At 38.1% G+C, this 72,089-nt stretch overlaps 2 protein-coding genes across 2 annotated transcripts; one reads left to right on the top strand and one right to left on the bottom strand.

Annotated features, from left to right (window-relative positions):
* Positions 1 to 2,308: 2,308 nt before the first annotated feature.
* On the bottom strand, positions 2,309 to 18,634 carry LOC140505269 (interleukin-18-like). The gene is made up of 5 exons (XM_072611092.1): positions 18,522 to 18,634; positions 11,581 to 11,703; positions 8,111 to 8,242; positions 4,359 to 4,495; positions 2,309 to 3,269 (listed from the first exon to the last, which is right to left on the bottom strand). The coding sequence occupies exons 2-5, from the start codon at positions 11,693 to 11,695 to the stop codon at positions 3,048 to 3,050; spliced, it is 606 nt and encodes a 201-aa protein (XP_072467193.1). The 5' UTR covers positions 11,696 to 11,703; positions 18,522 to 18,634; the 3' UTR covers positions 2,309 to 3,047.
* Positions 18,635 to 31,466: 12,832 nt separating this feature from the next.
* BCO2 (beta-carotene oxygenase 2) lies at positions 31,467 to 66,338 on the top strand. Its single transcript, XM_072611094.1, has 12 exons — positions 31,467 to 31,664; positions 37,817 to 38,021; positions 38,241 to 38,452; positions 38,675 to 38,790; positions 40,171 to 40,273; positions 47,237 to 47,365; positions 48,785 to 48,945; positions 52,634 to 52,801; positions 61,013 to 61,150; positions 64,413 to 64,595; positions 65,108 to 65,218; positions 66,098 to 66,338. The coding sequence occupies exons 1-12, from the start codon at positions 31,580 to 31,582 to the stop codon at positions 66,212 to 66,214; spliced, it is 1,728 nt and encodes a 575-aa protein (XP_072467195.1). The 5' UTR covers positions 31,467 to 31,579; the 3' UTR covers positions 66,215 to 66,338.
* The last annotated feature ends 5,751 nt before the right edge of the window (positions 66,339 to 72,089 follow it).

The raw sequence follows: 72,089 nt of genomic DNA, 5'->3' as shown, positions 1-72,089 counted from the left end.
GTGGTATTGCTGGATCAGCTGGTATGCACATTTTTGTAAACCTTTGGGCATAGTTCCAAATTGCTCTCCAGAATGGTTGGGTGCATTCACAGCTCCACCAACAATGAATTAGTGTTCCAACTCTCCTCTCCAGCATTTATCATTTTCTTGTTCTGTCATGTTTGCCAATCTTATAGGTGTGATGTGGTATCCCAGAGTTATTTTGCTTTGCATCTCTCTAATCAATAGTGATTTAGAGCATTTTTTCATATGACTATAGATAGCTTTAATTTCTTCCTCTGAGAACTCCCTGCTCATATCCCCAAAGGAAAAGTATTTGATGCTATTGTCAGTACTAAGCAAGTAATTTGTATAATTGTTATATAATGAGTTTGGACTCATTCTCTGTTGTGGTTGAAGTAAATACTAGAACACATTTATGTATCCTGATGCTTTGGGAAAGGGAGGAAGGTTATTATAATGGAAAGACCATTGGATTTTTAGCTGAAAGACCAGGATTAAAGACTTAACTGTGATTCTGACTAGTTCTGTGGCTATGGGCAAATTTCATGCTTTTCTAAAGCCTTAGTTTCCCAACTTGTAAAATAGACATAATAATATGTATGTGTGTATATATATGCATCTGTATATCTTATATATACAGCTACCTCTCTTATAGGATTGTTTTGTCAAAAGTACCTTGTAAACCATAAAGTTGTATGTACATATATATATGCATACTCACATATATACAGACTCTTATAATTTAGTTATATTTTTAAAAGAGTGACTAAGCCTCATTGAAATGTCATCTTCGTTGTTAGAATGTAAGGTCCATATTCAGAAAAACCTGGAAAGACTTATATGAATTGATGCTGAGTGAGGGGAGCAGAACCAGGAGAACATTGTACACAGTAACAGTCACCTTGTAAGATGACTAACTTTGATAGACTTGGCTCTTCTCAGTAATGCAAGGTTCTAAGACAACTCCAAAAGACTTATGATGGAAAATGCTGTTCACATCCAGAGAAAGAACTACAGAGTCTGAATGCAGATCAAAGCATACTCTTTGCTCTCTCTCTTTTTTGTTTTGTTTCTTCTTTCTCATAATTCATTCCATTGGTTCTAATTCTTCTTTGCAACATGATTAATATGAAATTATATGTAGAATTATGTATTATATGTAGAATATATATGTAGAGCCCATGTTTGATTGCATGCCATCTTGGAGAGGGGGAATAGGGGAGGAGAGGGAGAGAGAGAAAATTTGGAACTCAAAAGCTTGTGGAACTAAGCATTGTAAACTAAAAACAAATTCATTAAAAAATTTTTAAAAAGTAAAAAAAAAGAATGTAAGGTCCTTAAGGGCAGGGACCATTTCACTTTTGACTTTATATGTTTAGAACTTATCATGGTGTCTGGTATATGTTGTTCAGTGATATCCAACTCTTTGTGATCCCATTTGGGGTTTTCTTCACAAAGATACTGGAGTGGTCTGTAATTTCCTTCTCCAGCTCATTTTTACAGATGAGGAAACTGAGACAAACAGGGTGAAATGATTTGCCCAGGGTCACATAGCTAGAAAGTACCTGAGTCCAGATTTGAGCTCAGGAAGATGAGTCTTCCTGACTCTACCTGGTACTCTATCCACTGTGCCACCTAGCTGTCCTTGTCTGATATATAGTAGGTACTTAATAAATGCTTATTGATTCATCAATCAATTATGATGTAGAGAGGTAATCCTGAATTCTCAAGGACTATATCCATACAATATAAGCTTTAGTAGGTTCTACCAAGATATAAAGCCTTTGAGTATAATCTTATAGATAGACTTTCTAGTGTCTGAGACTGTCCTTGCTAAGTATGGAGCTACTCATCATGAGCAGGTTCATCTGAAGGTGATAAATACTTTGACCATAAAGACCATGAAACAGGTAAAATGATGTTGTAGGCTCTGTCATTCTCCTAAGCTTGATGTTGAATAGCATCTTTTTAGCCATCTTGTTGGGTACCTTTCATGTTGCACATTATTGAAGAGTGGAAGCATCTTGAAGGTACGGAGTGTTTTGTTTTTGTCTTTGTACCCCCTGCATTTAGCACAGTACATACAGTGAGCATTTAATAAATGCTCATTGAATTGAACTAAATCCTTAATATACCATCATTCCTCCAGGTAATTTATTCAAGTCATTTCTCAGACCTCTTCTGGAATTCAAATATTTCTGCTAGGATGTATTAAGTTTATATTTTAAAATTCTCCCATTAGATATTTATGGTTCATAATATCACTATTACATATCAGAAGAAAAATTCAATGCTACCATCACAGTTGCTACTTTAATTATAATTTAATGCAACTTATTTTTTTACTTATAGATCTTAATATACTTTATATTGTTACCCACTTCCCTGGGAAGTTTTCAATTGAATAATTGAATAATAACAGCATTTAGCTGTTAAGAACCACAATGTGATGCTATTTTTTTTAAGGTCCTATACAGCTCTAAAGTTCTATGATGATTAAAAAATTCCAAGAGAAATAATTTCTGGGTAATTTAATCATTCTGCCAATAAGGCCAGCACATTTTTTAATAAAAGGGTGGTCATTTGCTGTCTCCCTTAGACCAAAGACTCCACATGATGGTGGGCTCACGGTTTATATGCCCTGAAGAGTACGTGTTCCTGAGGGGTACCAATCAACTCTGATTGGTTAACACAATGGGAGGTGGACCATATTACATTGAGGGTTTCAGGGATGTGACTTGGGTCACCCAAATCTTGATCAAAGGGACTTATTCATTTCCATATCACCTGCCTGACAAAAGGAAGAATCAACATTTTTCCAGAACTGTCTGAGTAAGCAGCAATGAGCAGGAATGTATCCATTACCCTAAAATCAGAATTTCTTTTACTGTCTGATTAGATCTTGGTCTGCATAAATCTTTAAGAGAGATTTTCCATACTGGATGGTTTCTGGATGAAGAAGTAGAAAAGGGTAAAAACCTTGGTCCTGATTCAGTAATTAGTTATTAAATACAAGAGAGGGCAGCTACTCATTTCTCATAGTTCTAACAGTTTTCTTTTCTCTTACAAGTCATGTAAGTGAACGTTGTGGATGCTTCCTCACTGTCCAACTCTTCCTTTAAAACCAGTTTGTTTTCTTCACATGCCAGGTAATGTTCTGGGTATAAGAATGACTTGAATTCTAACTTTTTTCTGCCTACAACAATGTTTAGCCAGAACAAGATATTGTTGTCTCCATCTTCAATCTTGTCTGGAAAATCACTGTCCTATAGGAAAGAAGAAAGAAAAACATCCCAGATGTTATAATATTGGATCATAGCCTAAATGGGAAGAATTACATGTATATACATTATATAGAACATTATTGAGGTTTAGGGGGACCCCCAAATGTTGAGGTGCATGGTATATGTGTGGCGAGCTTGTTCCCAAAGAATTTGTTCAGGCTGAGTTCAAATCAAGTAAAGGTGTTTATTTCAGGTAACGCAACAGACCAAATAGACTCCTCTGCCCCTTAAGACAGATGTAGCTTAAGGGAGTCCCCAGTTTAAAAGTGGGGCCAGCCCCTCAAGGGAGACAGCCAGTTCAAGGAAATGGCTCCTTAAGGGAGATGCCCACTAGTCAGGAGAAGATAGGCATTCTTGTAGAGGAAAACCTGCTGTGGATGGGGAGGTGAAGTGAGGTATTCAGGCGCAGAAAGGTGAGGTAATCAGAGACATATAGGCAAGGGGGCAGGATTAATTCTGAGTTTTGCTTATATCTAGGCACCTTGGTACTATGTGAACCTGGTCAAGTCATTTAATCCTATTTGTCTCAGTTTTGTCACCTGTGAAATGAGCTGGAGAAGGAAATGGCAAACTACACCAGTATCTTTACCAAGAAAACCCAAATGGGGTCACAAAATCGTACATAACTGAAACCACTGCTACCTGAGCTACTTTATGGCATTTTTTCCTTTGGCACATTTACCTTGCTAATTATCTTTTATTTGGGTTGTTATTTAAATGAGTTCACTAAGAATTAACTTAAAAGCAGGATTCATTACTGAAAACAGCAAGTGATGCTTTCATTCTTTCTTCAGACTAATAGGGCAACTCACTTTATAGGTTGTAATCCATGATGGGTGTGCCAGTTAATTGTCATGATGACCTGGGTTTTGATATTGGTACTAGACCCACCCCACAAGCAAGAGGTAAGTGTCATTCACTGACTTGGCAAATGTAGGTGGTCCTCCAGTATTATAATTCTTTGTCTCTTGCTCTTAATTCTCTGGACATTGGTTTTAGACTGAGGAACTGGGAGTTATTTCTAATGTTTTCCTAGAAATGAAAGTAAGAACTCAAGAGATTTAATCTTACCTTAAACTGAAGTTCTTTATCACTTTTACATGTTAGAAGATAACTCTTGTTTTCACCCCTCACCGAGATGGCTACTAAGGGTGTTGAGCCATCGCAACCATAATACTGCAGCATAAATTTAGTCCAGGGTGCATTGTCTGAGATTTAATGTTTATGAATTAGAATTATTTTGAGTAGAAAGACTTCTCCCCCTTCAGATTTGAACATTTAGTGATAATTATCAAGTCCTTCTAATAGACCTTTCTTCTTGATCTTACATTGTGTCTTTATAGTTGAGGTGGACCAGAATATATTTATCTTGCCATGGCTACTTCATACTTCTTAATATATCATGAAGAATGCATGCAAACAATCCTAGAGTCTGTTCCAGGTGCTTTCTAACCTTAAAAACCCAATCTGGGCCTTTGCCTCACTTCAGAATTCAGAACTCTTATGTGACACTTGTGTTTCTTAGTCTTTCTTGTTGAAACACAATTTGATATACATAAGAACAGTCAAAGTATCATTCTCTTTGTGAATCAGATTCGGTTGAGTAGAAAGTTCAGGAAATTGACTTTTTTTGGGGAGATATTTTAAGGATATAGCTGAAGACAAAAACCATCTAACATAATTGTGGGCTTCTCTTTGGTTTTGCTTAGAAATTTTTCTAGAAAATTCTGTATCAGCAGCCATACTGCTGGGGACTCAAAAGGAATGAAGGCCTGGTTGGAAGCCATAGGTAAGATCTTGGCATGGTGAATTTTGTCTTATATCTTCCCTAAAAAGGAGAATGTTCTTCAGACTAGAAGTAATAGATCAATTAAAAGCTGTAAAGAAAACATAGATCCCCTAAAAAAACTCTCAAAAAAATGAAACATTTTAAAAAATTTGCTTCAGTCTATATTCAGATGCCATCAGTTGTTTCTCTGGGATGGATTCTTCATCATAAGTTCTCCAGAGTTGTCTTGGATCATAGTATTGCTGAGAAGAGCTAAGTCATTCACAGCTCATAATCTCATAGAATTGCTGTTAATGTGTACAATATTCTGGTTCTACTCATTTCACTCTGCATCAGTTCATATATATCTCTCCAGTTTTTTTTCTGAGAACATCTAGCTCATCACTTCTTAGAGCACAATAGTATTCCATCACAATCACATACCACAACTTAATGTGAATTATTACAATAGCTTCCTAATTAGTATCCCTGCTTTAATTTATCCTTCACACAGTTGCTGAAGTAACCTTCCTAAAGCTCATGTCTGATCATAATTATTAGTATAACAGTACATATATGTTATTAAAAAATAAATGTATATGGGGTATGCAAATTTTTTTAAAATTTGGAAACCACGGGTATAGATTAATGTAGATAATACTATTATGTTCTGCTGGTCAGACTATACATAGAGTACAGTGTTTAATTCTTGGCAAAGCATTTAAATTTCTTATTGTAATAATATTAGAAGAGTAAACCAACATACTAACATTTCCATGTAGTATCAAGGAAATATATAATCTTTACTTCAAGGTTCTTTGATTTGATTTGGTCTGGGTATTCCCTCCATGAAGGTAGATTCCTCATTAGGTGGTCTTTCTTAGTTGCTGTGGCTGGAAAAACTCCTTTATCAAGTAACCAACTTTCTGGTGATTGAATTTCTCCAGACTTAGCAAGTCTGGTACTTAATGTCAAGTTCCCATGACTGCTAAATACCAGGGTCCTTTGACATCTGAACTGGGGATGGGCAAAGTATTTTAAGAAGAACTTTTTAAAACAAGAATGCATCTAGAGGACTGATGAGCAGCATGGAAAGGGGTCTGGAGACCGGGTCATCTGAGGAATGGTTGAACAAATCAGGAATGTGTAACCTTAGGAAGAGATGACTAAGCAGGGGTGGTGGGAATAGGGGAAATAGATGGAGATGATAATGGTCTTTAAACATCTGAATGGTTGTGATATGTAAGAAAAATTTACCTCATTTGCTTGGGGAGAATGAGAAGGAATGGGTAGAAGATACATGGATATAGATTTTAGATAGAAGTTTCTCAGAAAAATACTGAGTTTTAGTGAATTGAAACCTTGATATGCTTCATCAACATGATGTGGCAGTCAACAACCCAAATGTAATCATAGGTTGAATCAAGAGAGGCAAAGATTCTAGATAAAAAGAATCAATATTCCCTCTGTACTTTGCCTTGATTAGACCATATTTGGAATATTATGTTCAGTTCTGGGCACCAGAGTAAGAATGCTGATAATAGCTGTGTAACCCTGGGCAAGTCACTTAACCCCAATTGCTTTAAAAACAATAACATTGATAAGATGATGAGTACTCAGACGAGAGCAACTAGGATAGCTAAGGATCTTGAGTCATATGAGGACTGAAGAAATTGGGAATATTTAACTCAGAGGAGAATATTCAAGGTGGGCATACTTGCTATGTTCAAATATTTGAAGGGTTGTCACCTGGAAGAGCAATCAGATTTTCTGTGCTTGACCCCAATGAATAGGGCGAGGAGCAATGGATTTGCAGAATTCCAAAAGAAATAAGTTTAGACTTGATCTCAGGAACTGGAATGGGCTGCCCCAGGAGATGGCAGGTTCTTTGGAGGTTTTCAAGCAAAGAATGGATGTGACCACCTTTTGGGTATACAATGATTCCTTTCAGGTATGGGTTGGAGTAAGTGGTTGTTGTGGTCTCTTCTGACTAAAAATTCTGCAAGTCTCTAACTGGAGTTATTTGAAAATGTAGAGGGTTGCCTTATGAAGCAGTGAGTTCCTTGTCACTGGATATATTCAAATAGAAGTTTGGATAATCATTAGTAAGGAATGTTAATAGAAGGGCTTCCTTTATTAGATAGGAGGGTGGGGCAGGGTTAGCTAAATAAACAATTGTGACACTTCCAATTGGAAGATTCTTTGATTATAAAAGCATAATTATTACAGATTGCTGTGTAAAATAAATTGAGACTCATAGCTTTGTTGATTGGGTCATGCTTGCTGCATGTACTTTACACAGGGAAGAATAGCGATGTGTAAGAGCTTCGGATTCTCAAATGAAGCCCCCAGGAGTATGTTCAATAATCAAATCCTCCAAGGACAAATGGACATCCAAATGGAGTTTGGTGTGACTATCATTAAATCAGACCGATTCCTGTATCTTTCACTTAAGGTTTGGGTCTAGCAGGGCTTTGGGACTTAAGTGACAAAATACAGTTTGAAGAACAAAGATCTTGGGGGATAAGGTGATGAAACACAGCAAGATCCCTAAGCTGGAGGTCAGGACAATTGGGTTGTTAATGCCAGTTCTGCTCCTAACTGGTCATTTGATCTTTGGCAAGTAACTTAGCTTCTTTAAGACTTATAACTTTATATCTGAATACAGATTGAAGAATACTTTTAAAAAAAACTTTATTTTTCTTGAGATCTTTTTTGGTCTGTGTTTTCTTTTACAACATGACTATTATGGATATGTTTTGCATGACTACACATATATAACCTATATTGAACTGCTTGCCTTTGCAATGAAGTGGAGTGGGGAGGGAGGAAAGGAGAGAATTTGGAAGTCAAAGTTTTAAAAATGAATGTTAATTGTTTTTACATGCAACTGCGGAAAAATGAAATAGTAAATAACTTTCTAAAAAGACATGAAACCTTACATTTCTTCTAGGAAAGTTATTTTAGCATTTGTAAAATGACAGTTTGGATTAATTTTCTCTAAGACCTTTCCAATGTTAGGATTTTCTTGATTTCTACAAAATGAAAACCATACCTTCAATCTCGCCATCAGACATCTCCTCAAATATGGCCATTTCTTTCTTTTTACTGAAGAAGAGAACTTTTTGTTCTGAATTTTTTAACATGATGCAAATGGGCAATCCAGCTCTTTTGAGTAGTGCTTCACCTATTTTAAATACACAACATAAGAAATGGGAATTTTTCACATCTACCATTGGACCTTAGGCTTAATTTTTGTCTAGTTACAGAAGAATGGATCACAAAATTTCTTATTTCTTTGAACTCTTGCACAAGATAATCATAGGTATGGAAAAAAGTGAATTCTTTGAGGAATCTGAGTGACTGCTTCCACAATACCAGAGAGAACAGAGGATGCTCTTTACCATTTTGAAGGCAGAAACCATTTTTTATTTTTGCCTTTATGCTGTCAGTGCTTTGCACAGTCTCTTGTGCTTTGCAGGCTCTTCATAAATGACTGTTGAACTGAAGGACTGCTACTTTAAGAAAAAGGCACCTAAATAATTGGAGAAACTACCCATACTCAAGAGCCTACAGGAACTCAAGGAGGCACAAAGTTTGAGCAGTGGAGAGAGAATCCTCTCCCTTTCTTATAAAGATTTATTGGCTCCCACAATGCCTTCCCTCTGAGATTATCTGCTATTTAACCTATATATTTCTAGGGCCCATAGGAGCAATTAGGCAGCATCATGAAAAGAGTGCTGGGCCTGGAGTCAGGAATTCTAGAATTCAAATCTGGCCTCAGATACTTCCCAGCTATGTGATCCTAGACTAGTCACCTCTATTTGTCTCTGTTTTTCATCTATAAAAGAGGGATAAAAATAGCCCCTATCTCCCAGGGTTGTTATAAGGATCAAATGAGATAATAATAATAAAGTTTGCCCCATTATAACGTGAGCTCCTTGAGAGGAGGGAATGTCTTATGCCTATCCTGACATCCCAGAGCTTAGGACAATGTCTGGCACAGAGTTGTTCAGTTGTTTCAGTTGTGTCCAACTCTTCACGACCCCATTTTGGTTTTTCTTGACAAAGATATTGGAGTGATTTGCTATTTCCTTCTCCAGTTCATTTTTACAGATGAGGAAACTGAGGCAGAGGTAAATGACTTGCTTGTGGTCATATAACTAGTATCTGAGGCTGCATTTGAACTCAGGTCTTCCTGACTCCAGACCCAGTGCTCTGTCCACTTTGCCTGGTAGGCACTTGATAAATGCTTTTGGACTGACTAACGAATCAAAACACAGCAATGGATACCTCTTATTCTATGGGGGTATATTCCTGAGTACAGTACTGGTAAAGGTGAAATCTGAAAAAAGTATGGAAGGTCAGGTTCCCTCTGTGGACATATTCCTTTCTGTGTTGATGCCCTGACCCCAAAGTCAAATATCATGTACCTGGATAGTTTTTCTGGACATTCCAAAGAACCCATGATTTTTCACTTGGATCAAGCACTGATTAGCAGCACATAGTCAAAGTAAAAAGGATGAATTTTGAGAGTTGGAGAATTTCCACAGTAACAAAGAGCACTTGGCCATAATCTCCTCTCTTCTTGCCCCCTGCAATACCCTCATTTTCATACAGTGGGAGTTACACTGAGCCATATGACCCACATCCCTTTCTTGGAAGGAATCCAGCCTCTCCAACCAGATCTGTGCCACGGGGAACCAATTTTTCTCAAGGCTGAGCAAACTGACAAGTCTAGAACCAATATTTAGAGAAATAAAGTCATACTTTTTTTTTAGCTTCAGGGGAAAAAGTTAAATCCTGAATGAAAAGAAATATATTTTCATTTCCCCTCACCCTCCTCTTGTGTTCCCTTACTGTTTTGTTTCCCCAACTGGCCCAGTTTCCTATAACTTCTGTAGTTATGTACAATTTCTTTTAGGGAAATTTGTCCAGAGAACCAAATGAGTCCCAACAAATGAGACACTAAGGTCTGCCATCTTGAGAAACAGAGATATGATATTTAAAATTAAAGTTTTGTAAATTATAATTTTCAGATTTCTTATAGGTAAATGGAAATGTCTATGAAATAATGGCTTTGCTCTTTCAATGACTCAATATAGGGGTAGAAGTGGGTGGGGAATGAAAAGCTTTCTATACAGTCTTTAATGGCAGTGGTTCTCTGCTGCAATGAGAAGACTCCATTTGTACTGGCTAACACTTCCAAATATAGGTATCCTTCAGTTTCGTAGAAGTTTATTTAAGAGAATTCTAAACCAAAATTCTAAACCATGCATGGTATGTCATCCATTTGCTAAGGAACAGCACATCTCCATCTGTAATTAGATGCTGCTGTCACCAGGAATTCCTAGATCCTCCCTCTATCGTGTGTGTATGTGTGTGTATGTGTGTGTATGTGTGTGTATGTGAGTCTCTAGGGGCCAAAACTTTTTCAAGTGCACCAATTCTCCTATGTCATAGTAGAACTTGATGGGGAAAACTGAGATTCACTTAAGAGAATAATTATAATGGTTCACTTAATATTACATATTTTATAATGTACTATCATGTAATATAGTACAATATACAGTGTGCTACCTCATAATATAGTATCATATACAATGCACTACTTTATAAAGAACACTGTGTAGAATACTTGGTATGGAGTCAGGAAGACCTAAGTTCAAATGTCTGAAGTCAGACATTTACCAGCTGTGTGATCCTTGGCAAGTCAATTAATTTTGTTTGCCTCAGTTTCCTCAAATGGGAAAATAATAGGTCCAACCTCCCAGGCTTATTGTGAGGATCAAATGAGATAATATTTGTAGAGAATTTAGAATCTGGCACATAAGTGCTTCCTTCCTATTTTATACCACACTACAGTTTATAAAACATTTTCCTCATGATGGCCCTGTTAGATAGGCAGCACAATTACAAAGACTAACTACAATAAACCACTTAAAAAAATGGTGCGGCTAGATTCCAGATAATTCTTTTGTTTAGATTTAAAACAAATGTAAGGGGCTACTTAATTTAATTTTGTTGTTGTTATTCTGAAGTTGAAAAATAATTAATATGAACATTTTCATATACACAGAAAAGAAAAAAGATTTTACATGAAAGCACAAATTTCTATGATGTATAACTTACATTTAAAAATGTATGTGTATGTATACACATATATACCTGTGTATACACGCACATATATGTATATATAATATACATGTATATTATATATGTATGTAGATATACATATATAATATACATGTATATAATGTACACACATATATATAATATTTATCATTTTGGTTTCAGATCTGCTCTGTTTATAGGGTTCCTCAGTTCTCTCCCGTGTATTAAGAAAATACTCTCTGTGCCCAGCCTTTCCTCCTTCCTCCTGATTCATCGTTATTGCCACTCCTAAATTTCTCTCTCCCCTCCCCACACCTTAAATAACAAAACCAAAACAACCCTTAGAACAAATGAGGCAGTCCAATCAAATCCACAAGATGATCATGTCCAAAAGTATCTATGGCTACTTACCACTGAGGCAGCTTGCATCCTCTCTAAGTTTTGACTCCATAACGTGGGCAAAATCCAGATCAAAGTCTGCTTCTGGGGCACAGGCCACTTCTGGACAGTCATCTACAGCTGCCATCTTTATACCTAAAGAAAGTGGAGACCATGCTGCTGAAAGATAACCAAAGTTCTTTTGACATATTATCTCCCAACTGTTTTTCCAACTCCTATTTCTTAGAGCATTTTTTTGGTTATCATTTTGTCTTCTTTCCTGTTATAGCACTCTATTATTTAGGAATATTTCTTATTCTCTGAGTTATATTGTAAATTTCTTGAGGGCAGGATTATCTTGTTTTTTCTTTGTGTATTCCCAGCACTCAGTACTGTGCCTTGCACATGGAATGTAGGTAGTTAATTGATATATTTTTAAAATTTAAGTCATTACTTCACTTAAAAGCCTGGATATTTAATATACATTTGTTGAATACAAATATACATTTATTTATATTATTTATTTTAATATACATTTATTTAATTTCTTGGTTATGTAATGGGTTTCTCCTAATAATGCAAACACTCTTGCCACATTCTTAAAAGTGAAATTCCTCATGTCCGAGATAAGTACAGGCTTCTGGCATCCCTCACAGTAGCTTATAAATTCTTTTAAGGCAGAACAAGATCATGTGTCTCATTCATATTTTGAATGCTTGACTTTCAGGCTTTAGCACTGTACTTTGCACATACCATTCATTTGATAAATATCTGTTAAATGAACAAATGAATGAATCAAAAACAATTGTATGAATGCATTTCTATCAAAGTGGAAATATCACATTTTTTCCTGTTTTGTTAGGGCAAAGAAGTCAGTAAAACAGAAAGTACTGGGTATCTGAAGAGAGTGGATCAGATTCCAGAACAAAGGTGAGATCTGAGGCACCAATCACAAACTTCAAGAATTTCACAATTATTAGACAAAGTCCAAGTTGGAAGGGACTTCAGGCCCAATCTGTACCTAAATAAGTATAGACAGGAGTACTGTATGTGTGGTTCACATATGTACAAGAATGGGCATCTCTGAGAAAAATTTTAATTCCTACCAGGAGGGGGCCTGAGGCTGCACACTCTGCTATCTCAGAGAGACAGAGGGTACTGGATAGAATTATATGTATCTGTTCCCTTAAATATCATTAATCTGGGAGAGGTAACTTTAGGGTTCAAGCTCAATTCTTGCTCTCAATTAATTTATGGGGAAAGCCACCGCAGTCCCAAGCTTGGTACCCAAGGCTTGATGCCCTTCCCACCAGATACCAGTTCTGCAATGAATATACATAACAAATAGCAAAATTTATGCAAGTTGATAGCAAAACAAAAATTAGAGAAAAATATATGAAATATATAGCAGACAATATAGATTGAAAGAGTTCTCCCATTGAAAGCGGGATATTTCAATTCAACCAAGGGAGTCGTAGATTTCACTCAGCTGGAAAATTCCCTGAAGTCTCTAGAATAGTAAGCTGGGAATAAAGATGTGTTAGAGATTGCCAGCTCCTTTTATGTGGTCAGCATCTATCTCTCCCTTCCATGACCTGGAGAGAAGTTGGAGTGGTCATCTTTTCCCTTAAAACTGGAAGCCAGAAGAGCCCACTAGAAGTCCTCCCAGCCAGGATCTCTCTTCTTTCTTGCTCTTGCCAACTCTGCTGTGCCCTTCATGTTGGTGCAGGGCATTGATTTCCACAAATGGAGAGAGTCCCACATCAATGGATTTGAGGGCTGACAGAAGAATTCATGCTGCCACATCTCAGACAAATGGCTATCCAGCCTCTGCTTGAATGCCTCTACATGATGAAGAGTGTACTTCTTTCCAAGGCAGCCCTTCCCCCTCTGGGATAGCTCTAATTCTTAGAAAGTTCATTTTAAAATTAAATCAAAGTCTGCCTTTCTACAACTTCTCCTCTAGTTCTTTCTAGTTCTAACCTCTCAGGAAAAGCAGAAGAAATCTATAATAGTTTCCCTTTGGTATAATAGTCCTTAAGACAGTTCATATGTTTCTGCAAATCAGCCCTGTTACCTTCAGCTGATTCTCATATGGCATAATTTTCAGTCCCTTTGCCATTCTAGTGATCACCCTTTGAATGTTGTCCATGCTTGTCAAAGTCCTTATGAAATGTGGTGCCCATGACTAGACACAAAAGTCCAGATGTGGTCTAACCAGCACTCTGATTTCCCTCCTTCTGGACACCGTGCTTGTTTTGATGTAACTTAAGATGTGAATGGATTTTTTTTTTGACTTTCATGTCTCAAGGCTGAATCCTGTTGAAGCTACAATCCACCAAAACCTGTAGGTCTTTTTCTTATGAACCATTATCCACAGGCTATCCCTACGTGTGCAGATAAATAGAAACTATGGTCAAAGGTCCTTCATATCCTTCATGGTTGGGAAACTTCCCTTGTGGCAGAACATCTTGACCTGCCCTCTCCTATCTTCCCTGCTATGCTTGCTGCATTTATAGCAAGTTCAATAAAAAGGTTTTTAAAAATCAGGACAAACATCAAATAAAGTAGGAATTTCTTTATACAACATAGAATTGAAAAAGATGATTGAAAATGAAAAAATAGGAGATATATATGAATACACACACACAAACATAAGTATACACACACAAATACGCATACACACTTGCTTTATATATAATAAGCATTTGATAAGGTCAACCTGGAGTTTTCAATGTTTATTTGTGCTTCTTCCTAGCCTCCTTTTGTCTCTTCTTTAAAGGAGATGCCTCAATAACCTTTTTTTCTTTTTCTTTTGCTATTCCTTTTTTTTCATCTTATGCCCTCTATAACTCTCCCCCATGAAAAAAGAATCAAGAAAAACAAAGCCCTTAGATCAAAAATGAATAGTCAAACCCCATACTGTCTGAGTCTAAAAACATAGGTCTTATTCTTCATCTTGAGTCCGTTACCTCTCTGTCAAGAGAGATAGGTAGCAAGCTTCATCTGTCTTCCAGAATCTCAGCTGGATATTGGTTAAAATTCTCAAAGTTTTTTTTCCCTCTGTAATCTTGTTATTTTATAAATTATTCTTCCAGGACTACTTTCACTCTATATCAGTTCATTCAGGTTTCCCAAGATTCTCTGGGATTATTTCTTTCATCATTTCTTAGGGCAAAATGGTATTCTATTACATTCTTATGCCAAAAATTGTGCAACTATATTTTTATACCTATGTAAATCAAAAGAATCTCACAGGTGGAAATGGAATTTAGAAGCTACTCCATCCACTCCACCCCTGAAGATGACCTTTTATAGTATCTCTTCCAGGTGGTCATCTGCTTGATCAAACTGCAGATGAAGATCACCTTCAGTGATGGCCATTGAAAATTACTTGAAGATCACTCTATTTTGAGGAAACTAATTCCTCTTGTGGGTGTCTCTAATTATTAGGAAGGGTTTCTTTCCAATGAAACTGAACACCAGCCTCCACCCATTGCTCCTAGTTCTGCCCTCTGGGGCCAGGCAGAACATGTCTAATCCTTCTTTTAATTCACACACCTTCCTATATTTCCTTATCTAGGCTAAAATCCCACATTTGCTTCAAGTGATTCTGGCACAGTGTATAGTCTTCTGTCCCCTTACCATCTGGTTCTTCTTTGTATTAGTCCAGGTTTGTTGACAGTCTTCCTAAATTGTAACCCCATAACCAGGGTGCTTCAAATGTGATTTGATCAAGGTAGTGGAATACCTGCATAATTCTGGTCATGATAAATATATTAGCATGGCCCAAAATGGCATTAGCTTTTTTGATTATTAAATTTCATTGTTGCTTCATTGAGTCTGCAGTCCACTAAACCTCCCAGACTTTTCTCACACAATCTACTGTCTGGTCATGGCTACTCCATTCTATATTTGTTTTGATGATTTTATCTTGATTTATTTTCATCTAATTAGAACCAGCTCATCATCCTAACTTGCTGAGACCATTCTTGATCCTAACTCTATTGTCCATGTTGATTGTGTCGCCTGAGTTTTTGATAAATAAGTCATCTGTGTTCTCATCCAAGTCATTAGTAAAATGCTCATCAATCCAGAACCAAGAGGAGATAGTTGAGGATCTTTAACAGTGACTTCCCTCCAGTTTGGCAATAGTCATTAATTCCTGTTCTTTGGGGTCAGACATTCAACCAGTACAAATTTACCAAACTGCCTAGAGAGCAGAGTTTCGACGAGAATGGTATGAAATAATCAAATATTAGTTTGATCGCTGTGCTTATGGAGATTTGAAGCTCCTAATGGCACTCAGAAGATTGAGGACCCTCCCAAAGGATAGCTCCCATAGTTCTCCTTCATTTCTCAAAACTCAGCTTAATCACTATTCTCCCTCCTTACCCTTTAGTCTCAGAAGATAAGGAATCCCTACTATTTCCTTAGGCTAATTTTTCAGCCTGTGTCTTTGAATCTAGCTTCTCCTCCAGGACATTCCTCCAGCAATCATCTCTCTCTCTCTCTCTCTCTTGCATCTTCAGTCTCTCCTTCTCTACTGACTATTTCTCCTCTTCTTACAAACATGCCCAGGTTTCCACTATCTTAAAAAAAAACCAAACTTTTCCTTAACTATACCCAGTTGCCACATCTCTCCTGAGTACTGAGTTCTTTAAGACTGAATTACCTATTATATGCTCAATAGTCTGTTAAGAGTCAGGAGGGATACAAAAGGTGAATCACACATGAAGATAATCCAGCTTTTGGATTAGCATTGGATAGTGGCCTGGGTCTGAATTCTGTCTCAGACACTAGCTGTGTGCCTCTGGACAAGTCCCAACCTTCATGGGTCCCAGGGAAGGGATAGGTTTGATGACTTATTAAGTCCCTTCCAACTCTAAATCTATGATCCCCGTGATATTATGACCTCTTTATCCTTACAAGAGAGCTGGATAGCAAGTAGGATAGGTATAATTATCCACATTTTAAAGATTAGGAAAATGAAATGGAGGAAATTGTTTCTTGCCTAAGAACAAATAGCTAGTTAATTGTAGAGCCAGGTGTAGTAGATGCATTTGTTCTACGTTCCTGACTCCTCCCACCGTGTGGTGTCAAGATCTATTCCTAGAGAAGCCTAACATCTAGTGGAGAAGAAAATATAGATGATTTTTTAAAATTTTGTGCAACAGATTGAAGTTCAACAAAGATTGAGAGTGAGGGGAGAGATCAATGTGAGTTAAAATTTTAAGGGAAGCCTTTGTGTGGTAAAGATGGGACCTGAGCTGGGACTGGAAGAATGAGAAGAATTTCAGTAGGAAAAGTCATAGTAATGGCATCTTCTAGACTGAGTAATGGCATCAGCAAAGGCACTGGAGAGAGATAGATCAATGTCTAAATGATGCAAGAGGGTCATCAGAAGGCAACAAGTCTTACTGGAATGGAGTGTTCTCGCTGGGGAACAGATGAAGATAAAATACGAGTGAGGGGGGCTGTGATTTAAGTTGACCTCCGATGCCAGGGTGAGGAGTTTGGACTTAAGTTGATAGACAATAGGGAGGCATCATAGGTTCTTGAGGAGGGGAAGGGCATTATGTAGATGATGGATAAGGAAGGTTAGTATGGGAGCAGTAGGCACAGTGACTGGAGAAGGGAGAGGATAGAATCAGGAGAGTAGCTAAGAAGCTGTTGCAGCAACTCAGGCAAGTTGATGAGATGTAAGAATAGAAGGGGGAAGGGAAGAAGCATTTACATATTTGCCAGGGACTGGGCTCAACACTTTACAAATATTTTTTCATTTAATGTAATAAAAATAGCTAAGATTTAGATAGCACCTACTAGGTGCCAGGCACTGTGCTAAGTGCTTTACGATTATTATCTCATTTGATTCTCACAACAACCATGGGGCAGCTAGGTGGTGCAGTGGATAGAGCACCAGTGCAGGAGTCAGGAGGACCTGAGTTCAAATCTCACCTCAGACACTTGACACTCACTAGCTGTGTGACCTTGGGCAAGTCCCTTAACCCCAATTGTCTCATCCTGCGTCATCTCCAGTCATCCTGATGAATATCTGGTCACTGGATTCAGATGACTCTGGAGAAGTGAGGCTGGTGACCTGCACAGCCCTCCCTCTCTCAAACAAAGTCAAGTGTGAGTCACATCATTATTTCTCTGATGGAATGATCTTCTTCGGCAATGAAGGATGAACGTACACAACAACCATAAGAAGTTGTTATTGTGCTGTTTTGTCCTCATTTTACAGAGGAGGAAACTGAGGCACACAACTACTAAGCATTGCTAAGAGGCATGGCAAGGTGGGTTACATTTCCAAATAACCAGCACAGCCTTAACTATCCTCATTGAAACAACAAATGCACTTCTTCCTTCTCAAGAGTTCACATTTCTGTCTTTCCTGATAATGGCTTTTCTTGATGGCTATGATTGAAGGCACGATGGATCTAGGAAAAATGGATTCTACTCCTGGTTCTTTCTCTAATTAGCTGTGCTACTTTAGGCAAAGATACTTCACCTCCTGGGTCTCAGTGTCCTCATCTGTAAAAGGAAGGAGTAGGATTGGATGATCACTAATATCCCTTCTAGCTCTCTAAGTTACATAATTTATAGCCTTTCTGACCCTATGTGGCCATCAATAAAATCAGAGGTTTGTACTAGACTATATCTAGGGTCCTCTTCACCTCATTCTATTAATCCAGGTTCTCTTTCCTCTGTCAATATTTCTGGAAAAGGAAATAGCTAGTTGGCACTTCTTATGTAAGTCTAAGAATCTGGTAAAAACAGACAGAGAAGGACAAGGATATTTAAGGAACTCTCAATCATCCTGTACCCATTTGTGAATTAAGTAAGGGATATAGATGACTGTTCCCTCTGTATCTATCTGCCTTCACAGTTCATGGACTCCTATGACCCAAGATCTATAGCATAGAATTCTAACACCTGTACTTTCCCACTGAGACCCACTGAGTGCCTACCTTCTGCCAGGTTTCAGTCCAGTTTCCAGGTGCAGACTCAGTACTCCGATCTCTGTGGAAGAGTCTCCACAAACAATGAAATGACTTCTCTGGAGGGCCTTATAATAGCTGGTCCAGTGGGAGGAGACTAGAAAGGTAAAGTGGGTGGAGATTAATATTCACAAATGACATGAATCTGCCTTACTTCTAGCGCCATGAAGGAGAAGAGATCAGAAAAGAAAAAGAGTGCAGAAAATAGAGATAAATCTTTTTAATAAGTATTTTATTATATTATATATTATTTATATAAATTATGCAAATATATTTATATGTAAATCTGTGATTTTTTTTCATGTAAAATCATTATTGTATTGAAAAAGGCAGCATAGGATAGTGACCTGGATTTAACATGGAATCTTGTAGGTAGAGTTAAGACCTCAGAAGTCACCTAGTCCACTTCCACCTGAAGCATGTCAGGGAAATAAGTGCCTCTGAACACAGCCCATTTTGCTTTCAGTTTGGTTCCTTCCATTAAGGAAGTTTATCTTTAAAGTCAACAAAAATGTACCTCCATATTATCTCCCACTAGTTATTCTTGGTTCTTTCTTTTAGGGTTCAGTAGATCAAATTTAATTCCTATTCCACATGGCAGTCCTTTAGGCACTCGAAGACAGAGTTTTATTTCCTCTAAATCTTTTCTATTTCGGATTAAATATCCCTAGTTCTTTCAGTGTTGGTTTGGTATGATTGTGAGTTCCCTGACTCTCCCCCAGAATGCTTTTCAGCTTGTTCATTTCATTCAAGAATGTGGAGAGCAGAAGTGAAGAGTTATGTATATTTAATCTAGTGAAGATTGACTATTGCCCCACTCTTCCCTCTTGAGTTCTTGATACTATGCTTCTTTCAATTCAACCCAAATTTGCATTGGTTTTTATTTCTTTCTTTGGTTGCCATATTACATTTTTGACTTGCAGTTTAACTGCTTAGTAATCATATGTCCACCACCCTCTTCTTGTGAAGTTGATAGCTGGACTTCATTCATTCCAAAAACTGGAAATTTTTACCTAATGAGATGTGACCCATCATCTTTTATCCTAGAAAATGTCACCTAATTAGATTTTACTCATCGTATCAGCTTGAGGAGATCTTATTGGAGCCTGACTCTTTAATACAGTAGATTAATGAGATCTCTCAGCTGTGTGTCACCTATAGACATAATCAGCTTCATTCTAGATGCTTTCATTCATCTTTGCTTCTTTAATGTTATTGGTTAAAACGCTGAACAAAACAGGGCTGGTAAACTCTAGACTCCTCCCTTCAAACTGCTATCAATCCATCCTTGATTCCTTGTGGTGACGAGATCCCAACTCACCTAATGAACCATCACCTATCTATCTAGCCCACATTCCTCCATCTCCTCCCAGATTATTGTACTAGTCTTGTGATTCTACTAAAATAGTAAATGAGTTTAGCTTGCCTTGTCTTCCCATGCATCTCTATATTCATATACATTGTTTCTAAGTGTTTCTGCACTTCTCTTCCATTACATTCATATGTATTATCTTGTTTAGCTATTCCCTGTTGGATGGGCATTTACTTTTCTGTTTTTTTTAATATTACAAAAATTATTGTTCTATAGATATTTTGGTGTATATAGGATCTTTCTTACAATTGATCTTCTTGGGGTACATACTTCATAATGGAGTCTTTGGGGTAAAACATCACTTTTGTTAAAACATCAATCACTTTTGTTAATATCATTCTAAATTGGGTTCCAGAATGGTCTAGCCCAGGAGTGAGGAACCTGTGGCCTCAGAGCCACATGTTCCACTCACAAGCATGAATGACTTTCCACAGCCTTTCCAACACTGATGGTTTCCATCTTTTGTCACCTTTGCCAGTTTTGTTGGGTGTGAGGTGGAGCCTAATTTTTGCTTCTCTAATTATTAGTTATTTGGAGTAAATTTTCATGTGGTTGTGAATAATTTGCAACTCTTTTGAGAACTATTCTCAAATAATTTTTTGACCATTTGGAATAAATTTTGATCATCAATTCATTTTTAGTTCCCTCTGTGTCTTGGACATTAGACCCTTATCTGAGATACTTATTTCCTTTTTAATAATTTTTATTCTATCATCCCTGGCCCACAGATTCCCTTTTTTGGTAGAAAAAACAGACATACTGTAATAAAAGTGGTTGTGCCTTGTTTCCATTTCCTTCTTTCATCTTTCCATCCAGCCCAAGCAGTGGCCTTCTTGCCTCGCTGATCTCCCTCTTGCTCCTGTGATGGCTCCCAAAGCCTTCCTTGTTATCTTCAGCAATCATCTCCAGCCTCAGTTCATTTTGAAGAATTAGTGTATTATTAACCTCCCTGTGATGGTATTCTCATAATTTATTTCATTTTGGAGAAAAAATTTTTAAAATTTAAAAACATAACTGCCAACAAAGGACAATATGGATACTAGATCTGGGATTTCATGGTAGAAATGAGAAATGAATGAGGAAATGAATGAGGAATGAATGAGGAAAATTCTTTCTGTTACATTATGTTGGCACCTTCTCTTCAATTTATAGTCTAACAGAGTGGTCTAGACTGAGAGGTTAAGTTACTTGCCCAGGGTTACACAGAGAGTTTATTTCAGAGACAGGACTTGAACCCAGATCTTCCTGGCTCTGAGGATAACTTCTACCCCTCCCCTGAGGCAATTGGGGTTAACTCATTTGTCCAGGGTCACATAGCTAGCTACTAAGTGTATGAGGCTGGATTAGAAGTCAAGTCATCCTGACTTCAGGACCAGTGCTCTGTCCACTGTATCACTTAGCTACCCAGCTGAGGAGAGCTTTTTAAGGCAGCTAACTGACACAGTGGAGGATACAACTCAGGCCAGGAGTTAGAAAAGACCTGAGTTCAAGATCCGGCCTCGGAGACTTATTTTCTGTGTGACCCTGGTGGGCAAGTCACTGGACCTCTGTTTATTTCAGTTTCCTCATCTACAAAACGGGGATAATAATAGTACCTACCTCTCAGGGTTGTTGTGAATATCAAATGAGATTATAAAGGGCCTAGTACAATGCCTGGCACATAGTAAGTGCTATATAAATGTTACTTATTATTTATTATGCCATGGTGCCAGCAAAACACTGAAATAAACATGCAACAAAGCGAGGGATGACTTTTACCCAAATGTCTGACTTCAGCAGCTATTTCTTTCTTGTTATCAAAATCAATCAACAAAAGCAGTTCCCTTGGTAGCTTCCTCCACTTTTTGTATAATTGCACATCTGCATAAACAAATAGCATTGAGTTTTGTGTTAGGAAATGGTATTATTGGTTTTAAAAATCATTATTTTATATAGATAGGGGAATTGGACTTTGAACAAGTTCCCAGACAAGAAATCTCAAAATCTAATCAGAGAAAGTAAAAGGGAAATATTAGATGAACTGTAAAGAATTGGTCATACCCTATAATGCCTTTATGAAATGAGTTCCTTTATTGAACAAGAAAAGTATCCTGGATGTTGGCTGGGAAAAAGATTGGCCATGCCATTAGGTGGCTTTTAAAAGACAGTCAAAAGATCTGAGGGCCCATTGAATTTGGATGAGTCCAATATGGGAGTGATTTTGTAGAGTGTCACCCTAGTGTCCATGCCACAGGGCACTGGGGGGAGAGTAAGGGATTTCTTTCTCTTCATTCTCCATCAGCCATAGAACAATATTGGAACTTCTCATTTGGTAGGAATTGCATCCAGCAGTTCAAGAATTCATTTTTTTGGGAATAACACAAGCAAGAGCCAGAAAGATATGGATATAAGGAGGCAGTTACTCAAGGGAGGTAGTAGCTTTAAGAAACACAACCTCTGGCAACAGAAAAGAGGTCACCATTTATTAAAGAGAGAATTAGTTCTGGTAGGGAGACTAGAGTTATGAGAAAGGAATGGGCCCTGGGAGCTAAGAGGAATGACTCACACAAGGAACTACATAAAGGCATAAAAGACAGTAGGGAGCTGTCATACCAGAAGCATGATTTACTTTGACCAAATGTCAAATTCCGAATTCCAAATGTGTCTCACTCCCATTCTACTACAAATGCATTAATATTTTCACACATGCTATATATGTTTGTGGGGGCATATGACTCAGGTTTGGGGGTAGGGTCTCACCACTACTGTTCTTACTTTGATATTTTAGTAAATACATGCCTTTGCTTAAGCTAATTATATTGACTTAATCACTGTTAAGAGTAAATTCAACATATTATGAAATAACTTGGTGTATTTATGTAACAGTTATCAAAAGATTTGTTACTGTTTAAAAAAAATAAAGAGATTGGGAAGAAATGAACCTAGTTACTTGGTGTTTGATAAAACTGAAGACCCTAGATACTAGGGTAAAAATACACTAATTGACAAAAACTCAAAACAAAACAACAGACCAGCAGAAATTATGTTTAGACCAACTCATAGCATGTACCAAGCAAACCTCCAAATGGATACATGACTTACACTAAGAGTTCACATCATAAACAAATTAGAGGAATAGAAAAGAAATTTCCTTTCAGGTCTATGGATAACTAAACAATGGGTAGAGAAGCTCACAGAAGATAAAATAGATAACTTTATTACATAAAATTGAAAAGTTTTTGCACATATGAAACAAATGCAGCCAGTATCAGAGGGGAAAAAATTAATGGTGAGAAAAATCTTTACAACAAATTTCTCTGACATAGATCTCACTTCCAAGATGAAATTGATTCAAATTCATGAGGAGAAGTGTCCCACAAATGATAAACAGTCAAAGGATATGAACAGGTACTCTTCAAAAGAAGACATCCAAACTATTAACACTCATGTAAAAATGCTCCAGCTCAGGAATAGAGAAATTTAAAGTCAATTAAATTAAAACAACTCTGAATTTCTACTTCACAGGCATGATTGGAAAATGATAAACAAGGAAGATGACACATATTGGAGGGACTGTAGGAAACCAGGCACACTAATACTTTGTTGTTAGAATTGTGAATTGGTCCAGCCATTCTAGAAAACAATTTGGATCTATGCCCCCAAATATTCTTGATGCATTGATATCACTATTACGCTTATTATCAAAGAGATTAGAGAAATAGGAAAAAGAATCACAGATATACAAAAATATTTATAACAACTCTTTTTTGGTGGCAGTGACTGAAAACTAAGGGGCTCCTATCACTGGGGAATGGCTGAACAAATCATGGTGTATTTCTGTAACAGGACACATTGTTAGAATTATATTATCTTAAAGAAATAGTGAAAGGAATGATTTCAGAGAAACCTGGGAAGACTTTTACGAACAGGTGCAGAGTGAAGTAAGCAGAAGCAGGAGAACAATTTACACAGTAATGACATTGTAAAGACAAACATCTTTGAAATACTTAGAACTGTGATTAATTATACGACCAACCACAATTCCAGGGGACTGATGCTGTCCACCTTCTGACAGAGGGATGATTTATTCAGGGCATAGAATGAGACATACATATTTGGACACAAACAACAAAGGGATTTGTTTTCCATGATTATGAATTTGTTCCAAGGACTTGTTTTTCTTTTTTCTTCTTCCAGTGGAGGGAATGAGAAAAAAATAAGTGCTTAGTAATTTTTGGGAAAAACTAACCAGTAGGCTTTGGATTTAAGAGTATAGACCCATAGAAATAATCTTTGATTTTAGGAGTAGTAGTCACTCTCTAAATAGGTAACTCAGAGGGGATATAACATAAAATTGCCTTGAGTTTAAGATGCCTACTATAGAAATCATTGGACAAAATCTTCAGCAAAAAATAATTAATTGGCCTAATTTTCAACCATTAAAGTTTTTGTGCTCATTGTCATATTTGAGATTGGTAATGGGCAAACAATGAAGGTTAGATGGTTCAGTTTTAGCTCCAAAGAAGCAATTTGGCTAAATTAAAAAAAATTCTTAGGACCCCAAGTGAGATATACAAAATACTCCTTGTATGTTCATCCTTGAAATGCATGGCTAATTTCTTAATATTTTGTATTTGAAAATTTCAGATCTGTGTTTTAAGAAGAATTACTATATCAACAGAGTAGAGGATGGACTGAAGTGAGAGGGACTTGAGTCAGGAGATCAACCACCAGGTTTAAATAATATTTTTAAAGCACAGTACCTGGGACATGTAGGTGGTTAGTAAATATTTCTACCCATCTTTTCCTTCTCTTCCCTTCAAAGGAATTGAGATCAGGACAGCAAGTGGTTGTGGCAAACAAGTGAACCATAATGACTCCATCTTGTGACTCAATTATGGAACTGGCTCTATTCAATTATGGGTCCAGTTCAAATTCTATCTTGTAAGAAAACTTTACTCAATTGTGAAAACTGGAATAAAATGTCATTGTGTCATTTGATCCTAGCCCTGCAGGGAAGGGAACCTGGACCACCTCTATCTGCTTCTTAAAGACCCTTAACTAAGGACCTAAGTCATACTGGTCAGAAACCCAGTCATATCTGAAGATTGACGCAAAGAGTTTTCTCATAATTGTACATCTCAAGCAATCCCTATGTGTTTTCTGAAAACTGGCCTTATACAGTTATCATTTCCATGTTCTTTTGATTGTTTACAGACACTTTACACAAATTGTTTACAGATTGTTTACAGGGGAGTGGGACACCCTTCCTTTTCTGGCCAATAAAGGAGAGGCAGGTATAAGCTAAGATGCCACAAAAGGCCAGTTGACCCAGGACAAGATGTTAAATTAAGGAGCACCTGTGGGAGCTTAGGAATTAAGGTGGCAGATCTAAAAATAGTAATGATGGAATGGCATTTTTATCCTAGGAGATCAGCTCCTTGAGAGGACCTGTTAGGGAATTATGTCCCATGTATCACTGAGAAACTCCAGATAGAGAATCAGGGTGTTGATGGTTGGCCACATAACAAAAGAAAAGAAGGGAAAGGGAAAAGGAAAGCAAAGGAAAGGAACGGAAGGGAAAGGAAAGGTCTTCTTTGGCAATGAAGGACAAACACGAAAAGAGAAGAGGAAAAAACAAAAACTAGGATAGTATACTCAGTTCTTGTCTGGAATCTTGGGACAGCTGTTTCATGTGGGTGTTGGCTGCTTCTGGGTCCTTACCAGATGAACCTTGAGGTCTCTGGACAGTTCTGGCATTCACTCAGGAGCAGGGCCTTTCTTTAGATAATCCAGTTCACATCCACAAATCTGGCAGCTATGAGAATAGTCAGAAGGACCTAAAAGAGGCCTTAGAAACAATAACTGATTGATCAGTATGGTGCCACTTTTGAGATAAGACATATGTAGTGTTTGAGATGTAAAATTGTGAGAAAACTCCTTGCATCAATCTTTGATCTGAGTTTCTGGTCATCATAACATAGGTCTTTGGTTAAGAGTCTCCTAACAGCGCATAGAGATGGTCCAGTTTCCCAGCCATGCAGGGCTAGGTTCAAACAATGTAATAAAATTTTCTCCCAGTCCCCACAGTTGAATAAGGTTTCCTCACAAAATAGAAATTAGACTAAAGCTATAATTCAATAGGTACCAAGTTAATTCCAAGACTGAATCATAAGATGAAGTCAGTGTGGTTCACTCAATTTCTACTATTAGCCATTTGCTGTCTTAATCCTATATAAGCCAAAATGACTAGTGTAAGCCAAAACCATGTGATTTTACATAAATTTCTAATCATAATTATATTAAGTCAGTTTTCATTAACGTCAGGTTGCAGATCAAAGTACTTAGAGGGCTCACAATGGACAATTCTGAGAAGGGAGACTTACATGTCACTAAGATAATCAAGAAAACTTAAACATAAACCAGGATGTCAAGGTTGAAATCAGAAACCAGAGTCTCAGAATCTGAGGCCAGAGACAAAAGACCAAAGCAATGCAATGATTATCACCACCATTGACTTATATCACTTCTTTTGTGGCCCATTCTCAATGTTCATTTAACCAGCATGTTTGAATCTCAGATATCTCATGCAATCATCTTGTTCTTAAATATAACTAGGACAGTAGATTTTATTTCAAGGACAACTCTGAATGGAGCTTTGCTTTCCTGGTTCCAAACCTGGATAATTTCATTAGTTACAATACTTAATGCAATTTAACACAATTACTTACAATGGTTCTCCAATTTTGAAACTTCAGAAAATTTCAGTTTGTGTATCTTTTGCTGTTTCTAGCCTTACCTAAATCCTGTACCTGATATAAGAATGTTTTAAAAATTTATGAGGGTCCAACAGTAAAGTGTGTTCTTCTGCCTTATAAAATTATCAGACAGGTAGTTTTAAAAAATGGAAAAATAGTTTCACTTTCTTTACCATAATCAATACAATTTATGTGTAAAATCCTTAAACCAATTTTGAGAACTTATTATCCAAACATACTCAAAGCCTGAATTTTCATGGTAGATAAATTTGGAAGCCAATCTTATACTCATTTATATAGTTCTTGGAGAAAACATTTTAATCCTGTTGCTTTTCTCAAAATTTACTATTCCATTTGATTGGAAGGCTTTTATATTATATCTTCATCTTATTACTTTGCCTAATCATTTTCCCTATAGGGGGATATCATCCTTCTGTTATAATTTGAGCACAAGTATCTGTTAAAATTGTAACATGCCCATACTCACATTCTATTTTAGTAACTCAGAAATGTTTCAGTGTCAATCTATTATTTAATAGACAGTACTGTACTAACAAAATTTCTTAGTTGTAGAAATTTGCTATAAAAGGAAAAGGAGAGACATAGCTATTACAATGTCATATCGTAACAGGAGGAAAAACTCCTTTAGTTCTGTTTGATTCTACGCATGAGTCATATCTGACAGCCTGTCATAGTTACAGAGTGTTAAAACAAGGCTCAAGATTAATCAGATGGGGAATTTTCCTTTTCAGAAAGAAAATAGTACAATAGGGACATAAAGTTAGGAAGTAACTATCTTAGGCCATGCCAAGGTTGTCCCCAAAACTTTCCCCAGGCCTAGACATCCACATTTAGCAGTTCCCAGACTGCAGCACATGCCATTTTCTATTACTGGCTTCATTACAATTCAGACAACTATCCCTGTAATCAAAATTCTGTAAAAACTTTTTCTTGCCTCTCTTATGTGAGATAATATACCCCATTCTAACTCTCCCTTTCTCTTTCTCCCAGTATATTCCTCTTTCACCCCTTAATTTTATTTTTTTAGATATCATCCCTTCATATTCAACTCACCCTCTGCCCTCTGTCATTACATATTCCCTCCTATTACTCTAACACTGAGAAAGGTTTCATGAGTTACAAATGTTATCTTTCCTTGTAGGAATGTGAAAAGTTTAACTTTAACCAGTCCTTTATGATTTTTCTTTCCTGTTTACCTTTTCATGCTTCTCTTGAGTCTTGTGTTTGAAAGTCAATTTTTCTATTTAGCTCTGGTTTCTTAAGACTACATTCAATTCCTCCATGTCCTTGAATATCAAATTTCCCCCATTGATTACACTCAGGTTTTCTGGGTAGGTGATTCTTGGTTTTAATCCTAGCTCCTTTGATCTCCGGAATATCACATTCCAAGTCCTCCAGTCTCTTAATGTAGAAGTTGCCAAATCTTGTGTTATTCTGATTGTGTTTCCACAATACTTGAATTATTTCTTTCTGGCTACTTGCAATATTTTCTCCTTGATCTAGGAACTCTGGAATTTGGCTATAATATTCCTAGAAGTTTTGCTTTTTTTGGGATCTCTTTTAGGAGGTGATTGGTGAATTCTTTCACTTTCTACTTCACCCTCTGGTTCTAGAACATCAGGGGAGTTTTCATCGAAAATTTTTTTTTCATTTTGTGGCCCATCAACATAAATGGGTTTTTTATTTTAATTTTTTAATTAATTAATTTATTTTTAGTTTTCAACATTCATTTCCACAAGATTTTGAATTCCACATTTTCTCCCCATCTCTCCACTCCCTCCACTCAGATATGGCATGCATTATGATTGCCCCTTCCCCCTGTGTGCCCTCCCTTTTATCTCCTGCCCCTCCCATCCCTTTCCCTCTTACTTTCTTGTATGGCAAGATATATTTCTATAACCCATTGCCTATATATTTTATTTCCCAGTTGCACATAAAGACAATTTTAACATTTGTTTTTAAAACTTTTAGTTCCAAATTCTCTTCCTTCTTCCCTTCCTCCCTCCCTTCATTGAGAAGGCAAGCAGTTCAATATAGGTATGTATATATATATATGTATATATATATGTACATATATATATATATATATATATATATATATATATATATATATACATATGTAGTTATGCAAAACACTTCTATAATAGTCACATTGTGAAAGACTAACTTTATCTACCTTGATCCTATGCCCCCCACTAATTCTATTTCCAACTTTGACCCTGTCCTTTTCAGAAGTGTTTGCTTCTGACTATCCCCTTCCCCAGTCTATCCTCCCTTCTGTCATTCCCCCTCTCCCTTATCCTTTTCTCCCTTACTTTCCTATAGGGTAAGAAACTCAGTTGAGTGCAGATGTTATTCCCTTTTTAGGCTAAATCTGATAAGAGTAAGATTCACTCAATCCCTCTCATCTCACCCCTCTTCCCCTCCATTGTGAAACCTTTTTCTTGCCTTTTTTATGTGCGATAATTTATCCCATTGTATCTCTCCCTTTCTCCTTCCAATATATTCCTCTCTCACCTCTTAATTTTATTTTTTAGATATTATCCCTTCATATTCATCTCACCCTGTGCCCTCTATCTATTTATCTGTCTGTCAGTCTATCTATCTATCTATTTCCTACAAGTACCCTAATACTGAAAAAGGTCTCAGGAGTTACAAATATCATCTTTCTATGTAGGAATATAAAGAGTTCAACTTTAATAAGTCTCTTATGATTTCTCTTTCTTATTTATCTTTTTACGCTTCTCTTGATTGTTGTATTTAAAAGTCAAATTTTCTATTCTACTCTGATCTTTTTAGCAAAAATGGTTGAAAGTCCTCTATTTCATTGAATATTCACTTTTTCCCCCTGAAGGATTGAACTCAGTTTTTCTGGGTAGATGATTTTTGGTTTTAATTCTAGCTCCTCTGCCCTCTGGAATATCATATTCAATGAATGGGTAATTACCTCACCCTAAGTGAGTACCTGAAGGGAACCAAGGTCTCCCAGTGCATCCTGGGTCATCTCCAGTCATCCTGATGAATAGCTGGTCACTGAATTCAGATGGCTCTGGAGGAGAAGTGAGGCTGCACAGTACTCCCTCACTCAAAAAACAAAGTCAAGGGCAAATCATGTCATCATTTCTCTGATGGGTTGGTCTTCTCCGGCAATGAAGGATGTATACACACACACATGGAGAAAAGAAGGGATGACTGAATAGACTGAATATAGGAACTCCCTAGAGGGCAGGACCCATGTCTTATTTATATTTGGGTCTCCTTTAAAATGCCCATCATTTTACACATAGGGAAATTGAGACCCAGAGATAAAAGATCACACAGCTAGTAACTAACATAACTGGAATTTAACTAGCTTACCTAGTTAGATCACAATCCAGCTTTTTCTATTACATCATATGTTTATGTCTTCTCTGCTTGATATTACAAATATCTTGAAGGAAGGATCAGCTTCTGTATTATTCTTTGTATCTCCCAGAGCAGGCAGAAATGTGGGTCGCACAACACTCTTGAGTGCAGCTGAGTCAAATTAAAATGTAGTTTATGATTTTAATCTATTGATATAATAATATAGTGCTTACTACGTACCAGGCCTTGTGCTACTCTCATAAATAATGCTGCTCTGATCCTTCCCTTGCATACTCAAATAAAGTAGGTGTAGAATGACTTGTCTATAAAGTGACCTCTAAGGTCTCTGGTAGCTCTAGATCTTTTATCCTACATAAAATGACATTCAGATCTGAATGGAAGGAAAATGAGTCAGCTAAAGAAAACTGTAGAGGCACAAGGAGGAACATCTTTAACCTAGGACTCTAAGCTGACTCTTTCCAAGAATTGTGGTCAAGACAGAGCTGGAATAGATCTTAGAAATCATCTAGTACCCACCCTCCGCTCATTTTATAGTTGAGGAAACTGAGTCCCAAAGAGAAATGATTAGATCAAGATCATGAGGATTGTGTGCAGCAAGCTCTGATCACAAGATTTCCTCAGGCGCTGGCAAGCACCCAAGGTTTAATTTTCAATGTGTCTATTTACACCTCAGAAATCAGCAATCTCTACAAATCAAGGCTTGATTTATTGTTGGTTGATTTTCTAGACTTAAGAAAGATTAAATTTTGTAACAGTGTTTGCATACAGTACCCTCCATCTCCCCATTCCCCCAAACTTGACTTTTAAACATTTCCTGACCCACCCCAGTAGTGTTCTATAAACTTTGCTTAAGCTCAGCAGCTCATCAATCACCTAGTGACTATAGGCTAATACTAATGATAATGTTAATAATAATAAGCAGGTACATATTTAGCGCTTTGAGGTTTGCAAAATGCTTTACCTCCATTTTCTCATTTGAGCCTCAAAACCTCCCTGGTTTCAGGTACAATGTTACCTGGGGACCACCATTTTCTTTTCTCCAGTGACTCTAAAGTGGAGATAGCATATGTTTACTTAATAATCTGTGGCCCGTAAATATCTTGCTGATGACCCAAGTGTAAAATTCTCACTTAGTCAAACTACTATGTTCAACTCGCATACACTCAATGAATGAATTAAATTGAGTGGATCATGCGGGAACTGCTCCACAAACAGGTAGGACCTGTGCTAAACCTAGTAATTAGACATTTTAACACAAACATTTAATCAGCTAGCTCAGAAACAAACTATTGCAAACTTGCAGTTTTAAGCTTCATGCAAGTGTTTGTCTGATTGATTTGATTGATTTGAAGGTGCAGCTCTAACGGACGTTCAGCTCAGGGATTAAAGGCCACTCGACGCGCCGCCCCCAGGGCCGAGCCCGGAACCTCTGCCCTGGGAACAATTAGGACCTGACTTGAGGCTCCGCGGGGCCCAGTGTCAGCCGCCAAGGGTGCTGAGGCCCGGGATCTAGTTTCAGAATCCAAAGCAAAATGTTTCCCGAAATCTTCCCGGCTTTCGCAGGCGTGTCTGCCATCCTAGGGCGCTTTCTCACCTCTCTAACTAGCCGGATTCCAGGTAGGGGTTGCACCCCTTCATCCTGCCCTCTGGGGAGTCCCCCCCTTCCGCTCGCAGCTTTCCTCTAACTGCGGGTTGCAGGATTGGTGTCTTGGCTCGGATTCCAGTGACCCGCAAGCTTAGGGGTCACTGGATGGGGCTGGACGGGAGATTTCCGCAGAACCGGGGCGCTGGGGTGAGGGGCGGGGAGAAGGTGAGGGGAAGGAGAGGGTCAGAGGACCTGCTCAGACGGCCAAATACTCCATTTTTTCTTCCTGCGATAAACATCCTCAGCCAAGTGCGTTCTTAGTGTCATTCTTAACGGCCTGCAAAGTGGTTTTCTCCGGCTTCCAGTGGGGATAAAACTCCCTTGATAATGAGATCGCGGCAAGTTTTTATAATTTAAAAAAATAAACAGCACCAGTTTTTTAGGGCTAATGGATACTATTTGATTCCGCTGTATAAATAGCAAACACGGAAGCTGAGTTTCTGTTACCGTATCTTGTTGCCTTGTTACTGTATCAGTTTTGTTACAGCTGTTTATTCTGTATTGCCCCTGAGAAAGCTCGACAAATATTTATTAATTATCCATTCTCCATTACTAATTTGCCAGACACTACTAAACTCTGGGAATACGAAAGGAGGCATTATTAAGTACTTGCTCCGTGCTTATTAGGCACCTACCATATATCATTTAGCGGAGTGCCAAAAAAGAAATAAACCTGTCACCACAAACTTGTAATTACATGGCGGGGGTATGAGTTGGGAAGTGACAGTAGAGAATAAGAACTTTACACACGATAATTGTAAGGTTACGTTCAAGAGTAAAGGAGAGAGAAGTCCAGACTGAAATTGCTGGAGATACTACAGCAGAGGGATTTGGGGAAGGAAGGATCACTGGAAGGGAGCCCCTGAACTGGCCCTTGAAGGAAAGAGAGGGATTTCATAAAGGTGGACAAAGAAGAGAGGTGTGGGATCAATGTCCAGGAGATTAGATGAGACAGGACTGGGATTTAAGAGCAGTGAGAGGAAACAGAGGTCGGAAGCCAAATGGAGAGGGATCTTGAAGTCCAAGATAAGAAGTGTATATTTTATTCTGGAGGCACTGGGAAATCACTGAAGGTTTTTTAGTAGAGGAATGATAAGATAGGAAATGCCCATTGGGGAGCTAATTTTGACCACTCTTAAAAGGAAATATTATTGAGGCAGTGTGACTACTTAAAACTTTGATTTTAGTCTGTGGGAGAGAGGATGAAGACTTGTGAACAAAGGTGGTGGCAATATAAATTGGGGAAGGGGGGAGCTGGGTGTTAAACATATTTCAGAAAAAGCATTGACAGAATTTGGCAACTTATTTGGAGGGAGCTAGGTAAAGAAAAAGGAATAATAAAACATGACTGATTTTGAGCCTGGGTGGGCCTGACAGATGGTGAATCAATGGACAGAAATAGCTACATCACTGGAGGGAGCAGGATTGAAGGGAAATGATCAGGTCAGCTTTTTTACAAATTGAGTGGGAGGTGCCAATGGCAGCCAGGTGGAAATGTTCAGTAGGCAGTTAGCTAGAGCTAACAGGTATGGGAACTCTAGGGAGATATAAGGGTAGGGGGAGAACACATGAAGATTATGAAGAATTGTATAGGCTGAATTGAAGCCAGGAGAGTAGATGTGATTACTGGGGGAGAGAATATAGAGGGAAGAGAAAAGGGTCAAGGAAAGAGCCTAGGAGAACACACACAATAAGGGGAAGGAGGATTGATCAATAATAATATTAAGTACCTACTGAGTGCCAGTATAGAATCATCTAGAGTAGTTGGAGGACTGTGAAAGCATAGTGTTGCAGAAGCTAAGGGCAAACTTAGAACATTTAGAAATGATATGGATAAATGCTGCACAATGTTTTTAAAAACAATGTAATTAATGTTTTTGAGAGCTTACAGTGTGCAGGACATTGTGAGGGACGCAAGGCTGGGGAGGATGTGCTCCCTACCCTTAAGGGATCAGGAAATGCTCCAAAGACCAGATGGTATTTGATCTGAGATTTTAAGGACAAGTGGAATTTCTAGACAGGGAGATTAGGGGAAGATATTCAGGGAAGAAGGAATGTCATGAGTAAATGGGGAGGGGCACAAAGGTATAAAGCAGTTTCCTGGAATGATAGATGTGCCAATATGACTAGATTATAATTTATGTATTGGGAAGTTGTGGGGAAAAAAAAAAGACCAGAGAGAAGAGTAGAGGGTCCAGGACAAAGTACTAGGGTACACAGATACATAGGAGGGTAGAGAGGTTGGGACCAGATATGGGAAGGTCCTAAATGAAGTTAGCTTGTTCAGAGACCATGTGGAGTCTCTGAAGGTTTTTTGTTTTTTGTTTTTTGTTTTTTTGGTTTTTTAGCAGGGTGACTCAATCTCAGAATTGAAAGCAACCTTGCAAAGCAGGGGTGGGGTGCCTTAAGGGCACATGTGACCTTCTAAATCCTTAAGTGTGGTCTTTTGACTGAATCCAAATTTTCTGTAAAAGTGATGCTTGTGGGAAATATTGCGAGGTAGAAGCAATAAGACTGGATAGCTGATTAGATATGGAGGTGGGGTAGGGAGCAGTAAGTGAAGAATTGAGACTAACTCCTAGTTTGTAAACCCAGTGACTAGAAGGGTGGTGATACCTTTGCTAAAAATAGAGAACTAAGGAAGAGGGGTGGGTTTGAAGAGCAAGAGAATGAATTCTCTTTTGGAAATGTTGCGTGTTTAGGGGCCATCCAGGTGGAGATGTCCTGTAAGTAGGAGATGTGTAAGTAGAACTCGGGAGAGAGATGAGGGCTGGTTATGGAAAAGAATTGGGAGTTTTCAAATTCTATGTTAGAGAATTGGGAGTCATTTATGTAGGTATGACAGTTGAATCTGTGGAAGCTGATAAGATCACTGAGATTGAGTGTGGAGAGACACGATGGGGCTCAGGACACAACCCTGGTATATACCAATGCATGGGGGTGAGGAATCATGGATCATGATTCTACAAAGAAAAGGATCAGTCTGACAGGTAGAAGGAGAAACAAGAAAACAGTGTCACAAAAATCTAGGAAGGTCAGAGTATTTAGAACTGGGGTTCTTAACATTTTTTTTTGTGTGTGTGTGTCATGGCAAGTGAAGCCAATGAACTTCTCAGAATAATATTTTTAATATTTAATTTAAATAATAATATACATTATTATTTAATTTAATTAAATAATAATTTAAATTAAAATAATATTATTTTAAAAAATAATAACAGAAAGAAATGGTAAATTTCAGCTATTAGTTAGTGAAAATTAAGGTGTAAGTTTTCCCAGTCAAGTACACAAATTCCTTAAAGTCTTATGTCATCTATAGACTCTAGGTTAAGAACCCCTGATCTGGAGGGAGGGGATAATCAACAGTAGTGTCAAAAACTGCAGAGGAGCCAGGAAACCCATATAAGGATTGATTAAAGATGATTAGATTTAGCAATAAAGAGAACACTGGTAACCTTGGAGAGGATAGGTTTAATCCAGTGGTAGGATCAAAGCCAGATTGCAAGGGTCAAGAAATTATTGGGAGGTAAGAAAATGGAGCAACAAATGTAGTCAGCTTTTCTAGGAGTTTGAGAAAGAAAGGAAAGATATAGGGTGATAGCTTGAGGTGATGCTAAGGTTTTTGTTTTTTTTTCTTGAGGATAGGAAAGATCTGATTCCAGGTAAGAGGTGCTGAGGGCCTGAACTAGGATGGTGACTGTGTGAGTAGAGAGAAGGGAATGGAAGCAAGAGATGTTGTGGAAGTAGCAAGGACAAAATATGACAACTGATGGTATATGTAAAGTGAGTGAGAGGGAAGAGTTAGGATAACACTGATGAAACTGGGAAACAAGAAGGATGATGGTGTTTTTGACAGCAAGAGGGCTGGCTATGTAGATTTGGAAGTCCTCTGCATAGGGACAGTATGATAGACTAGATAATAAGATGGACACCAGGGTACCATAGTGCACAGAGTGCTGGACCTGGAGCCAGGAAGACTCATCTTCCCCAGTTCAAATCTTGCCTCAGACACTTACTAGCTGTGTGACCCTGGGCAAATCACTTAACCCTGTTTGCCTCAGTTTCCTCAGCTGGAGAAGGAAATGGCAAACCACTCCAGTATCTTTGCTAAAAAAATCCCAAATGGGGTCACCAAGAGTTGAATTGGAAAATGAGTAAACAACAACAAAAGATAATATGGCAGCTAATAGAATTATCCTGCGAGCTGATGAGACTAAAGAGAGAGGGTACAAAAATAAAAGAACCTTTTACTTCCTCCACCACAGAAAATGTATATTTGCAGTAGTAGTGGGTTTTTCCAGAAAGATAATAAGCTCTGTTTTGGACACATTGAATTTGACATGATGCAGGACTTAATAAATGCTTGTTGAATTAAACTGAATCTGGAGAGAAGAGGTAGAAGGTCATTGTAATAATCCAGGAAGTCCTGTTATGTGGGGTAATAATGAGAATGGAAAAGAAAGGATAGATTCACCAGCTATTAAATTGGAATTACATGGGACTAAGGCTTTTTGGATGCCACACATATAACCATCATAGTGTGATTAAGGCTAGCATCCTCCCATATAAGCTCATATAGATGAATTCATATGCCATTAAGATACAGGGTGTTCCAAAAGTCTTGGTACAGCTTTAAACTATTAATGCTTTAATCTATTTATTAAAAATGAAAACTATTAAAGTGTAAAACTGCACTAAGACTTTTGAGATACTCAATATTGTTGGATTAAATTTTTTTTTATGAATCGCTAAATTTAACGTAAACTTGAAGGAGGTCTCAGGGAAGAGGAATCCATTTATGCTGTGAGCTGAGCCATAGATAGATTTGTGGATTTTTACATATTGAATAAGTATGATTATTCTTATTAGGATAAAGTTCAAGTCAGTCAGTCAATAAATACTTGTTAAGTGTCGACTATGTGCTGGGCACTGGGAAAAGCATTAGGGATACAGAAAGAGGCAAAAGATAGCCCCTGCTCTCCAAATGCTCACAGTCTGATGGGGGAGACACGTAAACTCTTATTACTATGTACAAATTACTGATCACCTTCATGATATTGCTATAAACATGGCTGATACTTCATAGTATGTAAATTATCTATTTAGATCAAGGGTTCTTAGCTCTTTTTTGTGTTATGAGCTTTTAGTCTGGTGAAGCCTATGGATCTTTACTCAGAATCACACTTGTAAATACATAAAATGAGATACATGAGATGACAAAGAACATCGGTTATGTTGGAATTTGATTGTGTTTATGTGTGTATGTATGTTCACAGACTTCAGATTAAAAAGCTCTGATTCAGATAAACATAACTCTTGCTCATCCAATGGCAAATGATCATTAGTCATCCTCGGTAAAGCTCTGAATTGATTACTAGGCAATTAATTCTCCAAAGTCAAAAGATCCCCCATAGTTGGATTAGAGCCTTGCCATTAAGGAGAAAAGAAAAAAGAATTGTGTGGTCATTTGAAGCCCTTCAAAATCTTCTTCTAGCCTACCCTTAATATACCTTATATACCTTAATTTACCTTCTATACCTTCTCCCTGTTCTAGCCAAAGAGGCCTTTTCACTATTGTTCTCCAAATTTGACTTTCCATCTCCTGTTCAGCACCATAACTCTCCCCCTCCCCAAATGCGTTTGCACAGTCTATTCCTCAAGACTGGAACACTCTCCCTTCTTGCCTCTGCCCTATAGCTTCCCAAGAGGTTCATCTCCCATGGGAGTCACATCTCTTGTGGGCTTTCCTGAGACCCCTTGTTGTTAGTAGACTCTCTATCCTTTGTTTTTACTCATTTTTGTACTGTTACTTTCATCTCACCCAAGAAGAATGTAAGTGCCATGTGGGTGGAGACTGTTCCATGTTTTGTCTTTGTATGCTCAGGAATTGGCCCAATGCCTGATACAGAGTAAGCATTTGATAAATGTTTATTGTACTGGAATGTTTATGATATTAGAGTGAAGAGAAAGGGAGAAAGAGATAGAATTTAGAGGGGATATTTGACAGGGTTGAAGTCTGCATGTTTTCAGTTGTCTTATGTTATAACTAGGGTTGTTTTCTATGGAGAAGCTAATTTATAACTGGTTCATGAAGACTTTCTGTGCTTTCATTTTTTTCCCATAGTTCTGAAGAACTATCTGCCACAAACTCAACAGAAGCATGTGACCTTCAGTGACCGAAAGGGTCTGCAATGTATTGCCTCATTAGTAGCCACTGTGGAGGAGACCCCTCAGCCCATCCTTGCCAGGACCCGAGGTCATTTTCCCAACTGGCTCAACGGTTGTCTGATCCGGACAGGACCTGGAAAGTTTGAATTTGGAGAGGAAAAGTATGCCCTGATTGGAGAATGGAAAACCATTTGTATTGTTATTAGAGAATAGGCCCTTTCCTATTCTAAATCTCCAACCCTTATTTTTCCAGTCTGAAACTCTACATAACTCCTCCCCACCTTCCTCTCCTCCACCCCCCCCCCCCACTTTTCCCTGTCCTTGTAGGCTACAGTCAATTTGTTGGTGTTGTTGATAACTGTGATCTGCTCTGGTTGAAGGTACAGTCATTGGTTCGATGGCATGGCTCTGCTTCACCAGTTCAGGATGGAGATGGGCACTGTGACATACAAGAGCAAGTTTCTGCAGAGTGACACCTATAAAACCAACAGCGTTAACAACCGGATTATGGTCTCAGAATTTGGCACCCTGGCCCTGCCTGATCCATGCAAGAGTGTTTTGGGGCGCTTCATGTCAAAGTTTGAGTCCTCTCGTAAGGAAAATTCTACATTTAGAATTTTCGGGTGTTTGGTGTTAGTGAGTACTTTAACCATGATTCTTTACAATGATCAGTGCAGTTAAGACTCCAAAGGTGATTCTGGGGTCCCTGAAACTGTATTGGTGGCTTTTAAAACCCTTTCACTCAATATTTCAGACCTACCGCAAAAAGATGGGGCAGTTTTCTGTGTTAAGTGGTTCTTGGATTTATTTTCAGCCATGACAGACAACACCAATGTCAACTGTGTGAGGTACAAGGGTGATTACTACATCAGCACTGAGACCAACTATATGAATAAAATGGATCCTGAAACCCTGGAAAAAACAGAAAAGGTGACGTGTCAGTTCTGAGTGAGAAAAGAGGTTGTCATTTCCTTCCTTCAGAAAGAGCTTTGGAGGCAGCTCACAAGTGAATGAGAGGCTAGAGCATTAAACTTGACTGAACTTTGGTCCACCATGCCAAGCCTCCCCGAGCTGGTGGGCGTGAATATGCTCCAGGATGATAAGCACTTTATCAAGTCTGGAGGACATAAGAGTAACCTACTTCTTAGTGATGGGGAAGGAGTGGAAGAGAAAAGGTTATTTTGCTCCTGCCTGAAGCCCTGCCACCTCCCTCTCCCAAGCAGATGTTCTTATAGTTCTTGGGGCTGTGGTACCAAGGAGGCCTAGGAGCAAGGAGGTGAGGGTGGGAACGGCATGAGAACCAGTTTGTACAGGCTCTTGATTGTTAAATTTTCAGTGTGCACGTTTACACTTCAGAACTCCACAACTGCTACGCATTAGGGCTTGATCATCTAGATTTAAGAAAGTAATGGAGAAAATGAAAATAGTATAAATTCAACTTAAAAGTGTATCCTTTGTAACCTTTTCCACCCAAGAGCTGGTTGTTAAACATTTACCAGCACATCCCTGCCTGGAAAAATGCTCTTAGACAATTCAGTTTGTATATAGTATCTTGTTTCAGTAGAGGTTTATGTTGGTTAGTGTTTAAGCTTGAGTTATGGCTTTGAATTTTGGATTCTGCACCATTGGAGAAGTCTTAAACATATATATATATTTTGCCTTTAGTTTTCATCTTTCCAGTGACAAAAATAATTTCAACCTTTCTCTTAGAAAGTGGCATTTAAGTTTGTGTGTGAGAGTGAGAGATTTAAATTTATATATCCATTTACCCACTTGATCTGGATCTGTGATTTTACTGGTGTTAAGAACTTGACGCTCTCTCTTTACCAGTACAGAGAGCCAGTTCCTTCAGTTTATAATCTTAGAGAATTATGTGAGGCACTAAGAGGTGCCCAGGATCACACAGCTGAGGACGTATGTGTCAGATACAAAGCATAAACTGAAGTCTTCGTAATGCTAAATCCATCTTTCTATTCATTACCTCATTCTGATGTGTGTATGTGTGTGTGTGTGTGTGTGTGTGTGTGTGTGTGTATAGATATAGATGTAGATATATAGGTATACATGGTATCCCAATAGCTTGAAACTGAAATAAGACTTCTGGGATACCATTTATACTGTGCGTATGCATGGGCACGTGCATGTGCACACATACACATGCATACACACACATACACACACACATACACACCTTGCTGTTTGTGAGTCTCTACATAAATAAAGGCCTTTCTAAAGAATTTTTTGGCCAGTTTTTAGTAAATATTTTGCCAAAACATTAAAAACAAATCTCTAATTTTTTTACATTTGCAGGTGGATTGGAGCAAGTTTATTGCAGTGAATGGTGCAACTGCACATCCCCATTATGACCCTGATGGGACTACTTACAACATGGGGAACTCTTACGGGCCAAATGGTAAGTGGGAGTAGGACTCTTTCTGGAAATTATTGGAGCTAACTATTCCCCAGGCTTCCTTCCCTCTTCTGGATGGCATGTGTTAGTGAATTGCTTCACATTCAGGAAAGGAGACCATCATTTTCAATTGTACATCCCCCATGGGGGAGATTCTGAAAGGACTCTCCAAAGTCCTAGCCCTTTACTTAAATGATGTCACTTCTCGCAGAGGTGTTCATCAGAAACCAGTCTCTAGTTCCTTTGCTCATTCCTTACCATCAGCATATACATTTTCTTCCTCCCTTTCCTCTCTACTCCTTCCCTTCTTGAGAGAATCATCTGCTTGTGGCTCAGTTTTTTGCCCCTTTTCCTTTAGCTCTGATGACTCACACGTATGGAGGAGAGCTTTTCAGGACTTATGTCTTAGGCATGATCGTTTAGGGGGAAATAAAGTTTGAGATGACCTGAAACTATAAATTATAAAGAAAGCTATGATAAAAGTGACATCCTATGGGTTATTTGGCTAGCTGCTTTCTTGCTCCTGCACACATTTTCCTTTACTTGCTGTCTCATGAAATTAGTCAGTATTTACTAAGCAGCAGCCATTTGCTGGGCTCTCTGTTGGTATCTTTACTGCCCCTTTTCTGCAAACTATTCATCTACTTGCTTATCCTCTTTTTCATGAGCTAAGCATTCTGTGGCATGCAGGACTTGGTTCCAGAAGAATGCAGTTTGAATTCCATCTCAGACATGTATTAGCTGTGTGTCCCTGGGCTTGTTATCTAATTTTTCTGAGCCTTAGCTTTCTCATCCATAAAATGGAAAAATAGCGGCATCTACCTCACAGAGTTGTTGTGAGGATCAAATGAGATAATAGGAGGTGTGCCAAAAGGCTTAGTGTAGTTTTATGCTTATTGAAATTTTAAGCTGCACTAACACTTTTAGCACACTCTATATATTTGTGAATGTGTCCCTCACTGATGGCAGCTAGGTAGATATGCAGTGGATAGGGCGTTGGGCCTGGAACTCATCTTTGTGAGTTCAAATCTAGCCTCAGACACTTACTAGCTGTGTGACCTTGGGCAAGTCACTGTTTGCCTCAGTTTCCTCATCTGTAAAATGAGCTGGAGAAGGAAATAGCAAATAGCAAACCATTCCAGTATCTCTGCCAAGAAGATCCCAAATGAGGTCACAAAGAGTCAGACATGACTGAAAGATGACTGAACAACAACCCTCACCAACAGGTGCATTTATAACTTTCTGTGCATAGATGTTCAATTCAATAATCATTTATTAAATTCTTACAATGGATTCTAGGGATACAAAAATAAAATTATAATCCCATTACTCAAGGAGAGAGACATATAGCCTTGTGATCTGTATTTTGTGTTTCTGTAGGTCAGGAGTGTGTGTGTGTGTGTGTGTGTGTGTGTGTGTGTGTGTGTGTATGTGTGAGATGTGGAGTGTTGTATGTGTGTCATATATCTATGATAGATATTTTCTGTCTACCAATCAGTGCAAATCTGCATGTTGATTTATGCCTGTGGAGTGGGTTGTGAGTGTGAGTATATAAATGTGAGATTCAATGTTTGCAGTATGATTTTGTGTAGTATCCCTTAGTGGGTTTCAAAATGAGATCTGAGTGGCATCTTAAACCATTTTCCTGTCTCTAAACCCCAGCTATATTTAAGTTCTCTGGTATTACCTTCATATAATCCCTAAAATGAAAGGATCTTTTTTGTCATTTATAGTTTCTGGAAGTAGCGTTTTACTTAGACAAATATTACCCTCTGTTTTCCCTTGGCAAGTAACGTAGTCTCTCAGTTTCCTCTTTTGTAAAATGGGATAACAAATCCTGTACTTCCTAGGTTTGTTGTGGGCATCAAATGAAATAATGTATGTAGTGATTTTCTAACCTTAAAGTGCTATATGAGTGTTAGCTGTCATTATTTTCCTCAGCTTTGGGTCATCTTCAGATTTAATAAGTATTCTGTCTATGTTTGGCACATAAATAAATGCTTGTCAACTGAGTATACTTTCATTTAAATCACTGATAAAAATATTTAAAGAATAGGATCAGAGCGAGAGTTCATCTATTAGCGATGGCCTGCTAAGTTGTTTATGCTTTGCATCCTGTAAATTAATCCATTCCAAATGCATCTAACTATATTGTTATTCAGCCTACCTCTTTAATTTGTGCCAGAGGAGAGACTGTCAAATGCCCTTTGGAAACCCAGAGAATTTCTCAGATCTACTAGTTTGTAACCCTGTCAAAAAAGGAAATCAGGTTAGTTTGGTATAGCTAGCCTTTAATAAAGCTATGCTGGCTTTTGGTGACTCTGTCTTCCTTTCTAAGAGCTTAGGAAACATCCCTTTAATAATCATTTCTAGAATTTTACCAGGCCCATTGATAAAGTAAATATTTTTAAGCATTTTTAAATGCCTACCTTATTTCCTTTTCAGAAAATCCATTGTTTTACCTGTTTCTAGGGTTGAAATTGACCATTTTCTGTGTTTCTTCAAAGACAACCAAGTAATGCCATTTGCAAACTCAGTAACCCGAGAAGTAGTTTTTGTGAGCTCTGTGACAGCAGGAGTGCTTTTCCCCCATCTCCTTACCTTACATTTTGCTACCCTGTTTAACATTTTGTTTTCTTCTTTTCTTATCAGATTGAAAATCATCCTTGGTAGAGAAAATAGAAATAGAATTTTTTTTTCAAGTCAACAAATTATTTTTTTATTAAAATACTCTGTTTTATTAAACACCTATGTAGTGCCAGGAGCCATGCTAAATTCTGAGGACGTAGATAGTGACAAAAAGCAACCTTTACCTTCAAGGAGCTCTAATCTAATCTAATCTAATCTAATCTAATCTAATCTAATCTAGGAGACAACTGTTGTCTGCTTTCCCCTTTACATTAGTGACAAGCATTGGCAATATTTGTATCTACTGTGCCTTGTCCAATGTCTTGCAAATAGTAGGCGTTTAATAATGGCGTGTTGCTTTGTTTATTGATTTGAACTGAATAGAGCTGACATCCCATAACTAGACTTTTCTTTGCCCCTTTGAGTCTAGTTACATACGTTTTAACTTACTGACAGTGTTTGCATGAAGACTGATCTACTTCTGTGGTTTTAGTTACTGTATGTTTTGACATTGAAGAAGCAGTGTGCCTCCTTTCTGGTCATGCTTCTTTGCCTGTGTTCTTGGCATGTAGGTGGTGCAGTGGACAGAGTCCTAGAATTGGGGTCAGGGAGATCTGAGTTTGAATTCTAACTCAGAAACTAGTTGTATGATGCTCGGCAAGTCACTTAACCTCTGTCTGCCTCAGTTTCCTCCTCTGTAAAATGAAAATAATGATAGCACCTTCTTCCCATGGTTGTTGTGAGAATCAAATGAGATAACACAGAGAAAGTCTTTGCAAGCCTTAAAGTGTTATATAAAATTATTCTCTGCTGTGAACTCTACAAAGGGCTTACTGAATTGCTGGCCAGATGAAAGGATGCTGCTTTGCCTGGCTTTTCCTCTGTCAGCTTTCAGCTATTGATGGCCAAACTTTGCCAAGCCTGGGAACTATTGTAGGCTTGCATCAGGGTCCTTTGAATCTCCCCTCTGCCCCCATCATGCTGAGTTGTGTCTTCTCTATTTCATATTGCTCTGAATCTAGCTGAACTGCCTCCTTCTGATATCTCTTCCTCCAAATATGGTATAATTCCTGTACATACTTAGGAATATTTTTTCTTTTTAAAGAACTTATTTTAGGGGTGTGACCTGTGTTCAAATCAAGAGGCAGGCAGAGTGGCAGATGGCTAGATTCAGAGTTAGGAAGACTTGAGTTTAAATCCTACTTCTGACATTTACTAGCTGAGCTGTCATGGACACATCACTTAACCTCCCTGAGCCTCAGTTTCCTTGTTAATAATACCTACCTCAAATGAATGTTCTGAAGTTGAAATGCCATAATATATTTATAGCACTTTATAAACCCTGAAGTGTTCTGTTTTTGTTTGTTTGCATCCTCAGCATTTAGCACAAGTTCCTGGTGTATAGTAAGCACATGGTAAATGCTGGTTGACTGACTGACTAAAGTTCTACGTAAATATCAATTATGATTCAATGGTCGTTCACTCTTCATTCTTTTTAATCGCTCCTCAACATTTGACACTGTTGACCACCCTCTTCTTTTGGATACTGGCTCCTCTCTGGGTTTTTGTGACACTGTTCTCACTTGGTTCACTTCAGTAAATATTTAATTATTAACTCTCAAATGTTTATCAACTCTGTAGATGAGGACTCCCAGATCTACGTATCCATCCGAATTCTCTCTCCCAACCTCCAATCCTGCATTGGATAGGTATCTCAAACTCACTGTGCTCAAAATGGAGCTCATAATCTTTCCTCTCAGACCCACCCTTCTTCCTCACTTCCCTCTTTCTGTCAAGGGCATTTACATCCTTCCTGTCCCATGGGTTCACAATCCAACAGTCATCTTCAATTCTTCACTCTCATCTTCTTCCCTCCACATCCAGTCAGTTGCCAAGCTTTTCCCTTACTTCCACATCTCCCACATCCATCCCCTTCTTTCCACCCAACCCTCACCCTATCTTTGACACTCATTGCTTCTTGGGTGGACTATTGTAATAGACTCCTAATTAGTTTTCCTGCCTCTAGATTCAACTCTCTCTAATTCATCCTGTACAAAGTCCTCAAAGTGATATTCCCAAAATACAGGTCTTACCATGTCAATCTTCTGCTTAAGTAATTTTTGTGGTTCCCTGTTGCTTCTAGGATAAATTACAAATATCTTTCTCTTGGCACTTAAAGTCTTTTTACAATCTGGTTTCAATCTATTTTTCTCATTCTCATTTATATTCCTATCCTTCTTGAATTTGACATTTCAGCCATACTGGCCTGTTTATTGTTTGCTACATATGCTATTCTATATCCTCCTCCAGGGATTGTCCCGTTTTTGTCCTTGTACCTTTACTGCATAGCATACATGGTGCCCGTCACTTGTTTTCTTCTTAAACTTCGCCTATTGGACACCTCAAACTGGATGTCTCATAAACATCTTAAGCTCAAGCTTATCTCAAACTGAACTATTGAACTCATTATTTTTCCTTCCAAATCCTCCCTTCTTCTTAACTTTTCTTTGACTGTTGAGGGCACTACAACCCTCCTAGTCACCAAAGTTTGCAACTTCAGTATAAAATTTGACTTCTCATTCTGTCTCTTAACCTCCCTCTTCCCTCATATCTAGTCTGTTGCCAAGTCCTGTGAATTTCAGCTTTTTAACATCTCCTTGATATACACCCTTCTCTCCTCCGATGCTGCCACCATATGGTGAAGACCATCACCATCTCATTCCTGGAGGGCTCAAATAGCCTGCTATCTGAAATGCTACCCATTTCAAGGCTTTTCTCCCTTCAACCAGTCCTCCACTCAACTGTCAGTTTGTGATTTTCCTAAAGAACAGACCTTACCATGGCACTCCTTTATTCAGTAAACCTCAAAGAGCAAAGACAAACGCCTCTCTTATCCTAAACCTTTCAAACATGACTCTCTCCTTTCTTTCCTGTCGATATTCTTATGCTTTGTTCCCTTCCCCTCCCTCTCTGTCTCTGTCCCCGCTCCCAGATCTGAGATCCTGTGACATTGGCCTCCTGACTGTTCCTCAAATAAGCCACTCTATTAGAACAATTTGTACAATTGCAGCAATAAAGATAGTTTATGTATTATATGTTAGATAAAGAAAAGTTACATAATATTTAGTAACTCTGATCACACGATGAACACCTATAATTCCAAAGAACTCATCATAAAAAGTATGACTCACTTCCTAATAGAAAATGGACGGATTCAGAGAACACACGAGCACATTTTTTTCTCTTTATTTCTTTTATTTGCTTTTTTCCCCAAGAACGTGGCTAATGTGGAAATTTGTTTTGCATGACTTCATATTTGTAATAGGTTTTGTATTTCTTACTTTCTCAATGGGTGGTAGAGGGATATGGGAAGGGAGATAATTTGGAACTCAAAATAAAATAAAATTGAATTAAAAAAAATAAGACACTCCATCAAGTGATTCCATGCATTTTCACTGGCTTGTCTCCCATGTTTGGTATTCTGTCATTTCTCATCTCTGTCTTTTGGCCTCCCTGGCTCCTTCAAGTCTCACTTAAAATTCCATATTCTACAAGAAGTCTTTCCTGATCTTTCTTTCTTTCTTTTTTTTGCTTAATTTATTTTTTTCACACACATATACATAATACATACATACATACACACACACAGATAATAAAGATTCCCTCCCCCAATTACATGTTAAAATATTCTGATCCTTAGTCCAAGTGTTTTCCTTCCATTGATTACTTCCAATTTATCTTGTGTACAACTTGTGTGTACATAATCATTTGCATGTTGTTTCTCCCATTAGACTGTAAGTTCCTTGAGTGCAGGGACTGTTTTTCTTTTTCTTTTAGCCTTTCTTTGTATCCTCAGCATTTAGCACAGTGCCTGACACATATTGAGCACTTGAGAAATGCATGTTGACTGACTGAATGACATACTGTGTGCTCAGTAAATGTCCATTGAATTGAAATGATTTGAATTGAATATTCAGCTCTTATTTTCATCTAGACATCTAGAAAGATGACAAATGTTCCAGTGGGTTAACATAGTTCTTTCTCAACCTGCTTTTGATGCTCTAATGCCAAAGAAACTATTTTAGAATATAAATTTAGTGCTTGTGTTTATTATACAGCATTATAAAAGAATTCTGAGCTACAGTTATCAGGCTGCTTGGTTTTTTGGGGGTGTGTTATCTTTCAGTTTCAAACCTACTGTATGAAATGTCTTCATGAGATATGAATGTTTCTATTATTTCATTACCACTGTAACTCCTTGCCCAGGATCCAAGGGAGTATGGAAGCTTTTAGTGTGGCATGAGCATTGCTCTTTAAATGGCCCTTCTCATTTTCCAGGTTCCTCCTATAATGTTATCCAGGTTCCTCCTCAGAAAGCAGACCTCAAGGAGACGCTCCATGGAGCTCGAGTGATGTGTTCCATTCCTTTTAGTCAAAAGATGAAACCTTCTTATTACCACAGCTTTGGTGAGTCCAAAGAAAAATAAATCAATAGCAAGCAAATAGACCTTACTGGTCTTCATTTGTCGTTGTAGCGTAGGACACTTGATTAGCAGAGTTGATTGGAGTAGGCAAAGTTCCTAAGTTCTATTCTACCATTTATATTTCAGACTGTCCTCACTATGGGCCTTTGCCTTCTCTGCTCTATTCATAGAGAAGATTGGATGGATATATGAGATTCAGTTCAAGTCATCTCTATTATGGAGAAAAAAACCACAACTTCAAGCACTTAACTGCTTAGTAAAGAATGTCAGTCAACAAGCATTTCATAAGCACTTATGTGCCAGAAACTATGCTAAGTGATGAGAATACAAATCATCCTTGTTCTCAAGGAGATTATATTCTAATGGGAGAAGATAGCAGGCAAGGAAGTAGAAATAAAGGGGGGAAGAGGAAGACAGGATGGGGTGAAGGGAGGAAGAGGGAGCATGACAGAGTAAATCTGAAATGCAGTCTGGAGAGGAATGAAGCATGGCTGGCCTGGATGTCCTCCTTAAGTAGACAGTCTGGAAGGATCCATGCAGTTGGAAGGAGAAAGGCAGCAGGGCCTAAAGATACTTCCAGTGTATGAACTCCAGGGGTACAGCATGCTCCAGGAAGAAAATATTTCTGGGACATGTTAGAGAGAGTCCAGAGGGCAGCCTGGAGGGGAGTGTGACATTATCTTGGTATGTGATTAAGGTGCCCTTAATTTTACCTTACTAATTTGAAAGCATGATCAGAAGTAGGTTTTTAAATCTTTTGGAAACACCCTCTGTAGATTTCTTCTGGATTGCTAAAGAAATATATCTTCTCCTGTGTCTTAAACCATGTTGTCCAAAATGCTCCTGTTTAGCTGACCCACTGAAAGAAGGAAGAGGTCTGAAGAGTAAAGATTTTTTTTCCTGTGAATTTCTGTGCATATAGTACCACGAGTGAAGGTAGTTCTTTTGCTCTGGCTCAGCATAAGATTTCCAAACCACATGTGTCTCCTTATGTGACACATGCTTTTTTTATATATAGTATATCTGAGCCAATAGACGATTTCATGTCAGTATTTCCTGCCGTTTCCCTTCATCTTGTAGGGACTTGAAAATGCTATGCATAGCAGAACTGACAGAGAGCAAGTGAAGAATTACTACTAAGTAGTTTTTGTTGAGGCTGATGATCTGCCGAGACATGGTTTTGTATCACCCAAGCTACTCTTCGTAACTCAGAGTTTATATTTCTCTGCTTTGCCAAACTCTAACAGAATGTAACAGAATGTAAGCTCCCCTAGGTGAGGGACAGTTTCATTTTTGCCTTTGACTCTCTTGGTGCCTAGTATAGTACCTGGCATGCAGTGGGTATTTATTAAAAGTTCGTTGAAAAATCAGTAAGCCAAGACTGTTCTTCTGGACCTTTCAGGAATGACAAAAAACTATGTCATCTTCATTGAGCAGCCCCTAAAGATGAACCTATGGAAAATCATCACTTCTAAAGTTCGGGGGAAGGCCTTTGCGGATGGGATGCGCTGGGAACCCCAGTATAATACGCGGTTTCATGTGGTGGATAGGCGTACAGGACAAGTATGTATTTTGAGTATATTTGTCAGTAGGACTTTGCACATTGCAGGAGCTTAATAAATATTTGTTCTTTAGAAAAAAATATTCAGAGATGAATTTGCTCAAAGGCCAGTTTCCATATTGTTACTTTCTCACCATTGATGTGGATTCCTCCATTGGCATCAAGAAATTCCTCCATTGATGTCTATAAAACTCAAGGTTTGCTCCCATCACATTGGTTGGATTTATATGCACCTATTCATAGGATCATAGGTGTAGAGTTGGAAAGGACCATAGAGGTCATTTAAAAAATGAGGAAACTGAAGCCCAAAGAAGTTAAATGACTTGCTTGCCCAAGGTCACATAGATCATAAATGTTGGAGGCAGCATTTGAGTCCAGATCTTCCTGGTTTCTCTAGAGTCACACAGGATACAATGAATGAATTGTAATAGTTTGGAAGGAATTCCCACACTGGTATGTCATGTGGTATTGGAGAAAGCCAAGTGGCGCAGTGGATAGAGTTCTGGACTTGGAGTCAAGAAGACCTGAATTCAAACCTAGTCCTAACCCCTTCCTAGCTATGTGATCCTAGACAAGTCACTTGACCTCCAGCTGCCTCCGTTTCCTCAATTGTAAAATGAGGATGATAATAGCACCCTACCTTGCAGGAAGTTTGTGAGGATCAAATGAAATAATGTTTGTAAAGCACTTAGCACAGTTACTGGGACATAGTAGGTGCTTAATAAATGCCTATCAGACTTCCCCTGGACCACTGGGACCATTTCATACTCTCTCCTAGGAATTGCTAATCTTATCTCCTTTGAAACTATCGATGTTATCCACCTCCATGGCCTGGATTAGCTGTTTGCACTTAATACCCCAGGTTCTGCATATTAGAATCACTTTAAGAAGTGATTATATTAACCAGCTGAATCAATTAAAAGGATATCTGTGAATATTATCCTAACAGTGCCTCTTCCACATGGCAGTCATTGCTGATGGAGGTACTGCATGTATAGTAGTCTCAAGACTCCCTTCAGTTCTCCATTGTTTAATGATAAGCTTTCCTAACTCCCTGGTATGGTTACAACAATGATTACAAAGTCTAAAGTTTCATCCTCTTGTTTCACAGTGCTGGCTGCTGATCAGGTCTACATTCTAGGATTCTGTCCCAGAGGGCCATTAAAAATGATAGATTTCTTGGAAGCCCTTGAATAATAGGAATTATTCTGTTTTTTTTTTTTTTTTTTTGGTAAGCATAGACCTGCATTGTATACAGACCCAGAGATTTTTAAAACAGAGAACGTGTATGGTGGGGGATGGTTATAAGGACAGAGGTAACTTGGGCTCAAATACATCTAAGAGACCGACAAACCAGGAAGTTATAGTAGCTGATGTAGCTTCTGTGAGATGGTTCCACCTGCACTTACTCTAGTATCAAAAAGGCAGCTTGATGTCCCAAAATAAAAACTTTCTAAGAGGTTGTTTTCCTTTAACATGGGGAATAATGGACAGGGAGCTGGCACTGGAGACAGAAAGACCTACATTTTGCTTTTGATACAGATTGACTGTGTGCCCTTGGGTAAGACACTTGATGTCTCAGGGCTCCAGATCAGAGATATCGAATACACAGCCAGCAACGTGAACCAGGTTAAAATGTAATTGGGAAATATTTAACAAAATAAATAAAAATACAATAGGACATAGATAACATTATGTTTTAAAACTAAGTTAGTGCGCTGCCCTCATGGACCTTATGGACCCATGAGTTTGACAGACACCACTGGTAGAGATAACTCAGAGACTTTGCAGAGAAGGTACTGACTTGCCTCGGTTTCCTCACCAAGATGTTCCCTGTATCAATGAAATCATAGTTCTAGTCCCTTTCCCTATGTAATAATATATAGGGGCTTGGATAGTCTCATTTAGGCTCAAATAAAATTGATTCTATTATCAGTAATTCATTAATGCAAGTTCTATCAAGTAGTTGTTGAGGGACTGGTGTCACTTTTTTCAAGTTGAGAGCAGTCTAAACCATGGAACTCAACTATGGTACAGTGGAAAGAGTTAAAAGGCTTGGGTTGGAGTTTCTGACCTGCCATTTAGTGGCTGTGGAAATTTGTAGAAAACATTTATCTTCTTAGCCTAAGTTTTCTGATCTGTAAAATGGAGATAATTTGAGGTACTGTGAAGAACAATGAGATAATGCATGAGTGTTTTGTAAATCTTTAAATAGAGAAATGCCTCTCCTCCATTTATTTATATGTTTCTGCTTTGCTTTTCTTTCTAGATAGAATACCTTTAAATTGATTTAGTAAAGCTCCTTTTGGGATACCTTCCCAAATTAACACTTACTGGTTTGAAGGTTGGGTTACCAGGGGACTGGCTACTATCTCCAGGATTCGAGTTCAAGTCTGTGGTTCTTTATTCTTAAAATTATAGTTCCTGTGTCCCTATCAGGGAGGTTACCTCTAATAGTCAGATGGTAGACATAATTAGTTTAAAGCAAAGGCATATGCAAAGATGGTCTAATATGAACAGTAGTTACAAAACATTTTCCCCTCTTCCCATAAACCCAGAACATACTTTCCCATCAATACAGAGAATGTCAATGGGAAAGGTGAACGCAGACCTAGCGTTCACTGGTGATGTAGGGACACACGTATCTCTGGTACTCCAGAGCTCCGACATCTTTATTCTTCTTGTGGTGTCTTAATGCTGTTTCCTCCTGGGTTCAGTATCTGTTGGGTGAGTCTATCATCTAGGCTCTCTGGGTATGCTCTTCAGAGTTCAACTCTCATCTGCTAGGTTGAATTCTTAATTGAATCCAGTCAGCTCTCTTCTCTGCTGCCAGAAGTCTTACTTCTTTGAAGCTGCTTTTCTCCTGAAGTACTGCTCCTCTCTATGCCCATATCTCCATAGAGAACGTGCATTTCTCTGCTACTTGTTGTATGTGTCCCACCTGTGTCTGGAATTACCTGGAACTGTTCTACTTTTAATGTATAGTTTTTACCTGTGTAATGGACAGGTTCCCTTCTAATTTTATCAGGTAGAACTTCATACTCCGAAAAGGGATAAATGGGTATACACCTTTACACCTATAAATACCTCATTACTTCTTATTTGCTCTTTGCTTTTTCCAATTTTATCAACTAGGGGGTGGTGGAATGGTGAAGAACAAAATTTACTGGATCCTCTCATTTCATGTCTTCCTGATAGCACTGCTGACGTTTCTGCAGCTTGCCAAGGACTCCTGTTTTTCTGACCCTGCCTCTCATGGGTTTATAACTTGTCCTAATTAGCTATTTTCTACATGTATGTTAAAGATGTTCTATAGCTGGTCATCTGGGTCATTGATGAAAATATCAAACATGCAGTCCTAAGCTATTTCTTTCAGGGCCTGGCTATGTTTCTGCAGGCTACACTGACCCAACTGTGTCACTTTTCTGAATAGAAACTTCAAACTCTTTGTGGTGGTTTTCTAACCCTATTTCTTCCATGTCATGGTGAAAATGTGATACACCACAGAGTCATGGTACAATCCAAGAATCCATGATCAATGTCAGGATATGTTACCCCTAAATTTGCCAGATCTGCCATACAATCACATCAGCAGAAACCTTGTTTTTGATTTGCCTGTATTTAAGCTACATGAATCAGTGTCAGAAAAGAAGGAAAAAAGCCCTCACTTTTTGTTTTATTTCTCTGCAGGTCCTTCCAGGAGTATTTTATAGTAAGCCTTTTATGAGTTTTCATCAAATCAATGCCTTTGAGGACCAGAACTGTGTTGTAGTGGATTTATGTTGCCATGATGATGGTAGAATCCTGGATGCTTACAAGTTACAGAATCTACGGAAAATGGGAGAAGGGCTAGACCAGGTAAACTTTTGTTGTTATATATGCAAGGTAAGAGAGAGAAGGAGATCCACTGTGGTGGGAATAGTATCCTTGTGCCCTTGTAGCTTGAAGGGAGGCAGAATAGATATCTCCGGACTCTTCTCCCTCCACCTTTCTCCAAGGAAAACTTTCATTCCTGCCAGGAGAGCAGTTGGGCACAACCAGAAGGTTGTGACTGGAGGCTACCTCTCTGCTCTCCTTTGAGATTGGAGGTACCAGGCTATCTGTCTGTTCCTTTAAGATTGTTCATCTAGGAGATATGATGAGGTTCTAATTAATTTTTGTTCACTTGTCCTTTTTCAGAGAGGAATGTCTTGCCCTTAATGAGGGGCAGAGTATTCATGTCTACCAGTAAGGAGAGTGTCCCATACCAGTGGCTTTGGGAAAGAAGTTATATTTCATTTACAATAAACCTGCTAGTACGAGACTTAGGGTGTAAAACTGGTTGTTTCTTTCCTGGGAATTACAGACTTATAAGAATTTGAAGTAATTTTATAGCACTGAAGTTAGAATTACTTCTTTTGTTTATTTAAGATTTATAGTCCAAATGCTCCCCCAAATGAATCTGAGAGACCTTATAAAATCAAGAAGTCATATGTAATGATGGATAGAATGCTGGCCTTGGGGTCAGGAAGGCCTGGGTTCACATTCCACTTCTGACATTTACTGTATGACTCTGGGTGGGTCATTTAACATGTCTAAGTTTCAGGATATGCCATAGGACTTATTAATAATTTGCAGATAGATTTTGATCTGCAATAGTGGAGGGACTTCACCTACTGGATTGAAATTACAGTTCCTTCTTATGTCTGTTGATAAAATAAAACACAACACAAAAAAGAATGACTAAAAATAAAAACTCAACCAAATTAATTAAAAGGATCAGAGAATTAAATATTACTAGACACACGAGATGAACTGATTATTGCACTGAGCACTGAATACAGCCATGCATTTCCTGGCAGCCAAAGGATAAAAAAGGAAACAGGTTAGGTTGGATAATTCTTATTGTACAACAAATGAAGACATACAGGTTTATGCTTCATTACTTCAAGGACTTGTTGGTAATTCATCCACTGATGCAGATCATAATCCCTTCTTGATTTTGTAAATGGGGTTTATTTTTGGCTTAGGGATTTTATTGTGACCCTTAGAATTCATGATCTAGTGATTAGCCCTCTGGAGAAAGCCTCTCTAAACTTAACTAGATTAGTCCTTGTATGATAGTTATGTAGAACATTGCTAACCCTGTTCTTAAATTCTCTCCAGCTTGGTAGAGCATGTAGACCATATAGCCTGGTGGTACATAACCTTTGGCAACCCAGGGTCACCTCAGTGGTATAGGTATCAGTGTTGGCCTTTCTCCTGGTATTTAACTTAAAGAGGAATTTGTATTCCTTAATTGAGCAGTCTCAAAAGAGCTTTTAAAAATTATAGAACTGCAGAATCTTAGTGTTGTTAGGGCCTCCAGGAAAAGAGGAAGAAACTGAGACCCAAAGATATGTGACTTACCCAAGATCCCACAGGAGACTCATGGAAGAACTGGGACTATCACCTAGGTCTCCTGGCTCCAAGTCCAGGCCTCTGTACTGTAGCACAGTGATTCTTCACTGTGACCCCCTGCCCCTCCAGTGTACTTTGCTGCCTGAATTGTAGTTTTATAATTGTAAGATATATGTGTATGGGTTGTCTAGATTTATAGATGTAGCTCATGGGTAGCATGGACAGATATGATCTAAGAGTGGCCAACCTTTGCACTCAGGAGAGGTCATACCTGCATCCCCAGCTTACTAGCTGGGCAATATCTCCTCTAGTCTCCAAGAAGGATGTTAGACTAGAAACATATCTATCTGCCACTCCTCAAATGTCTCTGTTCTAGGAGTTCAGTAGGTTCAGAAAGAAAGCAGCTTCTCTGACTGTTCTTATGAGGGAGTGTAGCCCTTAGCCTCACTTTACCAGTTTATTCCTCCACACCAAATGCTATTTACACACAAAAAAATCACAAACAGTGAATAGCAGTTAAATCCATTTATCCAAGCAAAACAGCAAATTGAAATCCCAGTTATACAGTTTTGAGTATACCAGAGAATATTCTAGAGTAAACGAGTCCTTCTACCTGGGATTGAGGTAAGATTTCAGCTTAAAGGAGAGAGAAAATTATGTCACCTGGAGGAAGTTCCTCCTCAGCAATCTCCAGAACCGCAAGTCCTGGATGTTAAGGAACATGATGGGACCAGCTCCCATACATGTCTGTAGCTTGGGGCAAGTTGTAGAGTTGCAGGGAGAAGGTGGGATTCTAATCTATCATTCAAATTCTGTCTCTCTTGACTGCCTCCCAGGAGGTCTTCTGACCTTGTGTGTTCTTGAAATGTCTGAAACCAGTGGAAATAAGTCTTTTCTGGCACGTGCAGAAGGATGTGCTCGAAATTGTCCCAGCCAATCGGGAGTCATACCTCCTACTGCTTTACTGTGATGGAATTTTCTCTGGAAACTGCTCCAGGCTTGATTGGAAGCCTGATTACACAATAAATCCAAGGTGGATTTTTCTGATAAGTTTTGACATGCTAATATCATGTATTGTTGATTAAAGAGTGATCCATATGCTTTAAAACTGGGTTCTTAACTGTCCTGGGTTTGTGATATCAAAGTCCTCCTTCAGCCGCTGGAAAGAGACTTAACCTTTTTTGGTTGTTGTTGTTGGTCGTGGACCCTTTTGGCAGTCTGATGTGACCTTTGGATCCCTTCTCAGAATGTTTGTTGCCTACATTCATAGTTAAAAGAAATGAGAACTTAGTGAAAATAAAGATGTAATATTTTCCCCACTTAATTTCATGGGCCCCCTGAAATCGGTCCATGAGGATCTGCAGATCAGGTTAAGAACCTGCTACTTTAGAAACAAACGTAGAGAATCTAAAGTTGACATTTCATGGCAAAATTTGAGGAGCCTTGTATTTTTAACCAGACGGTGTGCCCATCAGTGGATCCTCTCCATGGAGGGCCACTCTGAGGGTGAGGCCTATATTTTCCTCAAAAGGGGAACTCTGTCCCACTACTTAGATAAGTTCTAGTTGAATTCCTGTAGTTCTATACAATATAACATGAAGTACATTTTGAAGGGCAGGTGTGAGTTGTCTGAACTACGGAAAGACCTTGGATTGGCCCCAAGATGCCATCTGAGTATAACTGTATCCAGACTGGTCTTCCAGGTTGAGTTGGCTGTCACTGCCCTCACATATAGGTGAATGAACTGACTTGTCATATGGAATTGTTGAATATTGTCCTTTTAAATGTTGGAGAATGTCTGTCAAATAGAATGATTTTCATTTTGTTATAGCTGATGCGAAGCTGCTCCTAACAACAAACAGGCTCAGCTGCTTCTTAAAGTCTGCTCCTAATTAGAGATAATAAAGCTATGTAATCAGCATAGAGACAGATGCTTGTTTTCTCATTTGTTGTGGTTAAAGGACTTGTATCCAGTTTATCAAATGACTGTCCCAGTTATTCAAATACAGCTTGTACCAAGGTGTGGGCTGGGTCAGAACCCTTTTAGACGGCATTTTGGATCAGCAGTTCATTTATCTTTATAGTGTTCCACCTCGTCCTGATTTTATCAGTAGTATTATGATGTAAATTTTAAAGAAACGTTATTGGACTGGATTAATAATAATAGCCAGATGATATAGCTCTCTGAAGTTTACAAAATGATTTTCAAATATTATCTCATTTTATCCTCATAACAACCCCTGGAAAGTCACAGCCCTGCTATTACTGTCTTTGTTTTACAGATATAGAAACTGTAGCAGAGAGAGGTTAAATGACTTGCCCAGGGTCCCACATCTATCACGTGTCTGGGACCAGACTTGAACTCAGGTTTTCCTCATTTCCTAACAAGTGCTCTATCCTCTGTACCACCTTGATGCCTCATTTTTTTTATGCCAAGATTAAATCATTTATTCCATAGACAGTGCTACTGTTGGTCATGTGTGGGGCTGTGGTTGAACCTGATTGCCACAGGGAAGGCACTACCAGTTTAGGGGGGGCATGTTCTGGACATTGCAGAATCCAGTGTAGTTGAAAGAGCACTGAATTTGGAGTCAGAGAACATAGGTTCAAAGCCCTACTACTTAGTACCTATGTGACCTTGGATAAGTCACTTCGATTCTTTTGGTTTCAGTCTACTTATCTGTAAAAACAAAGGCATCAAACTAGATTCTTTCTAAAAATCCTTCTAGCTCTGAATCTATCCCTTCCAATTCTAAATCATTTGATTATCTTTATTTGTCGGACTCAGAGACAATGAAATTCAGGGTCAGAAAAAGTTTCAGGGGAAAATGATCCCTTTAAACCAAGATTAGAGAATTGTAGAATTTCAGGGTTAGGTGGGACCCTGGAGAGGCTGTCAGCATAGTGGAAGGACAAAAGAAATGCTGTGAGGTATAGAGATGAGGGAGAACATAGGGAGGATCACATGATACACAGACTAGAGACTACCCCCAAGAGACTTCTATGCTGCTGGATGAGGCTAGTTGAGTGCACTCTCTCATTTGCCCAGAGCTTAGGTCGCCCAGGCATTTAAGGAAAGTAGTTGGAATACACAGTGCTTATGTATGTCTGATAAATCTTGTGGGTGTGGCAAGTCAGCATGGTTTTGGTGCCTGGGAGGCTGTGGGTATGTTGAATGTGTGTGTGTGTGTGTGTGTGTGTGTGTGTGTGTGTTGTATGTATCCATGTGCTATATTGATTGCCCTCCCTTTGGGAATAGCAGACAAGGTAGCTATACTTGTGTCCCTGTAGTATTGTATATATGCATCTTGCCCAGAAATTTGTATGTGTGTGTATGTATGTATGTATATGTATATGTATGTATGTGTGTATACATACTTATATACGTACATACATACATATATAGAAAGAGAGAGAGAGAGAATGATCTACCTAGAGTCAGTGGACATTATGTCCCTAAGAACCAACATTCTTAACTGTTACCTTGCTCTAAGGGAGAATCTGTGCCAATAGTTGGGAAACCCAACAGACATATCCATCTCAAGCAATTAAATCATCAATAATACTGTCTTCTTGGTTAGAGCTGTAAGTGAAATTTCCCCTAGAATTACTCCATGGGTTAGCATACAGTATTATGAGATTGTGAGGATAACTGGATTTGACGAGGCATTTTCCTCTTCGGTTCAGGCATGAGAAATATCCCGTAGGGAAACAACCTTTCCAGTCCTGACTTTCTGTGGCAGAACTAATTCCATTGCTGGTGTTCAACTTTGCTAAAGTCATTATCCACTTTATTTGGGAAAAAATGCTATCTGTTGTGTTCCAGACACCTGAAGTCTCTGTGTATAAATGATCAGGAGGGCTATAGGTGCTCAGGCCTTTCAGGTTGGTCTTGTCAGGAAGCTGGATCAGGGCTGAAAGGAGTCCATTCTTGCTATTTGTATGAGGTAGTTTAGAAGCCAATTCACCAGTGAGAACTAAATTCATTGTGGCTAGTCTGCCCTTGCTTTACCAAATTTAAGAAAAAAATTGTTTATAAAAAATTTTCTGTAAAAACATTTAGATTTTTAACATCCATACCTCTTAAAGAGATGCTTTTAAAGCATGAGAAGAAGTTTAGAAAATCAGGATCTTTGCTTTTGCCTTCCTCATCTTGTCATATTCCAAGTAAAGATTTTAGTTATTGAGAAGTGTTAAAAATCAACTTCAGGGTAAAAAAGATTCATTTCTGTCTTTTGGGGATAGTGGCTTTGTACTTCCACAATGACTGAAATGTTGGTACCTCTGGGGGCAGAAGGACCTCACTCCTCTGAGCAGGGGGAGGGGATGGGTGGTGGGTGGAAGGAACAGTTTAGCATTTGGGCATCATAACAATCCTGTTCTCTGTAGTGATAGCATTTTCAAGTCTAGTAGCCCAAGTGAGGATGAGGAATCACTAAGGAGTTAATCAAATGTACAATGTTAAGATAGCCTTTGCCTGAGGAGAGTGAGATTAGGGGAGGGTGAAGAGTCACCCCAAGAGGCTGAAAAATCAACTGAGAAAAAATTTGGAGGAAAATTATAGGCAGAGAAGGATAGGTTGATTAAAACTGCCATTAACTAGATTCCACTTGGGATCAGGATTTTGATCAGGTGTGTATTCAAGAAAGAATGAGAGTGAAGATCAGAATTATAGAATCTCTAAGTAGGAAGGGACCTCAGAGAGCTAAGTCCTTTCCATGCTTGAACAAGAATTCCCCTGACAAGTTGTCATCCAGCAGTTACTTGAATATCTGTCTTGAAAGGAAACTTTTTACATTTGAAGAGTTCTAAATGTTAGAAAGTTGTTTTTTTTCTTAAATGAAGCCTAAATTTACCTCTTGCCACATCCACTCATTGCTTCTAGTTCTGCTGCCTGAGGCTGAACAGTTTGAGAATTATGAAATGGAGGCAAGCCAACTGGGGTATTGTTCCCTTCATCCTAAAACTCTTATTTAGAAGAATCCCCACTCTAGTCAATTTTTGTGGCTTTCATATTACGAGAGGTTGAAAAGCATGAGAGAATTTTCTTTTGTCATGTTGAGAGGTAGATCAGTTTATTTATATTTATTCTAATAGACATTTTAATGCCTCAGTTAGGGATACTTTATTCTGTCCTCCTCCAAAAATCCTTACAGAAAGTTTGAGAATCACCTGAATTATTTTCTAAAATTAAATTAGTAGAGATTGCCTTGGGGGACTCTACTTGGATATGATTTCCCACCCTGATTCTTCTTAGTCCATGCTATGGGCTGATTAGGAATCCTGGTCAGAAAGTTAGGTAGGTTGGAGAACATGGTTTCAGTTTGTGAATGGTTCCCTACAGATACTGAATGTTTGGGGATATAAGTAAACAATTCTAGTAGCTCTTCTGAGATATTCATGAAGCTGGGCTTATTGCTTTCTTGGGGCATGGATTGGAATGGGGAAAGTTTAGCTTGTAATTTTCCAGAGTTCCCAAGAGCTTTGTCATGTAAGATATAGCAATAGATACCTCCTTCATAGGGCAGCCTAGTAGTCAGAAATAATGAGAGGTGGAGTGGGCAATATTTAGGACTGAGGGTGGAGAAGGAGATTTGTTCCTGGATGCTAAATGAACCATTCATGAACAAAATCACTGCATCTGGATCAGAATCCCTCCTCTTCAGGCAAGTTTAGTCATCAGCACAATAAGAGTGAACTGGATCATCTCTAAAGGATCTTTTCAGTTCTAAATCCTATGATTTATTTTGTCATTTCAAGTTGCTTGTATAAAACTTAAAAAAATAACTTTGAAATGAAAATAAATAAATAAAATGAAATAAGATTCAATGAAAATATAACAAAGTAGAAATTCTGAAAAGATTAATAGGACCTCTAATGGTCTCGCAGTAGCCTCTATGTAAAGTTTCTAAAGTCAGTGCCCTAAGATAGTAGTTCTCAAAGTGTGGTCCAGGATCCCCCCCTCATTATTTTCAAAACAATACTTATATGCTTTAATTTCCAATATGGTAAATACTGATATATATAATCCACAAACATTTTGGTGGGGAGGGTTCTTAAATTTTAACAGTGTAAAAGATTCTTGAAACTAAGACCATTGAGGAGAGAAAATTTGAAAGTCCCTGGGGATCAAACACTGAACACCTTGGATATACACCTGGAGTGAGATGCCTTGTCTCTCTTTATTTAACATTACATGCCAAAAAAGGTTGAGATAATTATCAATTAAGGCAAAGTTCAGCTGTTCTGCAAGTCATTCCTATGCAGATCCAGAACGAGTAACAAACAAGACTCGTTCATTCCAATACTTGGCAAGTCACAGCAACCCCTGAAGTTAAAGAATGTATGCATTATTTACATGTCTGTTTTTTATCCAGACTAGCTGTTTAGAACATGGTGATTCAATTCTAAATTACTGGCAACTTCAATAGAATTAGAACTTTCAAGTGGTTAAAACATGAGTGGGGGGTGGGGGTGGGGAAAGGGTTTTTGTCAGGCCACAGGCCACTTTTTGTAGGTGAGTGTCTAGGCAGTCAGAAGAGAGGGCATGTCCAGCACTGTGCTATGCACGTAGTAGGCATGCATTTAGTAACTGATGCATGGATAGGCATTATTAAACCATCACATTATCCATGAGGTAGCAAAGTGCTATTGTGTTTCTTCAATGATATCTCCCCTTTTTCTTAACAGGTCTACAACTCAGTGACAAAAGCTTTCCCCAGAAGATTTGTTTTGCCATTGGATGTCAGCACAAAGGCCTCAGTGGGACAGAACCTCAGTCCTTTGACCTATTCATCAGCTACCACTGTGAAACAGACAGATGGGACGGTATTCTGTGAAAGCTTTTTGATGAGAACTTTAGTCTTTGGGAGCAATATATACATATTGTATATACATACATATATATGCAATGTATATAATATTAGTATATAGTATAGATATGTCTAATATCTATAGCTATGTCTAATATCTATAGATATGTCTAATATCTATACTGTATACTAATATTATGTATATATATATACACACACTAATATTACACACACACACACACACACACACACTAATTGCCTGGTTTCATAGTAGGTTTCATAAAATGAAACTTGGAAGAGTAGATCTCTTAATAAAAATTCTACTCCCATTCTCTGGCAGCTGGGCTGGGGTGAACATTAGATGCTTGTTGATCCATGTAATGTTACAGTGCTCATGCTGTGTTGCTTATCTTCAGCTTACATATAATTGATGTGGGGGGAGAGGGGTAGAAACAGTGTAGAACTCACATAAAACAATCTTATGCCTGTGGTGTATCTAAGACCTGAGACTAACACTGATCAGCACCACTGTGGTAGGACTTCTCCAGTTTCTTTGAATTTATGTATCCAGAACTTTTGTTCTGATGAGGTTCACTACCATCACCACCACAACCAGTTAACAGATTGACTTTTGAGAGGTATATAATTTTCAGTCCTCTAACATCTTTCATGGCTTTCATATAAATTCCAGAAGTAAGAACAGTTGAGAAGGTATTGATGTGGTATAGGGGAAAGAGTGCTCAATTTGGAATCAGAAGACCAATCGCTCAATCAACCAAATAAGCAATAAACATTTATTAAGCCCCTACTATGTGCCAGGCACTGCGCTTAGCTCAGGGGATGCAAAAGAGGCGAAAAACAGTCCCTGCCCTCGAGGAGCTTACTACATAATGAACTAGGGCTCAGTTGTCACCTTTGTCACTAACTACTTATGATTTTGGGAAAACCACATTTTGGGTCTCATTTTCCCGATCTGTAAAATGAAAGTGTTGGCCTAGGTCACTGGAGTCTAACTCAAATAGAAAGAAATCCCTGCCAGCCACAGATTGACTTAGAAACAATGAACGTTATGTATATTGTATTATATTTTAAATTTATTTTGTTAAACATTTCCCAACTACATTTTAATCTGGTTTACATACTGGAGAGTTTTGCTGCGTCAACCATGAGTTTGGCGCCTCTGGCCCAGATGACCTCTAAGATTCCTTCCAGATCTAAAACTATGACCGTCTGATAAAATATGACCAGAAAGATCAGTTTCCAATTCATTATCTAAACCCTGGAGTACTTCAGCCAGCTCTTAAAAATCTCTGTGCCAGAAGACAGAAACCTGATTCAGACGATCATTTTTAAAAATAGATTTTTATTGATATCTTGTTAACTTCATGTGTTCCCCCTCCCCTTCTTCCTAGTTATGCCTTAAAACAAAGATTTTTTTTTAAAGGAAGAAGAGGAAAAACAGTTAAGCAAACCTAATCAGCACATTAAAAGATCTGCTGTTATATGCAGTATTTCACTCTCATGAGCCCCCACATCTTCCACCTCTGCAAAGGAAGGGAAAGAAAAAGGAATGTTCTCATATTTCTTCTTTGGGACCAAGCTTCTTCTTTGTAATTCTGTAACATTAAGTTTCAACTATTTTGTAGTTGCTCTTTTCATTTACATTCTTACAGCCACTTTGTATATTGCTTTCCTTATTCTGTTTACCTCTCTTTTCCAACAGTTTATGTAAATCCTTCCATGATTTTCTGTTCATCATGTTTGTTCTTTCTTATAGCATAGGAATATTCCATTGAATTCATGCGCCATGATGTATTTAGCCATTCCTCAATCAGTGGCATCTACATTGTTTCAATTCTTTGTTAATGACCTCTTTGTGATAAATACTTAGTGGAATCTCTGGATAGAAGGTTGTAGGCATTTTAGTTATTTTACTTGCATAATTCCAAATTGTTTTCCAGGCTGATTGTACCAATTCATAGCTCCACCAGCAATGCATTAATGTGCTAATCTTCCTACAACCTCTCAAACACTGACTATTCTCACTTTTTGTCATCTTTGCCAATTTGCTGGGAATGAGGTAAAGTCTCAGGGTAATTTTGATTTGCATTTCTCTTTCTGGTGATTTGAAGTATTCTTTCATATGAAAGTTAACAGTTTACAATTCTTCTTTGGAGAACTATTTGTTCATAATAACATAATAATTCATGTTAACCAACCTTACCTGGGTCCTCATTGCAGCATGGTAGAGCTTTTATTCTTCCAAAATTGATTCCTTATCTCACTTCTCACAGTAGCTATTCCAAACCTTCTCTTTCCTCCTTAGGCCTTCTGAAAGTCCGAAGGTTCTGAAAGAGGTGTAAAGGTTAAATGGCTTGCCTAATGTCACATAGCTAGTAAGTACTAAAAGTCAGTCTTCCAGACTCCCATTCCAGCAGTCTATCAACTATGCCACTTAGCATTCATATTCTTTGACAACTTTTCTATTGAGGTATAGCTTTTTGATCTCATTTATTTCTCTTAGTTATCTCTATCTCTTAGATATCAAATCCTTGTAAAATATTTTTTATATAAAGATTTTTCCCAGTTAACTACTTCTTTTCTTATCCTAGATACATTAATTTTGTTTGTGCCAATTTTATGTAATCAACATTATTTATTTTATCTTTTGTAATAGTCTTGTAATAGGTTAAGAATTCATCCCCTATCCATAACTATGAAAAGCATATGATCTATTTCTTTTGTAATTTTTTTAATGTATGATCTTTAATATATTCACCTCATCCTATCCCATTTTCCAATCCTATTCTACCCATTTTGAATTTATTGCGGAATATGGTATAAGATATTGGTATAAGCCTATTTCTTCCAGACTGTTTTTCAGTTTTCCTAGCTGTTCTAATCAAATAGAGTTCTCTCCTAGGTAATTTACGTCTTTGGACTTGGCAAACACTGTGTTAATATTTTAGATTTTTTAAAAAAATTCTTCCTCATTTTGTCTGTTCTGTTGATCTACTTTTCTATTTTTAGCCAGTATCAGGTGGTTTTGGTTATTACTGCTTGATGTAGTTTGAGGTCTAGAAGTGGTATTCCCTCTTCATTTTCTTTTAAATACTTCCTTGATTTTCTAGATTTTGTTTCTCTAAGTGAATTTTGTTATTCTTTTATCCAACTCTGTAAAGTATCTCTTTGCTAGTTTGGCTTGGCATTAAATCTGTAAACAAACTTTGGAAATATTGTTAGACAGTCCTTTATGTTTCCTTTTGGGTCTCTTCTAGATCTGGTGCTCTCATGAAAATCTCTGTCACGAGGATCTGGAAGACGAAGGGGGCATAGAATTTCCCCAGATCAACTATGACCGATACAATGGAATGAAGTACCGATTCTTTTATGGCTGTGGCTTTCGGCACCTAGTGGGAGATTCCCTCATCAAGGTTGATGTTGTGACCAAAAAAGTGAAGGTAAAAATGTGTGGAAATCGCCTCCATTTCCTCAAGACCTATTCTGTTAATTGGCATTAAAAAAAAGAAGGTAGCTGCTAAGATGCTTTAATTTTCAAGCAGTCCTGTCACCTACTATAATTGGGAAGCATGAAATCCCTGCTGGAGCACAGATGAAGAATTTATTTTTTTTAGGGAATGTAAACAGAACACCAGAATACCAAAAAATTATTTCGTGTTTGGTGTTTGGAAACATCAGTAGAATTAAACCATTAGGACAATTTCATTTTAGGTTGGCAGGACAAAAATTATATTGGCTGATGCTCTTTGGGTGTAGGAAAGCATATTTCCTCTTCTCTCCCACCCCTCTTTTTCTCCCATCTCCTCACTTCTTCCCCAATGCTAGGATCTAATTTAGTAAACCTAAATGTATGTATTAGCACGCCATTGTGGGTAACCAGAGTTAGGCTGGGAATGAGAACAGCCGCATATGAGTTCTAACTGGCCACTAACTTCTTCATTATATATACCAGGTGTGGAGAAAGGATGGCTTTTATCCCTCAGAACCTGTTTTTGTTCCAGTACCAGGAGCCAGTGAAGAAGATGGTGGGGTTATTCTTTCTGTAGTGATCACTCCCAACCAGGTAACTCCCTTGTAGTTAGTCAAGATAAAAAAAATAGTTTAAACAGTTCAAATCTCGGAATTAGTGATTTAACTCATTGTCAGTAGAGGGAAGGCCCTGATTTCATTTTTAAAATTTATATCCCATATGCCAAGTGCAGCGCCTTCCACATGTAGGTGCTTAATAATTGTTTACTGAACTGAGTTGAGTTCATGTCTAGTTGATATAGCTGCCTTTTGTCTTCTCTTTCCTTCAACCCCAACCCAGTTGCCACACTGTACAACTCACTGACCTTTTCTTATCTTTTTTCATGGAATTGACATAGCTCTGTTATATACAGTTCTGAAAGTATATATAAATCAATCAAGATTCATTAATTAAGCACCTATCGTAATGAGACACAGTACTAGGTACTGTTTCATCAAAACAGCAAAGCATCTAGTACCCTAAAATGTGGCATGGCAACTCTAAAATGCTAATTATTCATTAATATTTCCTCAGTGCCTTTCCAATGCCTTGAATGCTGTCATTCCTCTTCTTTTTTCATTGAATTTCTACCTATCCCTTAAGGCCCAATCTAAATAATAATTTCTTCATGAAACCTTCCCTGAACTCAGCATTGGTAACAACCTTTCACTTTAGATGCCAGGTGGCATTGTTTTGAATTTCCTAATGTGCTTCTGCAATTTTGTGTACTCTTGGTCTATTAGATGACATGTTTTATGAGGTCAGAAACTGGTTTATCTTAACTTTATACGTTCTGCCAGTGCTGTGCACAGTATCTACTGCCAAGTCCATACATTTGGGGGTTTCTTATATCTTGACATGAGCTGATTATAAGTTCCTTTTCCTTAGTCCTGTTACTTTTAAGAAGAACAAGAGTACTCTTTTCTTTTTCAGAATGAAAGTACCTTTCTGCTGGTGCTGGATGCCAAGACTTTTGAAGAGCTGGGCCGAGCAGAGGTGCCTGTGGCAATGCCCTATGGCTTTCATGGCATCTTTGTTCCCAGGCAGTAGGGACACTATCGAGGCCATAATGACCAAGTGGGAAATAGAAGCACCCTGATATATCAGCACCCAGAAAGACATCTTATTGCTTCCTCATTCAATCATCAATTGATAAAAATTTATTAATGACCTATTCTGTGCCAGATATTATGCTAAGCACTGGGGATACACAAACGCACTCACACCCACGAACGTGTATATATATATATATATATGTATATGTATACATATATGTAATATGTATGCATACATGCATGCATGCATACATACATACATGTAAGAAGACAGTTCCTGCCCTCAAAAAGCTTATGATCCATTCCAAGCACCATGCACTGCAGCTGTGAAAGTAGTCTGTTGTCTTGGTCATCCATACCATAGACAATAGAGAGTAACTTTGAAATTAAAAGTACCACTAGTGATAGTGGTATAATTTTGTATTCTCAGAGTGTTTTTAGTTTTAAGACTAGGTGGCTTGAAAATATTAAGCTGAATATCAATATCTCATATTTATATAGCATTTTAGTTTTTAAAAAGTAAATGTCATTTTTTTCTGAACTTAGCAAATACTAAATAGAATGAATATTTACATATAGAAAAAGAGAATTGTATATAAACTATAGATTTTGTAAGCACTATGTCTATATTGTACAATATATGTATATACATATATGGCATATGTATACATATGCATACAGCTCTCTCTTTTTATAGCTTGCTTTTCTTTTTAAATATTTAATTAGACCAACCTACAGTGCAGGTAGGTGGCACAGTGGACAGAGTGCTGGGCCTGAAGTCAGGAAGAGCTAAATTCAAATATGACCTCAGACACTTCTGGGCAAGTATTGTAACTCTCTGCCTCAGTTTCCTAATCTGTAAACTGACCTGAGGAAGGAAATGGCAAACCACTTTAATATCTTTGCCAGGAAAACTCCAAAAGGGGTCATAAACAGTCAGATACTCCTGAAAATGACTAAACAGCTTTCAAAGCTGTCCTACTTATTTGCTCTTCCTCCATTTATTGCCATTTTAAAAAAGGGATCCTCAGTGGTCCTATTTTCTTTTATTTCTTTTTTTCTCCTACCTTACCTATCTCTTTTTTTTCTCCTCTCCTCCCCATATTGAGGGGAAAATAGAAAGAAATTTCTTGTAACAAACATACAGTTAAGAAAAACAAATTCCCTGCTACTGTGCTAAAAGAAATGACAAATGGGCAGACTTCAGAAAAACCTGGACTTATGTGAACCTATGCTGAATGAAATGAGCAAAACCAGGAGAACATTATACACAGTAATAGCTACAGTGTGCAAGAACTGTTTCTGATAGACCTAGCCCTTCACAGCAATGCAAGGACCTAAAACATTTCCAAAGGACTCTTGATGCAAAATGCCATCCACATCCAGAGAAAGAACCATAGAACTGGAACACAGAATGAAGCAGACTATTTTCTCTTTTGTTATGTTTTGTTTTTTCTCATGGTTTCTCCCATTTGTTTTAATTCTCCTACACAATAGGAGACTAATGTGAAAATGTGTTTCATAAGATTATATGTGTAGAACCCATATAAGATTGCATGTTGTCTTGGGGAGAGAGTGGGAGAAAATTTAAAACATGTGGAAGTGATTGTTGAAAACTGGAAACAAATAAATTAAAATAATAAGAAAGAAAACAAATTCCTACATTGACTGTGTCTGAAAATAGACCATTTTACTATTTATGTAGGACTTGAACATGCTGTAATAATAATTCAGATTTGTATAGAATTTTAAAGTTTGTAAAGTATTTTCCTCACAAAGACCCTGTGAGGTAGGTAGTATAAGTATTATTATCTCCTTTTTATAAAACAGGAAATGAATTCTGAGATGTTAAGTTTCCTAGTCAGGATGTGAATTCAGGTCTTTTTGACTTTACATTCATTCTACTCACAATACCACACTGCCTCATTTTATCTTCTCTTGTATACATCCTCATTTATCTGTCTGTCTGTCTGTCTATCTATCTATCTATCTATCTATCTATCTATCTATCTATCTATCTATCTGTCTATCTATCTCTTCACAACAGCCCTATAAAGTAGGTAGGGATAATTTGCTATCCTATTTTACAGCTCATAGAGTTGGAACTAGAATGGACTTGGAAATTATTTAGTTCAAGTCCCTAATTTTAAGATAAGGAAACTGAGGATCAGAGAAGAAAAGTGATTTGCCCAAGCTCACAGATAATAAGTAGCAGAACTTGGATCTAAATGTGGATCCTTATGCTCTAAATTCTGTGCTCATTTCATTTCACCAAACAGGCAATTTCATGATTTATCTAGAAGCCTCCAGCATATTGGATAGAACACTTGTGGTGAACTTCTGGAAGGACGTAGGATTATAAGAACATAATTTTAGAGTCAGAAGAGGAACTTTAGAGGCCTTTGAGTTCAACTTCCTCATTTCAGAGATGAGTAAAAAAAGCAGAGAGAGAGAGAGAGAGAGAGAGAGAGAGAGAGAGGGAGAGAGAGAGAGAGAGAGAGAGGGAAACAGTTTGCCTAGGATCACAGATCCAATAAGTATTTAAGGTAGGATTTGAATTTAGGTCTCCCTATCTCCAAGCCCAGTGCTCTATCTGCTATATCATGTTAGCTCACATAGATAAGAGTTCCACAGAACAGGGAGGTATGGATAGGTTCCAGTTTGCATTATTTGGGGGAGGGGAGGGAGACAGGATGGACTCCTAAACTGATGAGATTATAGTTCCATTTAAAAGCTACTTGCTATCAGCCAGCACATTTAAGACCTAGGATTCAAAATATGTGTCTTCTAATAAGACCAGAAGCCTACCTTTTCTATTTCCAAATGCTTCTACTTGTCTTTCCATCACACCAGGCTGCCATTCATCTCACCTTTTAATTGTCCATATATAGCATCTCTAAGCAATACAAATAATGCAAGCAAAACTAAACCACATTGTTATCATCATGGATAAAGAAAAGATGATGACTCTGGGAATTAGGTTTGGGAAGGAAGAAGAGAAGAAATATGAATTATTACTATTTTGACTATTATGCATCTGAAAATAATTTCTACTTCCCATCTTTGTCTTTTCCTCTCCTTAACAACTGCCTAAGTTCATACCATTTACGTGTTTATCTGTCTGTAAACTCACTGGGAGAACATTGTTATTATCCCCTAAGATCCTGTGCCCTATAGGGACCAAAAGCGGATAAAGATAAAACAGTAGAGGGAATTCCAAAAGAGACCTTAATTTATAAGGGATGTAAGGACAAGGGAAACACATCCAAAACTTAGGTGAGCTGTGAATCTTGTTAATTCTACCTATTCCTATCAAACACATATCCAGCACTCCCCCAACTTAATTTTGGCATGGTGTAATGGAGTACAGCAGAACTGAGGTAAGCAGCAAGTACCTTTAAAATGAAAATTAATCCATTTCTGAGACTCACTTTTAATCTCCATAGAAACTGGAAAGTACCCTTCAATAGCTTTCTCAACTATAGTTATGTCTTGACAGAATTGGGCAGCAGGTGGCACCACAGGCCACATAATTCCTGAATTTCCATTTATCCTATTAACTTGGTTACTGTATTTCTCCTTGGCTCAAGAGCTGTGAAAACACCTGGCTGATGATGCCAATTGCCTTTAGGAACTCCTCACCTGCTCATTTGCAAAACAGTTCCTATGTAAATGAATGCATAAAAAAAAACCCCTTTCAATTGGCTCCTTTGGTGAACATGTGTACAAACTCAAAAACTCTTGCATCATATCATTTAGGACTGGAAGGAAATTTGGAAACCATTTGATCTAGAGATCATCTAATCTAACCCTCATATTACAAATGAGGAAACTGAGACCCAAGAAGGTCAAGTGATGTGTCAAAGGTCACACAGGAAGTTAGAAGCAGAGCCAAGATTCAAATGAGCTAGGTCTTTTAGCTCCAGATTCAGGTATCTTTCCAGTGTACTACATCACCATCTTTGGGGAATAACTGGCTCCTCAGTGGGATTAAAAGAAAGTAGAATAGCAACTATTAAGACAGTGGGAGGGAGTAGGAAAGGACATAATTTTAATTGTTTTTCAATTGTGCCTGATTCTTCATGACTCCTTTTGGGGTTTTCTTGGTAAAGCTGCTGGAGTGGTTTGTCATTTCCTTCTCCAGCTCATTTAACAGAAGAGGAAACAGGCAAATAAAGTGAAGTGACTTGCCCAGGGTCACATAGCCAGAAAGTGTTTGAGGCCAAATTGGAACTCAGGAAGAGGAGTAAGGAGTTTTCCTGACTCTAGGCCTGGCACTCTATCCACTGTGCCACCTAATAATTTTAATACATCTATTAATATTATGTATTATTAATATAATAAGGTGGCAGCTGAGTGGCACAGTGGTTAGAGTGCTGAGTCCGGAGTCAGGAATCCAAAATTAAAATCCTTCCTCAGATACTTACTAGCTATGTGACCTTGGGCAAGTCACTTAACCTATGTTTACCTCAATTTTCTCATCTGTAAAATGGAGATAATAACACCAACCACCAGGGTTGTTATGAGGATTGAGATCATGGTAAAGCATTTAGCACAGTGCCTAGCACATGATATGTGCTATATAAATATTAGCTGCATTGTTAATATTGCTGTTATTATTTTATTATTATATCTGGTGAACCATCAGTCTCAGATGGGGCTAACAGAGTAGCCCCATTTAGATTTCCCTTGCTGATATCCAAAATCACAGCCACCCCTTCCTACCAAGCCAGTTTTCAACCTTTTCTGTTCTCCACCCAAAATTTCTCCTCCCTAGCTCTATAATGACCAACAAAGTTATGGGGCTAGGGCCTTTGCTAAGAAACAGCAGCCTGGTCAAAATGTATCCACTACCCTGATACATTTTTATAGAAGGAAAATTAGATTTAAGCAAATAGCAAGGACTGATTTGAAGGGAAAATGAAGTCAGAAAAGGGTAGCCTGACAAGTGCACAAAGAAGGGATGAGTTAGCTCCTGATTTCTATTTCATTGTCAAACCCACAGGAAAAATTTTCCTATTCTTTTATTAATCAGTGATACATCTTCTATTTCAATTTTCAATTATATCTAGTTTAATCATTTTCTGACATTGGAGGTATGAACTTACTAGGTTTGGAAGAGTGATTCTGAAAGAGATAACAATGAAGCTGAGGTCAATTCCAGATGCCACTGTGAGGTTTATCAGTCTTTAAAAACTGAGATTACCCTATATAAGGTTAATTTGCAAATACATTAAGTGTAATGGAGGACTGGTCAATTGGAGTCTCCTCTCCAGTCCTCTGTTGAATAATGATGAATTCAAAGAGAGTACCGAATCATGCTATTTCCACATGTTCTATAGGAAAAATTTCCTTAATAATAGGTTATTTGTAAGGTTGTATGTAAAACTTTACCAAGATATTTAATATTAGGACAAATGAATCTTTAAAGAAAGCTTTCTACCTCATACGTTTTGGGTTGATGAGGAGAGTTGTGTGATCTGACAGCTGCATATGGGACACCATTTCTTAAGCTCCAACTCACCTTCATTGATTTAAGTGTAGTTCAGTCATATCTGTCTGAGTATTAGTTTGGAGGTTGAAGGTGAACAACAACTTACTCCTCTGGCCCCCACTTTCGGAATGAAATGTACATTCTCAGTCAAAACTGTCCATGTTCTTTCTCCTCTGACCAGGTAGTTCCTATATGGTGAGTTCCTTGAGAAGAGGGACTAACTTTTGCCTTTCTTTGTATCTCCAGCTCTTATTACAATGTCTATTACACAGTAGCTTCTTAGTAAATGCTAGTGGACTGACTAGTCACTGCCCTTTATTCCACCCTTGCAAAAGGCCACTGTACCTCAGGTGCTCAACTCCCTAGTCTCCAGGAT

This window comes from Notamacropus eugenii, chromosome 5, assembly GCF_028372415.1.
Source record: "Notamacropus eugenii isolate mMacEug1 chromosome 5, mMacEug1.pri_v2, whole genome shotgun sequence".
In the NCBI taxonomy this organism is placed as follows: domain Eukaryota; kingdom Metazoa; phylum Chordata; class Mammalia; order Diprotodontia; family Macropodidae; genus Notamacropus; species Notamacropus eugenii.
This window is presented reverse-complemented; position numbering and strand designations above follow the sequence as displayed.

Bases quoted from the DNA above. Each gene is read 5' to 3' on its own strand.
- LOC140505269 (XM_072611092.1), bottom strand. From the start codon at position 11,695: ATGGCAGCTGTAGATGACTGTCCAGAAGTGGCCTGTGCCCCAGAAGCA. The intron at 8,243-11,580 runs GTAAGTAGCCAT...TATTTAAAATAG, and splicing joins GGATGCAAGCTGCCTCAGTG to GTGAAGCACTACTCAAAAGA. The intron at 4,496-8,110 runs GTATGGTTTTCA...ATTAAATCTCAG, and splicing joins GTCTGATGGCGAGATTGAAG to ACAATGCACCCTGGACTAAA.
- BCO2 (XM_072611094.1), top strand. From the start codon at position 31,580: ATGTTTCCCGAAATCTTCCCGGCTTTCGCAGGCGTGTCTGCCATCCTA. The intron at 38,453-38,674 runs GTAAGGAAAATT...ATTTATTTTCAG, and splicing joins GTCAAAGTTTGAGTCCTCTC to CCATGACAGACAACACCAAT. The intron at 48,946-52,633 runs GTATGTATTTTG...ATTTCTCTGCAG, and splicing joins TGGATAGGCGTACAGGACAA to GTCCTTCCAGGAGTATTTTA.